Source organism: Camelus dromedarius, chromosome 2 (assembly GCF_036321535.1).
Source record: "Camelus dromedarius isolate mCamDro1 chromosome 2, mCamDro1.pat, whole genome shotgun sequence".
In the NCBI taxonomy this organism is placed as follows: Eukaryota; Metazoa; Chordata; class Mammalia; order Artiodactyla; family Camelidae; genus Camelus; species Camelus dromedarius.
This window is the reverse complement of record NC_087437.1, coordinates 19,246,481-19,318,361: the sequence shown is the minus strand read 5'-3', so window position 1 is coordinate 19,318,361 and position 71,881 is coordinate 19,246,481. Positions and strand designations below refer to the sequence as shown.

At 40.8% G+C, this 71,881-nt stretch overlaps 2 protein-coding genes and 1 long non-coding RNA gene across 3 annotated transcripts; 1 reads left to right on the top strand and 2 right to left on the bottom strand.

Annotated features, from left to right (window-relative positions):
* Window positions 1-26,290: 26,290 nt before the first annotated feature.
* Window positions 26,291-53,567, top strand: COPB2 (COPI coat complex subunit beta 2). Its single transcript, XM_010976782.3, has 22 exons — window positions 26,291-26,393; window positions 30,641-30,778; window positions 34,004-34,090; window positions 34,294-34,420; window positions 35,269-35,417; window positions 37,151-37,297; window positions 38,141-38,240; window positions 38,853-38,995; window positions 39,170-39,369; window positions 41,015-41,125; window positions 42,916-43,004; window positions 43,095-43,201; window positions 44,266-44,409; window positions 45,078-45,208; window positions 45,483-45,690; window positions 49,500-49,610; window positions 50,614-50,828; window positions 52,194-52,286; window positions 52,376-52,556; window positions 52,738-52,806; window positions 52,955-53,026; window positions 53,269-53,567. The coding sequence occupies exons 1-22, from the start codon at window positions 26,391-26,393 to the stop codon at window positions 53,362-53,364; spliced, it is 2,721 nt and encodes a 906-aa protein (XP_010975084.3). The 5' UTR covers window positions 26,291-26,390; the 3' UTR covers window positions 53,365-53,567.
* Window positions 45,768-52,477, bottom strand: LOC116150228 (uncharacterized). The gene is made up of 2 exons (XR_004133956.2): window positions 52,341-52,477; window positions 45,768-46,007 (listed from the first exon to the last, which is right to left on the bottom strand). It is a non-coding gene; the product is annotated as an uncharacterized LOC116150228 (long non-coding RNA).
* Window positions 53,568-54,248: 681 nt separating the features above from the next.
* MRPS22 (mitochondrial ribosomal protein S22) lies at window positions 54,249-69,679 on the bottom strand. The gene is made up of 8 exons (XM_010976780.3): window positions 69,494-69,679; window positions 63,473-63,636; window positions 62,213-62,377; window positions 60,164-60,307; window positions 59,785-59,868; window positions 58,165-58,310; window positions 55,384-55,492; window positions 54,249-54,383 (listed from the first exon to the last, which is right to left on the bottom strand). The coding sequence occupies exons 1-8, from the start codon at window positions 69,663-69,665 to the stop codon at window positions 54,288-54,290; spliced, it is 1,080 nt and encodes a 359-aa protein (XP_010975082.1). The 5' UTR covers window positions 69,666-69,679; the 3' UTR covers window positions 54,249-54,287.
* Window positions 69,680-71,881: the final 2,202 nt, after the last annotated feature.

The following is a 71,881-nucleotide window of genomic DNA, read 5'->3' as shown; positions in this document are numbered from 1 at the left end:
AAGACAGTGTGGAGGGCTGGTTAACTCATCTTAATTGTTTTTCAAAATCCAGATTGCTGTTCCAAATAAGCTAGAATTGATCAAATGTGCTCAACTTGTGTTTCCGCCCAGGGCAGCAGGCTGACTCTGCTGTTCAATTGAGCTGAAACCCAGAGATGGAGAGCTGGGAACCAAAGTCTGTCACCCCTCGGGGGAGGGAAATGGAAACCCTGTTTCATTTCAGATGACAGGAACCATTCTGACCTCTCCTCGCTGATTACCAGCCTTTTGAGTGCAAAGCGTTCCCTTCTGTTCTGATTTTCTGACAACTGTTTAATCATGCTCTATTCATAGAAATTACAGTAGAATTCTCTTGTTTCCCACATATCAAATAAGATAATGCACAGGGAAATCAAGTTCTGGAAACAAATAATTGAGTTTTAAGCCTCCCACCAGTAGTGAAATCCTAAAGTGTGTTGAAGCCTAGAAGTATGGCTATAGATCGCGGGACAGGGAGGGCATTTATCCACGACGAACATTTCCACGTAACTTTGCCCTCAGCCCAAGGTCCAATCATCAATAAAATAAAAAATCTAATTTTAACAGCACAATGGAAAGACCTTAAAGAGGGAAACTGACATTTACTATCTTTCAGGTATATTATTTTATCTGATTCCTACAATGACCCTATAATGTCAGTTCCATTATCTGCATTTTATGGACAGGGAAACTAAGGCTAGAGAGGAAAAATAATCCCCCGAGGTTGCCTGACCAATAAGTTGCCAGGTTCTTACTCTTCCACCATCCCATTCTACTTCCCAAAACAATTCATCTGCCGCAAGTCCAGTGTCCCAACAGCTGCCTGCCGCGTGGTCATTGGTGGCTTCAGGTCCAGCAGCTGTTGCTGAATCTTCCCAAGGGCTCGGGGCTATAGAACTGTTCTAAGGCCGGGCAAGGTGTCTGGCCACTCATGACAAAGCAAATGTGACCTGGTGCCTCTCACACCAGAGGACTGTAGCAATCTTGCAAGTCCCCTGAGCTCAAGGAAGGCAGAACAGGGGTACAAGCTTTTTTTTTTTTTTTAAATAAAATCAATATACATATAATGTAAAAGAAAAAGTCAACTCCATACAGAGGACTGCAGAGAAGGGCAAAAAATGTGAAATCCCATCACCCAGAGACAGCCGTCGATAACATCTTGGAAAACACTCTCTTAGGCAGTTTTCCAAACTTCAGCACACAGTTGCAGATATACAGATCTTTTTTTTTTTTAACTTTTTTTGGGGGGCAGTAATTAGGTTTTTTATTCCTTTATTTATTTGTTTGTTTGTTTGTTTACAGAGATGCTGGGGATTGAACCCAGGACCTTGTGCATGCTAAGCACACGCTCTACCACTGAGCTACACCCTCCCCCCTGCAGATATGCAGATCAGCATCAAAGGGGTCTTCCTTTACATGTTGCTCCATATCCTGATTATTTTCTCTCGGAAATAGAAATATGCAGGTCCCAATCTTCAATCTCAACTGCTTGGTATTCCACTGTACGAGTTTCTATCATTTACTCAACCGATTTCTGACAATACAGATCATTTTTGTTTACTATTATAAACAACAGTAGAACAAATGTCCTTGAACATATATTGTCTCTGTTTTTGGAGGGCACTTTTTCATTCTCTCCTTAGACATGAATTCTCAGAAGTCGAGGGCCAATCAAAGATCTAAGGCCACTTCTTTCTTTTCCTTTTCTTTCATTGTTACAAAAATCTGGTGAACAGCCAACTGGACAAAAACAGCTGCCTCAAAATGGCCAGAGGGGATTTTCTTTTATTCCTTGGCGTCTCTTCCAGGCAGGGTTCTTCATCTATGCTTTCCCTTCTATGTATTGCCTGCTTTCATGTTTACATGTTTATACATTTCTTCTTATTTTGGTCATTATAATGTCAATAGCCTTGAAAAACCTTCCTTCATGGGCTCTGTCCCACTGTCCCCAAAGGCTGTTTGTCTTCTCCAAGCTCTAGAAGCTGGGGTAATGCAAGTCTCTCCAATTTTTTTATATCCTAAGGGTACAGTAGGGAGGAAGACTCTTGTACAAGTCACATGAAGCCTAGAAGACTTTGGCTCTCTCTACTGGGATTTTTATTTAAGCTACAGGCAGCTCTCCTAAGATTTTAGAATGACCCCTCCCACCCTCTTCAGAAAGGATGCTAAGGCATGGTGAGCCCTGCTGCCAATGAGATCTTCCTAGGGTAGTTAGAGGATACTACTTGAGGCTCTTAAGTTTTGCTTTTAATTTTCTACAGAGTATCTGCTCATGACCTCCATCTAGTGTTGCCAGATTTAACCAAAATAATCATGATGAGAATAATAATAATAATAACAATAATAATAATACCAGGACTCCCAGTTAAACTTGAATTTCAGATAAACAAAAAATAATTTTTTAGCATAGGTGTGTCCCAAATATTGCATGGAGCATACACTAAAGAATTATTCATTCTATCTGAAATTCAAATCTAACTAGGCAGCCCTGCCTTGGTCACTCTTGCTCCAGATTGGGGTATATTTGTGCAAATTCTCAGAATTTTGTGGGCTTGAATTCTTCTGGAAAGTACATGAGTCATGGCAAGTCAAGCCAGACTTCTCTGCTTTGTTCCTTGACCATCACTCTTCAGACTCTCGGGCACGAGGCTGTGCTCCTTTCCTTGATTGGCTGCTGCTGGTTATTCATGGCGGGTGGGGGTGCTGGTAGGGGAGGTTGGCTTTAATTTGGGGATTCTTTGGTTAAGCAGCCCAGGAAGCTGAGATTGTGATCCAACTTCATTCTCTCTCTAGACTCAGGAATGATGTTCTTTATTAGAACCTTTTGTAAAATACAAAGGTGAATCCAACCCATCACCGCAAGCAAATCTCCTTGGAAATATGTTTTCTCTCCTTCCTAATTCTCTCATATTCCACTCTCTCTGCAGCCCCTCCCTAGCCAAAAGGCTCTCAAAATTCTCTCTCTACTTGTGGTCTTTGCAACTTATTTTTTTCATGCCCTCTTTTCTTTCTCTCAACTCTTTATTCTCTAGATCTCCTTTCCCAGAGCCCAGGTTCTTCCTCTTCCTTTTCTCTCCTCTACTGTCTTGTTTTTCTCCACCCAGTTAGTTCTGCAGAAACAAACTCAAATTCTCCTGGTGAGGAGGCGGGGTAGAGAAAGGACTGAGGTGGGGATAGAACAGAAGCAGGTAGAAAATTAAAGGTGGGGGGTCTCTTTGGTGGGTTGGGAAAGGGGAATATCTTTGACTACTTCCATGCTAATACTTGATATCTCAAGTTCAGTGGTGAACTTTCCAGTTTAGTGGTTCAGCGAGCTTAAGTGATTTGCCCAAGGTCACATAGCTAGTCAGGGATACTGCTGGAACCCAGATTTTTGGATTCCAAAGCCTGGGTACTTTCTACCTCGTGATACTGCCCAGGTCACACTTCAGGTGCATGTTGTTTAGAGATGTTGGTGTAACATTCATTACTTGTTGCCAGATGTAGTGATCATGGCAAGACATCCCCAACATCTAGTTCAGCTCCGTATTAGTTTGCTAGGGCTGCCGTAACAAAGTACCACAATGTGGGTGGCTTAAACCGAAGAAATTTATTGTCTGATAGTTCTAGAGGTTGGAAGTCCAAGATTAATGTGTCTGCGGGGTTGGTTTCTTCTAAGGGCTGTGAGGAAGAGTCTGTTCCCAGCCTCTCCCCTAGCTTCTAGTGATTTGCTGGCCATCTCCGGCGTTCCTGGCTTCTGCTGCATCACTCCAATCTCTGCCTTCATCTTCACATTGCATTCTCCCTGGTGCAGGTCTGTGTCCAAGTCCCCTTTTTATAAGGGCAACAGTCATATGGGAGTAGGGGTACACCTTACTCCAGTATGACCTCATCTTAATCCATCACATCTACGATGACCCTATTGCCAAAAAAGGACACATTCTGAAGTACCGAGGGTTAAGACTTCAGCATGTAAATTTGGGGGATGGAAAACGGGGACACAGTTCAACCCATAATGACTCCCAGTGATTGGTGTAAGCCATTACTGCTCTTTATTGTCTTGCTGGTCACAGGTTTAGAAGTGGGCATGTAGTTTAGGAACAGCAAATGAGACCTGAGGGGAAGACTTCCAGGACCTTGTAGGAAAGGCTTCCTCGTTCCTAAAGAAAGAGTCGCAAAAAGAGATTTCTCTCTTGCAGTGTTGACGAGTCTGGGTGTGACACCTGGACTTGCTGCGGCAGTAATGCCCCTGGCCTGAGAATAACCCCACAGAAAGGGCAGAATGCAAAGAGTCACAGAGCAGCCACGTGCCCCAGAGGAGCTGGCCTTTCATTTTTCACTGCAGAGACTGGGCACTGCTTCTCGGAGCCCGGCAGAGAGGGCGGGAGGAAAGCCGGGAAGGCAGAGCCTGCCTGTGTCCGGTGAGGCCCGGGATCTGCATCACTCCCTGGAGGGCAGTTTATTCCTGAAGAATACAGCTGAGGAAGGAGCCCGGTCCGCACTGGAGTCCCCACTCTGCAAAGACATGCCGAAATGGTAGCTCCCACCCCAAAGTCCCATCAAGGACTGATACATCGTAATTTGTTTTATGTGTTTATGACACTGACTTTGTTCACTGACTTTGTTTTGGTTTGGGGGAGAGAGGTAATTAGGTTTGTTTGTTTGTTTATTTTTAATAGGAGTACTGGGGATTGAACCCAGGACCTCATGAATACTAGGCGTGCACTCTACCACTGAGCTATACCCATCCCCAACACTGACTTTGTAAAGAGTCCAGGCCAACTTTCTTGTAGAACATTCCACACTCTGGATATGTCTTAAGGTTTCCCAGAGATATTTCTTCACTTATTCCTCTCTCTGTGGAGGAAACTGTTTTCTGCTTGGCTCCTTTAACCAGCATCATTGGCATTCAAACCATTATGGCGTGAGTAAGAAATAAGTTGTACCCACACTTTTTTAAAAAAGCTCTGGCGGTCCACACCAGCTGCAAAGTGACATGCTTTACTGTTACAGTTCTATAACAACAGCAATGATAATAACCTAAAGGTTTACCTCCCAGAACTATTGAGTGCTCGCCAGGAGTTGGGGGAAGCCACAGAGAGCCACCAGAGAAGTCCAGCCCTCCATGACACTTGGCTCCAGGAGATGTTAGGTGGAAGTGGAGAGAGAGCCATGTCTCCCAGCCTACCAGGGATTGAACCCTGGAAATCAGAAGTGGGACGGATGACTGGGATTACGTGAATTTTGTGGTAAAGAAAAAAAGGCTGTGGAGTGTGGAGAGGCAGCAGGTCCCTCGGCAGAGAGGAGGCATTCAAGACGCCTGGCTTCTAAGCCCAACCACCCCGAACAGCAGCCTGCCTCCTTAGACCTTCCCCCAGTGTACGATGGAGGGGATATGCCCAGGTCATCTCCATGGTTACCAAATATGACCTTATGCAAGGGCTCAAAAAAAAAAAAAAATAGGGCAAGTGACAAACACCACCACTTAAAGGCAACCCCAGTGGCCAAAACTGGAACCAAGCGAGAAAGCATTCAATTATAACCCATAAAACAAAATAAACATTTATGATTCCATACTGATATAATTTTTAATTGAACAAATAAATAAATGGAGAAGAAAAGACAGCTTTTCCTTGCAGAAGAATTCCAATAAATAAATGTAGAAGAAATTAGAAATATTTTAAAAATCACTATTAAGCAAATGCCGCCGTGATAGTTACTACAGGCAAAATCTACTGATGGATGCTTAAATGTGCGTGAGAAAGTTTGAGGAGAAACAGAACATTTGCGTAGTCTCAAAGTCTCTTCCCTGAGATATTTGTTTGCTATAAAGGGGAAAATAGCAATTTTATGGTGGAGAAACCCAGCAGACAACACCTTAACCAAGCGCTCAAGGTTAATTATCACCAGTAATAAGACATACTGACATCATCTACCCCCTGATATAGATGCTGAGAAGGTCATATCACTCTATGGTATTCCTGCCAAAAAACCCATAACCTCAGTGTAATCCAACCAACCCCAGCTGGCAGACATTCTACAATATAACTGACCAGTGTTCTTTAAAAGTGGCAAGGTCACCAAAGACAAGAAAAGGCGGAGAAACTGTCACAGATTGGAGGAGACTAAGGAAATGCAGTGACTAAATGCAATGTGAGGTCCACATTAGTGGAAGAACCGATGAAATTCAAATTAGGCCTGTAGCTTAATTAACAGAAATTAATAACGCTAATAATAACATTCATGTACCAATGTTAATTTCATGGTTTTGATCCCTGGACTGCGGCTGGGTAAGATGTTACCATTAATTTTCAGGGAAGCCGAGAGAGAGGTCCTTTTGGAGATAACTTTTCTGTAAGTCAAAATTCATTTCAAAATAAAAAGTTAAAAAAAAATACAGCTATGTACTTAAGTGAAATAGAAGTTCCCCTAGCCCCCATAGTCTGAGGGACACAGGTAGGGGTCCCCTGCCTTTAACAGTCTCCTCTCCAGCCTGTCAAGATGTCTGAAATCCCATCAGTCATTATATTCAACTAATTAATTAATTAATTAACTAATTGACTAATGCTTTGCTCTCAACTAATGTTTTGTGTTCCCACAGGTCCAACTGCAACAGATATTTATTGACCACTTTCTTCGTTCAGGCACCCGCTAGGTACTAGGGTTAAGTAGTCAATAAGCTTCCCCTGGGGCTTATAATCAGCCATTAGCACCTTAGTATGAATTATGTGGTTTGCTCCATTTTCTGCAGCAGCTACAAATCAGGGTATTGAGGAGGGGGAAATTTCAATGAGTAAAAAAGGGGAGACTGGGCTTACAGCACGGAGCAGGTGCCATATGGAGAAGGTAGGCCTGCATAGGGACTTCCAGAAGTTCCAAATCTCAGCATGGTACTGGGACAGAGTCGGGCACTGGGAGGCAATACAGCCCCTACTTGGGGTGAAGGCCAGCAAAGAGGTGGATGCACACAAGTCCTGAATGGAATCAGGAAGTAAAAGCAAGGGCCAACACCTGGATAGCACTAACTATGAGGCAGGTTCTGTTCTCGCGACTTTACAGACGATGACTCATCTGATCCACCCAACAACCCTATGAGGTAAGGGACTATTCTTATCCCCTTTTGTAGAAGAAGAAACTGAGGCACTAGGAGTTTAAGAAGTGTGCCCAAGGTCGCACTGCTGACGTGTGGCAGAGCTGGGCCGCGGACCAGGTCAGCTGGGCTCCGGAGTCTGCACCCAACATCTGTGCTCAAATGCTTCTCCCGGAGCTGAGGGAACACACCTGACACAGGGAAGGAAGGGCAGGGCCACAGAACCAGGACCAAGGCCTCTTCTGCATTAAAGGAGCAAAAACAAAAAACAAAAAAAGGAAAAAACCCTAAATCTTGTTTTGCATGAGTGCCTACTATAGACCATGCCCAAGGCTTTCCATGCAGTAGACATGTAACACTCATACTTCTGAAGTACCATCATCCTATTTTACATATGGGGAAGCTGAGGCTTAGAGAGGTCAAGTATTTTGCCCAAGGTCACATAATTCTAGTATTAGATGAATCCAGAATTCAGCTGATTTGTGAAAAGCTTTACGCTGGGCTGCTGTCAGTCTCCCCTGTGGCTTGCTTAGTACTAAATAAGTGCCCCCTTTTTTTTCTCCCTTTCTCTCTCCTTTTTTCCCTCTCTCCCTCCCTTTCACACAATAAAGGTAATTATTTAATGCCCACAGTATAGATCTTGAGTTTGGCTTTTTGCAGCACTGAGTTTTAACAGTGCCTGTTTAAATACATTCAATCCAATGAATATTTCAAGGTAATTAATCTCCACAGGGTGAGAGAATGCTCAGGTTTCCCAGCACCTCATAATACATCTGAATCAGCTGAGGAAATGATTTGCACACTCTGCAGTAGGTTGAGAGCGAAAGATTCACTTAAAGGCTTTTAGAGCTGACTCCCCGGTGTTAACGAGCCAACGTGCTGCCCCTGAGAAGGACGCAGGCACCGCCTAGTGGCTAAAAGCATTTATACGAGGAGAGAATGTGGCTGACAACTGCAGGACAAGGCATCTGCGTGTTGGTTTGGGCTTTGGGGAGGACATATATTGTCAAATACCCATCACTGTTTTTTATGGGGATGAGAGTGGGATGGCGATAAGAATGGTGAGAGTTATGGTCACACACCCACGTGCTCCTGCCTGGATCCTGTAACCCTCCTGTGAGGTGTTGAAATGACTGTGTTTGTTGAAGGTTTACTTTGAGGCTGTAGACCCCCATGGAGTTAATTAGGCCTTCAGTGATTTCCAAACAATGCCATTAGTAGTCTTAACAGCTGCCATTAACCGAAGGCTTATGGCTGTGACCATGTATACAAAGTATGTTGTATATATATACATATATATAAAATATATATATGAGAGAGAGATTTAATCCTTTTGTCAGTCCTATGATAATTAATATCATTATCCCATATTGCAGATAAGCAAACTGAGGCTCAGAACTGAAGCAACTTGTCCAAGGTCACACAACTTGTCAAAACCAGACCTACAAACTCCTGACCCCATGTTATTAACCTCCACATCACCCTGCCTTGTGGTACATATTACACTGCAGTGAGCTTGTGCTACCACCATACAATCAACTAATATTAACTGTGTATCCACTTGATGCATAGTACCGTGCTTGGTACTGTTGGGAGAACACGTGCGCGCGCACACACACACACACACACACACACAAAAGCACACACATGCTCTGATGCCCAGCCTTGAGAATTACATAGTTTTTTTGGGTAGGGTAATGCATGAAGTCTTAAAAAGTTAAGTAATAGCCATATGTGTGTGTGTGTGTGTGTGTGTATTCAAGCCAACAGAACAAACTTAAAAGGTGTTAAGACAGTGCTCGTTTGATTGCCAAGTTGCATTAACAAGAATTGCCATGGAAAAATTCAATTCAGGGGGAACATGAGGGGAGCTTTGAAAGCTGGATAGGATTTAGGTGGACTGAAAGGGCAGCTAGAGCTTTTCTGGGAGAAGGCTATCCCAGAAGGTCATGAAATGTGAAGTAGCCCCAAAACACTGGGCTTGGGGTCGGGAGACTCAGAAACTCAGTCACTGACCTGCTGGGCATGCTTAGACAAAGAATCCTGCCCTATTTGTGCCTCAGTCTCCCTGTTTGTAAATTTGGGGTGTTGGCTCCTCTAGGAAGCTCACTGGTAGGAAATTCTATCATTCTGCAAGTCTGGAAGTCTGAGGCACAGTCCACAAAGAACTGCAGGGTGTTAGGGAGTTTTATTGGTGATGAAATGGCTGTGTTGTTCCTTCAGCTGCTGGTCACCTGGAGGAAGGAGAGACAAGGCTTCCCACCCACACACATAAACATGCTGAGGGGCCCCTTCATGGTCAATGGCAGTGCACCCTCTGGGTCTGGGGAACCAAAGACATGCAGCACCATTGCCCGGATGCGGGGTACGGCATTTCATAAAGAGACGTTCTTCCCGACGTCACAGCTTGGTGTCCTGCACCATGTCACTGTGTGATGTAAGGAAGACAGCACAGTGTAGACCGGAACCCCACCTGACGAGTACGGCCAGTTGGTGTACTTTCCCATGAACGGCTGGTGACCAAAATGCTCAAGCTCGCTTCTATCTCCAGGCTTTGAACATACTGCTCTTTCTGCTCAGAACAAACACACCCTCTCACACTCATTCACATGCTACTGTGCGTATAGATGTACCTTTATTCACGGTATTCACTGGTATTTACTCAACTCTCACCAATGGGCATGAATTTCACGTCACAGCCCAGGAGCATCAGAAACATAATCTTTATTTTTCTGTAATTCAAAATAGATTCTAGCCACTATATATAAAAATAGATTTAAAAGTTTGCTGTTATAGCACAGGGAACTCTATTCAATATCTTGTAATAACCTTTAATGAAAAAATATGAAAACAAATATATGTATGACTGGGACCGTATGCTGAACACCAGAAATTGACGTTGTAACTGACTGTACTTCAGTAAAAATAAAAACAAACAAACAAAAACCCAAAATAGATTCTAGCCTGAGCCCTGGTAGGTAGATAACCAATGTGGAGGGTCTCTCCAGTCTCCTGATTATGTTTAGATGTGGGGGGGAGGGGAATGAGGGGCATTTGTGTGATATATTTGACATTTCCTGTCTGGGCTTGCTGAGAGGTCTGTCTATTTGGAGCTTCTGTGATCTTTCTCCCAGGGACGCATCTAAAAGTTCAGGAGGGGAAGGACCTTGTTCTATAAGAGCCAGCAGTAGCTGTGAATTTTCTCCCCCATCCCTCCTCCCTTTCCCTAGGAACCTTTTCCTAATATCAGAAACTAGAAGCTTTCAAATGGCTTCAGAGCACAGGAGCTCAGTCTGGTCATAAGAAGACAACGGACAGGCCTATAATGAGGGACATTCAACAAAAAACTCATCTTTGGTGATGTCAAGGTCAAGAAAGACAAGAGAAGAACAGTTGGAGCCAGTCAGAGAACAAGGGGAAATGGCAACTAAATACAATGTGGGATCCTGAACACTAATGAAAAACCAGTGAAGTCTGAATGGAGCCTTGAATTTGGCTCACAATGTTGTAGCAATGTTAATTTTGTGGTTCTGAGAACAACAGAAAGGGGTGGTAGAGTGTGTGCTTAGCATATACAAAGTCCTGGGTTCAATCCCCAGTATCCCCATTAAAAAAATAATAAATAATTTTTTAAAAAATTTTAAAAAACAGATTTTTATACAAGATGTTAAGAATTCGGAGCATATAGATGAAGGATATACGGAAACTGTATAATTTTGTAATTTCTCTGTTAAGTCTAGGTAGTTCAGAATAGAAAGTTAAATAAAAATCCACTTGCTTAAACTTCTAGGACAGTAGTTCACAACTCATGTAAGTTGTTTTAAAAGTAATAACAAGTACTGATACTTTTAATTAAGCTTATCATTTTGAGATAATTATAAATACACATGCAGGTCTAAGAAAGAATACAGAGCTCTCACGTATCTTTGCTAGTTTTCCCCAAAGGTGACATCTTGTAGATGTCATACAGTATCACAGCTGGGATACTGGTATTGATACAGTTATCATTATCACAATGATTCCTAATGCTGCCCTTTTTAGCCACACCTCCTTGTATCTCACCCATGGTCCTTTTCCCCTAGCAACTACCAGTCTGTTCTCCATTTCTACAAGCCTGTCATTTCGTCCCTGCAGACTGTAAATCATAGAGGGTATAATTCTTTGGAAGTGGCTTTTGCACTCAGTGTCATTCTCTGGCATTTCACCCAGGTTGTCACATCACAGTATTATCAGTATTTCATCCCTTTTTATTGCTGAGTAGTATTCCAAGGTGTAGGTGTGCTACAGATGGTTTAACCATTCATCTGTTGAAGGACATCTGTGTTGTTTCCCATTTGGAAGTTATTACCAATAAAGCTGCTGTAAATATTTGTGAACAGGTTTTTGTGTGAACGTAAGTTTCATGTCTCTGGAATAGAAGTCTACAAGTACAATGGCTAAGTTGTATGATAGATGTATGGTAAGTTTTTTAAGAAGCTGCCAAACTGTTTTACTATTTTATGTTTCCACCAACAATGGATGGAGAGATCCACCTGTTGCACAACTTCACCAGCATGTTAGCCATTCTGATTGGTGTGCAATGATATCTCATTGTGGTTATAATTTGTATTTTCCTAATGGCTAATGTTGAACATCTTTTTATGTATTTTTTTGCCTTCTGTATATCCCCTTTGGTGAAATTCTCTTCATGTTTTTTGCCCATTTTATAAGTGAATTGTTTGTATTACTGTTAAGTTCTGAGCATTCCTTATATGTTCTAGATACTAGTCCTTTGTCAGATATGTGGTATACAAATATTTCTCCCCATCTGTGTTTGTCTTCTTAACAGGGCTTCAGAGTTTTCAGTTTTGATGAAGTTCAATTTGTCAATTCTTCCTTTTATGGGTTGTGTTTTTGGTATCAGGTCTAAGAACTCTTTGCCCAACTCTAGATCTGAAGACTGAATTTCAGATATTGAACCAACCTTGTATCCCTGGTGAATATACCCTACTTTGCCATGGTGTATGATTACTTTTAAAATATTTTTAAAAGTATTGCTGAAATTATATCTGCTAATATTTTGTTGAGGCTTTTTGTGTCTAAGTTCATGAGGGATATAGGTCTACAGGGTTTTTATTTTTATTTTTGGTATAATCTTTGTCTTGCTTTATATTAGGGTAACACTAGCTTTATAAAATGAAGTTGTCTCTGTTAGCATGAGTTAGGGGTGGGGCAGCTATTTTTTCTGCAGTGTTTGCCTAGAGTAGAGTGGTTATCATCTAAAAGTTTTCTGTCTTTCTAGACTGCCCCTTTCCTGGTCCATTGGTTAGTGAGAACAGGTTTCATTTGGGCTTTTTTTTTGCTTATGCCCATTGGTGTTTCCAGATTGCTGGCTCCAAGTCTGGCATAAACAGTACAAAAAGAGAACCCAGAGAATACACCATTGTGTTGTTCTTTGGGTCTTGAGGTCACTAGCTGGTCTGTTCTACTTAGGGAGAAGAATGGGGGAAAGTGTATCCCATTTTCCCGGAAGGAGAAGTCAAGTGCTGATATTTACAAATGTAAAAACATTTGAATTGTTGAATTCTCTAGTCTATATTCCGTGTCTTTTCTTTCCTCACCTCCACCTGCTTGGTGACTAGAAGGGCCTTTTTGTATACCTGTTTTTATACAGTATGTATCATCCCTGGGGTAGTAATCATAGAATAGTTGACCATGAGTAAGGGGCAAACGTCCCCAAGTTCAGAAGCTGTGAAGAGACTGAGTCAGCTATGTCTGTCCCCTGTATTAGGAAAGCAAATGTTTCCCCAGAACCCTCACCAGCAGACTCTACCCACATACCACTGATACAGTAACTATGTAACATGACCGTTCCTCACTGCAAGGAAATCTGGAAAAGCTAGTTGGTGTTTCGGATGGATAGCTGTAAGGAGACGGTTAAGAATGGCTGTTGGGTGTACCATCTTCCAGGTTTGCCATAATCCATAACTGTTAACCAGAGGCTTTTGCCCTATGCTAGCTGACCCAAATCTCCTGGGAATCAAATTCATTTTTAAAAGACATTTTCAATATACTCCCATATATGGAAATTTTTAAAGTAAATAATACATTCAAAGAAAATTAAACTTAACATCTTCCTGACACCTGGGAATCTGGGAAAGATGTAATGATCAATATATGGTATGGGAGAATTTTTATATTTAACCAAAGATGGTAGGAATTTAAGCAAGTCAAAAAGCATGATATCAGGAAGTGAGCACCACAGGCACTCTGAAGAGACACTACCTGTATTAGTCAGGGTTCTTCTCGAAACAGAACCAATAACTGCATATATTATGAAATTTATTATGAGGAATACAATTAGAGAGGCTTAGAAGTCCCATGATCTGCTGTCTGCAAGCTGGAGACCCAGGTAAGTCAGTGGCAAAATTGAATCTGAGTCCAAAGGCCTGAGAACCAGGGGAGCCAGTGGTCTAAGTCTCAGTCCAAGAGCAGGGGAAGATTGATGTCTCCGCTCAGTCAGGCAGAGGGCAAATTCTCCTTTCTTCCACTTTTTTGTTCTATTCAGGCCCCCAGTGGATTGGGTGATGCTTACTTACCTTGGGGAGAGCCATCTGCTTTACTAAGTCCAATTCAAGTGCTAATCTCATCTGGAAACACCCTCACAGACACCCCCTAACCCAGAGAAAATGTTTAGTCAAATTACTGGTCACTTGTGCCTCTGTCAAGCTGACACGTAAAATTAACCATCGCATTACCCAATACCCTGAAAGTTGCATGCATGCTAATGGCTGCATACAAAGATGAACTGACTGACTGCCCTCTTTGTCATCTTCATCCTTTGAAAGGGGCTTGTGTGTTCTCTGGGCCTGTCTAGAGTCAAGCTGCAAGTTGTCAGAAATAGTTTGGTGACAGTATCATCTGTTCCTAAAGTGCAAGGATGATTTACAGGGACAATGAGAAAGGGAGGCCTGCTGTAAACCCTGGCCAGGGCTCAGTGCCTTGTTTGGCTATGTTTTCCTTCAGGGCACTTGGCACAGAGAGGAGTCAAGCTCCTGTGATTTGAGGAAAAGATCTTCCACTCCACATGACTGCTAATTGCCCAAGGAGCAAAGCGCAGTAGAAACAGCAGGCAGATATCAAAGTCCAAATGTTGGTGATAACTGTATTTAACCTTTCCTAAAGGAACATTACAGAGGCTTTAATACTTTGGTGAGGGGAACCCCAATGTGTGAAAAAAGAAACAGCAAGTGCTGACGGAGTCACTTTCTACCTGAAGGAACCATGCCAGAATCAATTTCTAATAGGAGGGCAGGGGAATGAGAGTGCATTGTGGATTACAGCCACATTCTGCATCACAGTCTACATCTCTAAAAGCTTCTCTGGACAGACTATAAATTACCCTGACCTTAAAGAAAATGTTCACACTCTCAGGCTTTGGTTTTTTATGAACATTCCACCTGGACAGTCTGACCTGGCTTCAGATAAAATAAGAAATGAGCCAAGAAACCAGCTGAATCACACGGGGCCGAGGGTCAGGACTGGTTTGGTGATTGATTCAGACTTTTTTCTTGCCACCCATATATCTAAGAGAGAAAAGAGTATTATTTCCATAAATGATAACCAAACCCAGGGCCAGTTTGGTTTTTTATTTTTTATTTTGGGTTTTTGCTGTTGTTTATGGGGGAGTGTGATTTGGTTTATTTATTTATTTTGATGGAGGTACTGGGGATTGAACCTTGTGCATACTAAACACACACTCTACCACTAGGATATACCCTCCCCTCCACCAGGGCCAATTTGGAATGGCTACTTGCTACCCCAAAACTTGCTATGATTAAAATCAATGTGACAATCAGGGCTTTCTTTCAGGTTTTAAAACTACAGTTGAGAGCATGACACCATCTTTTGTTTGCGGGCAGTTTACTGGACATCGTACTAGGCAGGGCTCTTGACTGAAATCAATAGACATGAACTCTAGGTGTGTATCCAACGCAAATTGGCTGGAGAACAAGCCCTACCCGTGATTCCACCGCAGGGTCTGTGGGCACAGCACAGCACGTGGGCACTGCCTGTGTCATGGGCATTACAGCCCTGCATCCTGTCCATTGGTGCTGCTGCACCTCACTGCCCTGGGCACACCCTCCATGCTGCTGGACTCCACTGTGAATTGTCACCGGCTGACCAGTCTCTCAAGATTCAGCTCAGACAGGAGCACCTTACAGTTTGTACTGAGGCCACATGGCCATGTGTAAGCTCAAGCTGCCCCCAAGTAGGAAAGGCATACTGTACAGCCAAAACAACAGTGCCCACTGTAGATGAGTTAGAAAAAAAATAAAAACAGCTGCTCTCACGTGATGTCCAAATATATATATATATAATAATATATAATATATGTATCTAATATAGCATATATATGTATCTATATTAGATACATACAATATGTTAGTGTATATGATTTTTTTAATGGAAATCAATCAACAGATATTTATAGGTAGTAGGTTTGGGCATCCTTGTGAAGATTTTATTTTCAAGTCCTTAGCCATAGAACCAGCTAGAAACTTTTGCATGGGATTTGCACTGGGTCCTCTTCTGGACTGCCAGGCCCCAGTGATTTGTACCAGTTTCCTACCCTATACAGCTCAGCCCCATCCTCCAGCCCACTTCTTCTGGATCCTTTTATTAAATATTTACTTTTTTTTAAATGTAGGTAATGGGAATTGAACTCAGGACCTCGCATATGCTAAGCACATGCTCTACCACTGAGCTATACCCACCCCCTAAATATTTACTTCTGAGCTAGGTGCTATAGAGAGACATGGCATAAAAAGATGGGAAGGGAACTAACATCTACTGAGTGCTCACTTATTGTTGAGTGTTCTGGGACCTGGTTAACATTATCCTTCTAACAAGTAGAGCCGTTACCTTACAATACCCATCTGGGTTTGAGACCCAGCTCTTTCACATATTGTGACCTTGAGCAAGTTATTTAAAGTTTGTAACCACTAGATTTCTCATCAGTAAAAACAGAGCTACTTTAGGATTGCTGAATGAAGCACCAGACTCTGTGACGCACAGCCAACTGTAGTTACTGTCCATGAGCTGAAATCTGGCCCATTTTTAGGTGTCTCCTCCTCCAAGAAGCCTTCCTCAATGTTCCAAGGCAGATGATAGCCCACCGTCCTTCTTTTGTCTTTGGTTTTCATCTTCTTCGTGGCGCTCAACACAGCCAATAAAGGCTATTGGATGCAGGAATCCTCCCTGTATCCCCAGAAGTACCCAGCAATGCCTTGCACACAGTAGGTCTTCTATGAAAAGCCACTGAGTTGAAATAGTGAAACTAAATTCTTCATGGCAAACTATCCATTTAGCAACCAAAATTTGCTGGTTAGTTGTCTAAATTGCTCTTTCTCAACAACAACAAAAAAGAGATATTTTGTAATTAGAGTCACATAAGCAAGGTTTGGACTCCACACTTAGCATATTATGTAAAATCATGACAAAATAACCCTTAAAAACATCCTTAGGAAGGAGCTGTGCTGGAGACTGGCATGCTGCCTTACCATAAATCCAACACAGCCATTTCCCACTTTGATTACTGATTCTTGAGTTAAGTACTAGAGGACACAGATGGATTGCATGTCAGTACAAGTGATAGGAAAATCACCTGTTTTTAAACCTCAGCATCTCATTCAAGGAGGGAACAGTTTCTTGTTATGGGAGGTACCAAGGAACAGAGGTGTTTTGAAGCAACAGCCGATTCACTTCTAGTTTGTGTTCATTCTGTGAGATGGCGAGAGGTACTGCTAATATTATTTAAACTGTTTCTTTACTTCTGAGCTCAAATAGCTGGATTTGTATAAATTTCAATGTCTGATAAAATTTCACTCTGTAGTCACAGGCTAAGGAACTCATCCCATCTTAACTCACTGACAAATCCTACTCAGGGTTTTGTTGTACACATTAGCCTTTTAGCAAATTGCAAACGAGAGTGGTAGGGGATAAGACTGGGGGAACATATTTGATCTGAAAATGTTCTAAAGCTGGATTAAGAGCCCTCTTCACTCTAATCTTGCCCGTTGGAAGATGTGGCTATGTTTCTGATCTTTCTGCCTTCTCCCCTAATACTAAACGCAAGATTGATGTTCCTCTTTTTCCAGGGCTCTTAGGGGCTGTGTATAGCTTGCATTTCTCACTGGTGTCCTATGGATGCCCTCTTACCACTGCCGTTGGTCCCACCTCCCTATGGGAACCTGGCCGTCCATGTCCAGGGTACAGGCTGACACCTGCAGGGTGGCCACTGCACTGTGTCCTTCATTCTTTATTTGTTTGGCCATGTAGCTACAAGCCGCTAAAATCTATAGCTAGCGCCCTGCTCTTTTTGCTATAATTGGAATTTACAGTGCACCTAGTCTTCCTGGGCTGGGTTTTTGGTTTTTTTTTTAAGCAGGCAAAATAACTGAATAAAGTCCCTTCAAAAAGTAATAACCCCGGATATGTTTGTGATGACAATTTTTTTTATTATATCACAATCGGCTCAAGCACCATTAGGCTAGGGATGGTGTCTTTTTCATCTAGCTCTAGAACTCTATGTGATTCCTAGTATATAATAGGTCATCAGGAAATGTTTGTTGGATTTGATTGCATTGTCTGCATCATAGACTCGGTGCCTGGATTTTTTGTATGGGTTCCATGAAGTCTTGAAATTTTATGAAAAAAGTATATGTGTATATACTTTTTCCCTCCTTCGGAGACGATTCTGCTCTAATCTGGGAATGCTAGTGACTGCCATGAACCTTTCTGTCGTATTCTGATCCAAGTGAGAGAGAGGCAGCAGTGGTGGAGGGAATGGAAGGAGAACTTGAGACAGATGATTGAACAGAGGCTGTTGCAAAGTCAAGGCTGAGAGATTCTGGGAGAAAATAAGCATATGAAGAAATGGGGGGAAAATTCTTGCCATATATGTCAAAATGTGATCCCGCCACATCACCCACAGATGGGGTCAGTTTTCAGGGACACTGGGATGGGCTCTGTCTCACCTCCTTTAAAAATGTAGTGTTGGTGTGTGCTGCTAGTCTGTTACGTGGCTCCTTGCCAGTTCATTCTAGATCTCTTTCTTCCACCCTAAATCAGAATAACTCATCATCATTATTGTTTTTCATGCTCAAAATGCCTTCATTAAGACCCAATTATAAACTCCCTAGAGGGTTCTGGTTTCTGGTAATAGCAGGCTAGGTTATTCAGATCAACACGCTTTCTGAAAACAACAACAGAAAATACTGCTAAAATAGATTTAAATAAACACCACTACCTTAAAAGAATCAAAGATTTGAAAACACAGTTCAAAACTTCTAGGTCAGTATCTGGATGGAAGCCTGCTATTGAAATGGTGAGAAGACTATTGGATGAGCAAAACCCCTGAGATTGTGTCAATCCTGCTGTGGCCACTAGAAGCTAGATGGGCACAAACCAAGACCGGAGACCCACAGACACTGAAGAGTCCTACAGGACACTTTCCCCAGGTTAATACACACACAGATTGAGGATAAACCAGATCTGAATCTGCCCTCTCTACCTCTCAACCTCAGGGGACTGCAGGAAAGCCTGCCACAGCAATAAGCAAGGCAAAAGAATTAAAAAGACACAGAAGTCTTTAAGAAGTTGTGAATCTATACTGCAGATGCACTTAGCGCGGGCGGGCTGGAGGTATCTAAGCCATGAATTTAGTGTGAAGCGATCTCAATTGTTATTGTCACCAGGTACCCGGCAAAACCAAAATAAAGCCTCTCTGGAGGGGGGCACATCCAACCTAAGCTTCAGTGTACCCCTGTAAATAATTTAAAGACACTGACCAGGTATCCAATCAAAGATAATAAAGCATCAAGGGGACAAGAACCATCAAAACAACAGAGAGAAGAAATAGACCCACAGAGACTTGACCTATAGAGCCAGGTTTAAAAACCCAGGTTTCCATGTTTATGGAAATAAATGACATCCTTGAAAATAACTATAAGGAGACTGTGAACAGTTACGTACCATGTCTGAACAAAGAACCAAACTAAAAATAAAGATAGTAATTGGAATTAAAACCTCAATGATCACACTTGCAACATATGAACACTCTAAGGGAGAAATAATGAACTGAAAGGTGGGCCTTGCATAGAATGAAGGACTGAGAGAAGGAAGTAGAAAAGATACACAAAAGGATGTAGGAGATGTGGAGAATGTGGTACTAAGTTCTAACACTGCCATGCCAGGAAGAGACGAAAGATGAAATTTCATAATGAAATTGCAGAAAAACAAGATATAGAGAAAAATCTTAAAGCAACCAGAGAAAAAAGATTATCTTCAAAGGAGGAACTAACAGTGGACATTTAACAGCGAATCAGAAAATGGTAGACTGATAAACAGCTCTAATATTCTCAAAGAAAATTAGTACTAAGCTAGAATCTATACACAACCACAGAAAATACCATTCAAAGATGAATTTGGTCCCTTTTCCTAGAGTGTGGCCCCATATAAAATTCTGGGCACTCTGAGGGACACTTGAAAAACCCATTTGGTTGCACTATAAAGTGATGAGCTAGGTGATGAGTTTATCAGACCAATGTTTGAGAAAGTCATAGAACAAGGCCCCGTAATGGTACACAGAGTTGATGGGAAAGGGTAGAGGGGGTACCTGAGAGGTTGAAGGTGACTTCCAAAGGCCAGCCAGGCTTACCTTATAATTTGCCCTATAAAACACCTGCTTTCTCCTTTCATTGACTCCTCATCTATAGATGCATCAAGGACCTGTTCGTTATCCTTACCTTACAGGCAGGGTTGATACTTAAAATATTTAAAAGTACTAAGGCACCAGCACTCATCAATCAGAAAAGATTCCTGATACCAGACGAGATGCTGGCTGTTGCTTATGATCAGGGTCCTGGGGGCCCCCTGTATTACAAGTTTTTATCATTTTAGTGGCGAGAATATGGAGAAACCCAAGGGAGGGACCTGATCAGCTAGGACAGTGGAGACATCCGAGGTGGCAGCTTTCTAACACCTGGTATTTTAATACATGTGCTGGTGTACTCAGACACACCAGCTAAACACGAGCCCTTACGGCCCTTCCACCAGGCTCCTTGGCAGGTCTCGTCCCTCCTCTGCTCCCTGATCACTGCCTCACCTTTCCCCCTTGCAGCTTTTAATAGAGTTGCTTCCATGTCTAGTTCTACCAAGAATATACCTTAACAAAAAATCCATAGGACAATACCTGGTTCTTAGTTCCCCTGGAGCCCTCAGACAGGCATAGCATATTCTACTTTGGCAAACTGTTCATTCCTGGATATGACTATATCGTTTTGTTGCACCTCAACTAGGCTTTATAAAATGGAACTCCAGAATTATGCAGAAAATAAGAGGTATTTCTCTGCTTTATAGTCAGATTCAAACTAAGCTTCCTTCAAACGACAAGCTCCTTTGCTACATTTCATATTTGCATAAAACCATTTATTTTCTTTATTATACAGTGTATGTTTATAGTAGAAAAGTTAGAAAATATAAATAACCAAAAGCACTTGTAATCTCCTTTTGCCTACCTCAGATATTGACTTTACCTATACATGTATGTACGTATGGATATATATATATAATCCAATTAACCAACATTCACTTTATATATAAATCTTTTCAGAATAAAGTTATATCTGTATTCATTGTCAATGTCAGATGCACCAAGGTATGGCCATATTTAGCAAAAATAACACTTTCTTCTTCCAATATTTGAATTTTAGTGACTGGATCAAGCACTATCAGTGTGAAGTTGCCTTGACATCAAATGAAAAGTCCTGCAGCAGTGCAACTCAATATGATTTGGATTATCATCTTCAGGTACAAAAGCATATCATGAGTTCAGAGCCCAAGGACTTCATTTCTAAACCTTGGGGCTTAAACTACATTTGAATTCAAATTCAGTAATGCCCTTAGATCAGCTTGAGCTGACAAATTCTTTAAAAGAAAGTGGAATAAGGCAATTTGATGGAAATTATACTGTGCAGCACCTTGCCACTCTAGATATTTCACTTTTACATTAAATTTTTTTCAATTAATTTGAAGGTAACTGCTCTATGCCAGATATCCAGGCTATTTGTCATTATTATTCATTTATTTATATGTAGCACTATCATTTACAGGGACATAATTCTTAAGGAAATGTAATTGCTCTAAACCTATCAACTTGCATATATAAAACTTTGTAAAATCTTTTCTCTGGAAAGAAAGTTAAGCATTGGTGGTCAGAGAATGTTCCCCCAAGATTTCTGCATACCATGCACACTTGGGCCTCTGCTACTGGTCCTCTCACACCACCAGGCTCCTCACCCTGAGCCCTGGGACCCACAAGTTTATACAATATTGTTGCAAGCAGAATAAAGCTTCAACAGAAATTTGCTGATTTAAGGTAGCTTCCAGAGAAAAAGAGCAATGCATGCTGTGAAATATAGGAAGAACTACTTCATTGGCACACCAGTGAAGTAGAAACAAATGTCTATGAATATATCCAGCAGCCACTCCTCTCGCCCACTTCAGTTGATGAGAATATAGAATCACAGACTCAGAATTAAGAAGCTTGGAGCAGAAAGGGACTTCTGAGTCCATTTTTCAACATTATTTTGTAGGTAATAAAATTGAGACCCAGAGAGTTCATGCCACAAGACAACCCTGTGTCAAATTTCCAGAACCTGCTGGTCATGACTTACCATGGATGGTCTTAGCACCCCACACATGAAGAGCTGGACATAGAATGTCTGGCATGTGGACCACTACAGAGGTCACTATAGGACACAACCCCAAAACTCCACTGCCATTTTTACATCTTGCAATTTCCATTGATGAAATCACCTCCTTCATTAATTCAAAGCTTACTTTAAACTCTGCCTCCTCTATAAATATGTTTAATAAAGACATGATTGCAATTTTTAAAAAGGTAGAACTATACTTGTGTCAAAAACATGACTAATAATCTGGATCATTACACTTTCAGGTAAACAAATGTGAACACTCCCTCTATCCCAAATCTCATATCAAACTCACACAGAGTAAATTTAACAAATGTAAAATTCGTAGAAGGTAATCATACGAAGTGCATAGCACACTGTGGTCAAGCAGTGCTTTTGCAATCAGTCAAAGCTTTGCCTCTAAGTGTCAGGCAACCATAAGCTTCTTTCTTCTTGGAACACAACTCAGTGGTACACCAACTCAGTTTAGTCTCTTGATGATTGCTATGTGATTATGTGGTCAAAACTCGCATTTTCATTCACTTCATGCAGAAATCCAGCTGAGAACTTTAACATTTCCTTTAATAGGGAAAGTAACTGACAGGCAACGAGGAATCAGTAATAGAGCATGAAGATTACCCCACTTAACATTCCTCAATGGTTCCCTAGAGCCTTCAGGATAAAATCCAGACTCCTTAACCTGGCAATCATGGGCTTTCAGGATCTGAGTTTCATCTATCTCTCTAGTCCCATATCTCAATCCTCCCCCTGCTTATTCTCTGGCCCAAGTATGCTAACCTATTTTTCGTTCTCTGGAAAAATCAAACTCTCTGCTCCCTTCACTTAAAAAGTCCTGCATATCCCCTCTTGACATTTTTCTGGCTAGTTCCTAGTCGCACCATAAAGATCCACTTAGTTGCATATATCCATTTGGAGTGTTATGAAGTAATTAATGTCAAATACACACCAAATATGGGAACAATCAATCCACTTTTAGTGAGACATCACTAAACTTTCAGTAAAATAGTCTATACTCACCGCTTCCACTTCTTTATCATCCAATTATTTCTTAATCCCTTGCTAACCTGCTTCCCCTAGCAATACTCAACTGAAAAAAAAATTTTTTTAAGGCTACTAGTGTCCTCATAATCATTTAATTCATAAGCAATAGTTTTTTCCCCAAAATATCAAGCTTCCTTAAGTTCTCTAAAGCCATCCAGATTGCTCATCACCCTACTACATTCTCCCTCCCTTTCCTTCTGTGACACACAGTTTTCCTAGCTGTCTTATTCTAATTGTTCCTTTTCTGTGTCATTTATTGGCTCCATTTCTTCCTCTAATTAAAGATATTCCTCTGGGTTCATTAGATTCAAAACATTAGCATTAGGATGTCTCCCAATCCTTTAACTCACAAAACAAACTCAAATTGTTTGTATCCTGTTGGTTTGAGCTTCTTAGTGAAATAGAAAGAAATCACAGTCCAGGAAAAAGAATATTTGTTTTGGAGATAAACTTGGGTTCAGATCTTAAGTCTGTTGTTCATTCTTGAGTAGTGTGGCATGGAGCATATTGCTTGACCCATTTGGGCTCAGTTTCCCATCTATACGTTGAAGAAAATAATGACTATCTTTTACTATTACTATGTGAATTGCAGCATGCAAAGTGCATATTTCAGTGCTGGGTACAAAGTGGGCACGCAATGGAATCTACTCATTATTACTATTGTTATCCAAACTTGTATAGTTTCTCACTGTTCCAATCCATTTCTTCATACACATCAACAAAAGGTAAATCTTATACAGTGCATAAACGAACACACTTTTTTTGGCTTAATTGTTCCCAATTGTTTGCTGAATCAAAGCCCAATTCCTCCCTATTTAGGTACATTTTCAGATTTTAGCCCCATCTTTCCTTTCCAGTCTTCTCCTTCACTGCCCTTCTAAATGAATACCATTATTCCAAGCACACTAGACTTTTTTGTGGTCAACTCAAGGCCCAGCTCAAATTCTGCTTCCTTTATGAAACTTGTTACCTCCCCAGCTGGACTTTTTATCCTCAGAGTATTTTATTGGTACCTCTTATAGATTGTAATCTCTTTGAAGGGAGAAACTGTTTCTTATTCATTCTACTCACTCACCACTTTGCTAAGTGATGAGGCATACATATTTTTAAAAACTAAACTTTTCCTCAAGGAATTATTTTCACTTCCTCAACTTTTGAAGCTGTGGGGAAGAATGGAAAGGGAAGAGTGTTTATACAGTACTGATAGAGGCACTGATGGCTGAACTCCCACTTGGAAATTCTCCCAGCAGCAGCAAAACAGGCAGGGTTGAAAGAGTCATCCTAGAAACTGACCAGATAAGACTCTTAAGATCTGTTGATCAATTGCAATCAACCTCTTGGGAAACCCTGTACCAATATGCTAAGCTTGTCCATATTTCTTTTCTTCCCCAGAGCTGTTTTTCCAACTTCTAGTCTCCTCTAAACCAAAGAGTAAACAAAAGATTTTATTTTAAACTCAGAGTTGAACACACTGGAATACACATATATATTTAATGTTATTTTATGTATTAGTTCATATTTGAGAATCTTACTTCTTTAAAATGAAATTTCTTTCAACCCAGATCCAAGACTAAATTTTTATAGGTATAATCTTCAGGCAGAAGCTAGTGTAGTCTTTGGATACAGTACAAATTCAGTATGTAATGGCTGAAAGAAGAATGAATTTATGGTGCATAACTGCAGAACTTAATGTTGGTTAACTGCTGTGGAAACAATGAGAAAATATACAGTCAAAGTGAGTGTGACATTTGAGGGCTCAGCCCCTCATCAATACCAACTAGGTAAATCCTTGGGTGCCTGATGGTGTGCACAGATTTAAGTATCCCCAGTTGAATTCTTTGAGAGCAAGAGGTATCATTTTACTTTGTATTACTCGGTACTGCGTCAAGTCTGAAGACACTCTCTCAAATGCAAAGGTATTCAGAAATCAGAAATACTGGAAGCTACACTATTCAAGCAAATTAGGTATAGTTCATATTTGTGGAACTTTCAACTAATTCTTGTGTTCCTCAATCATTCCATCGAGTAAGTGAAGTATTCGATTATTAATCTCAATTTATGTTATCATCAGATCACACTGCTGGCACTAAAATCCAGTTCCAGACTCACTCTTCTTTCTATTGTTGAATATCACGAAAACAGAATAGTAGAAATGGAAGGATCTTTAAAAATTATCCAATCTAGTTTTTTTTCTTTTTTTTTAAGATGAGGAAAACTGTCCTACAAAGAGGTTACACTGGTAACAAATTTCCTGCTAAAAGCCAAATTACCTGATGCAGAGTCCATATGTCTCCATCACTTTCTACACACACACACACACACACACACACACACACACACATACACCCTTTTAGATAATCTAGAGGTCTAAAAAACCCCCCAGGGCTACTCTCAGGCCTAACGTACACATTTATACGTTTATATGTAGCAAGAGGGCACGTGTTAATTGGCCCATGGTGTTTAAAAACTTCTCAAAAATAACTTTAAAAAGCGGGAATGTAGGAGGGTGGTGGTAGGCAAATGCTCTAGCGCTTTATTTTGCAACTACTGTGGCACAGATCCTTATTCTACAGTGTATCTTAATAAACTCTTGTGTGGTAGAAAAGAAAACAGGACTTTGAGGACGTATCTGTCTGATATCAAATCCTGACTCTACCACAAACTGCAGCTTTGGCCGGGACGCTTAGCTTCCTTGAGACTTAGTTCCCTCAACAGTAAAATGGAGATAATTCCGATTTGATGTGAAGGTTTGAGAGGAAAGTGTCTGGCACACAGCCAAAGATCGATAACCAGTTACAAATGAATGAACAACGCAGTCGATGCTCAAAGGTGATCATGCACGGTTGATACTCCCATCTTCTGGAGAGCTCCAGAGCTGAAGGCTCTTCGCTGCCTTCCGACGTCAAAGGCCTAAAGTCGGCCCGGAATCCGGCCCACATCTTCCCAGCTCAATCAGTGCCCCGTGCAGGGCCTGCAGGGAACTCTCTGGGCCTAGCTCCCAGGTAGTACACTGGGCTTTGAGCCTCGCTCTGCCTTCCTTCCTCTCTCCCTCCCTGTCCTCCGAGCCTGAGTAAGAGGAGGCGGGACAGCGCTTCTCGACCCCTGCGACACAATTCCACCATGGGGTAAGCTTCCCCAGCCGTTATTACTCGGATGAAGCATATTCCTTTTTCTCATCCTTTTTATCTCCTGCTTTTCTGATTCTCGTCCACGTTCAGCAGCCCCAAGACACAGCGCTGAGCAGCGAAGGCCACACCCCGCCACGCCAGGTCGGATCAGGGCAGTTTGGAGGCCACGTTGCCTAGGAAATTGGGGCGGGGCTTGGGAAACGTCAGCCCTGAGCCGGGTTTGCGCAGGCGCTCCACTGGCTCCTGCGCTCCACTATCGCGAGAACTCCTCCCGGAAGTTCCACGTCAGTCGGTTGGCCGGTCAGCGGGTCGGAGGGTCGCTCCGGGACTGGTTCGCCGTTAGCAAGTGAGGGCGCCCGGGCTCGGACCGACGGAGCCATGGTATGTGCAAACCCTGCAGGTGGGAGCGGGGCCCCTGCGACCAAAGCCAGTTCGTGGGGCTCCTGGCCTGGGGACCGCAGTAAGCGGCGGCCTGGGCTCCCGCTGCGGCCGCCGCCTCAGGCCTTGCGGGGTCCTGGTCAGTTTGAATTCTGGGAGAGAGGAAGCAGTGGTTTGGGGAGGCAGTGCCTGAAAATGAGGGGTCCCTGACTCCTCCGGTGCTTACGGCGTTTGCCAGACCTCCAGCGGTCTGCAGCGGAGTCCGCGGTGTGGGGAAACACAGGACATGGAAAACGTTGAATTCCGTAGATGGCTTTGACAAAACTACCTCATTTTGCGCTTAAAACGGTGACAGCTGATTTTGCGCTCATGTTGAGCTTGTTCTGGTATAGTATGTGCTGACCACAGACTACCAACTTAAGCAGAAGAGCACCCCCCCCCCAAAGTAAAAAGTGTATGAAGTTAAAAGTGGAATTTCAAATGCTTTAGGATTTCAGCTTAAGTTTCTAGGGAGAAAAGAGTTCGGGAGTTTATAAAACGTTTTGGCTTGCTTTTCTGCATTTGCAAATATAGTGGCTGGTAAGAATGATAGTCGTGACAGCATTTTTTTAAAGTCACTCCCAAATATGCTTTAAAATATTTTTGCACAGAAGTGTTACAATAAGAAGAAAAAGGATACGATAGTGTGAGAATTCCTTTCCAAAAACATGCAAGAAAGTGTTTTATATTTAAACATTTTCCTGCTTGTGTTTTTCACTTGTTATGAAGCACAGGTTCAAAGATTTTGAGCTTGAAGACCTTAGGGATTAAGAAGTTCAATCTCCTCACCTGTGATTAAAGAGAAAAAAAACTTTGTTCATTTAAGGTTAATTGTTGCAGAGTTTTAACTACAACAAAGATCGATTGCCTGGGGAAAATGTTGAATGTTATGGATACTTCCAGAAAAATGCATAAAGAATCATGCAGTGTTGCATACAATTTTGGTGGATTCATTTACAGACACCCCCTCTTCTCCCAGTCCTCATCCATGAGCTTTCTTGGGTCCCCAGGTTAAGAGTCCCTGAACAATACTCAAGTCTCTTAATTATACCCCATGATATTTACGACGACCTGCTCTGGGGTCTGCTTTCAGCAATGGACATTTTTGGAAATGGTCCTTGAATCTGCCTAATACAGTTTTCTTTTGCAGTCTTTACTTTTAAGAGTGTATTTTTATAATGGAGTATTTTCTTCATTCTTTAACACATTTAAAATGTCCTGTAGAAGATATAAAATGTGAATTTATTATTCACTCATTTACTCTAGAGTGTTTACCATGTGCTATGAACTTTGCTGAATATTTGCCTCTGAATTCTCCCAACAGCATGGAGAGTGAGTTGTAAATGTTTATGAAGTAGTGAGGTTACAGTAGGCCAGGCACTGTACTAACCGCTTACCACTGAATTTAATTCTCATTACAGTAAGCGGTAGATAAAACAGTGTTATCCCTCTTTTACATACATCAAACCTGAGAGAAGTAAACCTGCCCACTATTGTGCGTTTGAAATGAGTGGTGGAACTGAAGTTTGAATCCAGCATGATTCTTTAGACCTGGGTTATACTGTCTGTCCTTAAACCCCCATAGCCAAATATATAAGATGCTGTGGAGATAAACACGTGAATAAGCAGTGACCCTCCCCTTGAGAAGCATCTACTTTAGAAAGCCAAAAGAGACACGTACACAAAGGTTACAGGTTAAAATTAAAGGTTAAAATTAAATCCTGGAGGATCCCATAGGAAAGGATACTTCTTGTAGGGTAATCCAAAAGATTGTATTGCTGGCAGTGGCATTTAAAAAGCTGAGTCGTAACTGCATCCAGCTTTTGGGAGATAGAAGGAGACATTTAGAGTTAAGGGTACAGTATGAGTATCTTACTCATCTTGGCATTCCATAGTGCCTAGTAGAATATCTCACTCAAAGTAGTCCCTTAAATCTTGGGAGAAATGACCTCTTGGCTGTGCTTTTTAAACTGAGATTGTGCATTGGGGGTGTATAGAGTTATATTGGGGTTTGCTCAGTCCCTTGGGCCACCTTCCTGAAGCATCACTTTTACCCAGTAATAAGTGATTTAAAACATATTTAATAGTAAAATAAACACAGTTTATAAGTGTCCGGTTTCTTCATTTACTAGAGGAAAAGTGTGAGGTGTGTTAGCTTATGTTAAAGCCCCCATCATGGTTCCTGGCATATAATATACATGCCATGTTTGTTGACTCTGAAGAGACCAGAAAATAAAAAAGAAAGTTAACGTTTGTGATGACAATTAATGGAGCAAAATTCAGAAATGGATGAAGTAAATATTCTGCTTCAGCAAGGAATGTGAAGATGATGGGTTGAAAGTAGAAAGTTTGAGTTGGAGAGGAAGATACGTGGTGATTATAGAGAAAAGCCAGAGAACTCTGGGCTTTTACAGGAAAGCAAGAGGTGTAGGTTGTTGCCAGAAGTGAGGGAGGCACTTACAGAAGTAAGAATGAGATTCCAAGTAGTCAGTGACCCAAATTTGATAGAGATCCAAAATGGTGAATAAAAGCTTTGTGAGGTGTTTGCTTTGTCTCAGGAAATTATCTCTGCTGAAGTTACCTAGCAGTCTTCATTTGTGTTGAAAAGTAGCATTAAATTTCTGTCCCATTCATGATCATCGTGGAAGACTGCAAGAATAAAAATTTGACCATAACTCAACTTGCCAAATAAACTTTTAGGTTGTGTTTAAAACCTGCTGAAGGGGAAACATTTTAAATCAAGTCTTGCTCAGATCAGCTTCCAAGAGAAAATTAAGATGCCCTAAGCCATCATCGTATATAATGAATTAATTTTTCTCCTAGAAAGGTATCCTTGGGAGAATTGAGAAAATAATTGTTCAGATCATTTTGTTTTGTGGTTTAGAATCCAGGTTGAAAAAGGCTGTCTTAAACTATTAGTATTTTCTAACTTAAGATGAGTATTTTAGCTTTGGTTTAAAATTGTTTTAATTTCCATTTGGTTCCTGTATCTTAAATCCATTAAGATATTGTAAATATTCCCATTTGACTCCAGAGCCCTTCATGGACAGGGGTATGCCCATATTGATCTCATATTACGTTACCTAGCATTTACTAATATTATTGCCAGAATAAATCTACTTCTCTTTGAAGAACTCAATTTTTTCCATAATTGAGATATAATTGACTATGACATATTAGTTCAAGGTGTGCAGTTCGATATTTGTATACATTGTGAAACTATCACCTCAGTAAGTCTAGTTAACATCTGTCACCTTATATAGTAACAAAAATGTCTTTTTTCTTTTAATGAGAACTTTTAAGATCTGTTCTTTTAACAGCTTTCAGATATGCAACACTGTATTACTAACTGCAGTCACTGTGCTGTACATGACATCCCCATGACTTGTTTATTTTATAACTGGAAGTTTGTACCTTTTGACCTCCTTCACCCATTTTGCCCCCTTCCACATTCCGCCTCTGGCAACCACCAATCTTCTCCGTATCTTTGAGCCAGGTGTTTTTTTTTTTTCATGTACATCAATCAAAACAGTACATCACAACATATTGAAGGCTGAAACAGATATGAGAAACCAAATGTTTCCTACTAAGTCAGAATTTAAAGAATTTTACAAAAATGTGAAACATTGCCACTGTTATCATTAAATTTCTTTTGAAAATATAGTTTTCATAAAAATATCTTATTTAAGTTAACTAATAGGTTTGTTTATTTGAAAATGAATTGAGACATGAATTTTTTAAGTTGTCTCAGTTTTAACTTTTAACATGGTAAATGTTAATAGATGTAACCTACATAAACAGAATCCTCAAAATTTTTAAGGCTGTAAAGGTGTCCTAAGACCAAAAAGTTTGACAATTGCTGCTATAAATTTAAAAATTTTAAATACTTGTATTTTTTGTATATATGAGTAAGTAGGTACTTCATACTTTATACTGCATCTACAATTTAGCAAAATAAAAACTGAATTGTTTTATAATCATGCTTTTAAAAAAATATTTTACATATATTATCTCATTGAATCACACTTTCTGGTTAAAAGGCCTTTCATTACCCGTATCTACTCTCCTGCCCCAGTTCCCTGTTAAGTACATTCTTTTTTTTTTTTCTATTTTGTAATCATGTTAATGCACTGTTTTTAGTTAAGATCTCAATCAGGTTTTATTTAGCATAGCAATTTATTTATTTATTTTTTTTGAATGTTTGTCCTTAGCCTCTGCGACTCGATATCAAGAGAAAGCTAACTGCTCGATCTGATCGAGTAAAGAGTGTGGATTTGCATCCTACAGAGCCATGGATGTTGGCAAGTCTTTACAATGGCAGTGTGTGCGTTTGGAATCATGAAACACAGGTAGGAATTTTTAAGGACTTTACTAGATGTACTGTGTTAGACTATAATGAAAGAGAAGGAATATCATAACAGAATCCAGTAGTATATGCAGGCTGCTTTCTCAAATAAATTGGTACAAAGTGTTTGTAATAAACTAATATTTATGAGGATAGAGCTTGTGGGAGAAATTGTTCTGGAAACATTATTTCCGATATTTAAATGTTAAGTTCTGATGTAGATAGTATTAGCTCATCTTTGAAATTAAGGAAACTGACACCAATATAAGATCGCTTGCTCTAGATAAAGTATTTAACAGTACTGAATTTTCCATTCAGTGAGTATTCTAACAATAAGAATGGGGTTTTTACTTTCATTAATTTTTTCCTAAGTGCTCGATATAATGTATGATGCAGATAACTTTCAGTCAGCCACACAAATCATAGCTTATAGCAGAGAAGTATTTGTAGTCGGCTTCTCATTACATGTGAGAACATGCATTTTACAGATTATCTACCTTAAATACTTTCATCTGAGTAAATAATATATCTTTCAATTTAGTTTATCTCATATTTTCCAAACTTATTGGCCAGCTTTAATCTTTCTCTTTCGAAGTACAGAACATATAGTCAGCACTGTACTATACGGTTTGTATCTATTTATACAGTAATTATCCTCAACATCCAAGATTAAGTTCTTAAAAGCCAGATAAAATTCACATTTGAGGGATTTAAGATGGCCAAAATAGGCCTTAGGGAACCAAGGTCAGGAGTAAACCTAAAAAACACCCTTGCAGCTTATATCATGCTAATGAAACAGTAATGACTGCACACTCAACCAAGACTCCACATGTGACATTTTACACACATTAAAATCCTGTTCTCTGCTGTATCCCAGTGCCTGTGACATTACCTGACACACAGGAAGTGCTCAATATTTATGTGTTGAACTAATGAATAATAAACATTCCATGCACCACTAAATCACTATTTCAGAATTTATGTCCTCTGCAATTTCACATCTTTATCTTGTGAATTCCTTTTGCCTTGATGCAGGGAGTGTGCTTGCTAACTGCTTGTCTTTTGGAGGGTGAGGGCAGGGGTTGGGGAACCTACTCTACAAATGTTTAATGCGTTTCTGATTTTATGCTTAACAGATGTATTGGTGCCTCCCCCACCCCCACCATGCTTCCTAATGCTTCCTGGGGGTCCCCTCTGTCCATTTAGCCATGTCTCAGCTCTGTCATTTCACTATAGTGTGTTCTCGAGCCCAGGTGTATTTCCCTTATCTTTCTCTAGGCTTTACTGTAACAAACTCTGCTTTATCTGGGTCACCTACTTTGCTTCATTTTTCTTTTTGTGCCCTTCTGTCCCTTCCTGCAGGGCTGTCTACTTCTCCTTCTATAATTTATCTCATTGGTAATTTTTCCCTTATTTCATTCTAGAATGGAGGTTCTGTGAAGATTAGGATTATGCTAGTCTTAATTCCCATTGTTAGGCAGTCAGGCTGATAGTAGATAGTAAGTCTTTGTTGAATAGTTGATCTGTTTTTTTTCTTCTCCTTGCTTTCTTTCCTCTGTCACCAACATGAGTTACTTGCCAGTCATGTATGTATATAGAGAGCAAAATTCTTCAAAGAGCCAAAATGGTTTTTGGAAGTAAACTCAAATGTACTTGATTTCAAATAAGAAGATATTATATGCTTTTGGCAGGGGGTGCAGTGTTTTAAAAAAAATCATTATGTTAGAATTTGAAGCCATCCTGCTAATTAAATGATGTGGGCAAGCCTTTAACTGTGGTGAGACTCAATTTACTTACCCAAATGAAAATGATATGGTGCCTTCCCTACATCGCAGGATTGTCAGGAGGATTCAGTCAAGTTAGATAAAATTGTGTTCGAGACCTATAAGGTACCACACGAGCATTTCCCTGTTTTCCTACCTTAGTTGGTGGTTTGTTTGTTGAGTGTGTAGCATTTCCTCCTCTTTTAGCTCATTTATCTCCTGAAGTGCGGAGACCATCCCTTAGGTCATTGGTATCAGCCGCAGCACTTAATGTGGACTTGAACCATGACTTTTAGTTCTGTAGCTGCTTTATTTTTTCACTGCTCAGCAAATCCATGAATTTGTTGGCTCCTTACAAGGTTTTGTGGATTTGTCTGTTATCTTATAGGTTGCATGCTCTGTCTGTTCTCTTTGTCTGAGTCACAGTCAACTGGTAGTGGTTGTACAGGTGGGAGCTGATGTCCCCACTTATTCAGTCTTTGAAGACTCTTTGAAGTCTTGCTCGGGAAGCTGGAGTTGTTTCAACAGTTATGATCAGTCCCTGTTTTTCTTTTTTTTTTTTTTTTTCCTGTTTTTCAGTGTAGTGCACAAGGTTAATCAGTAAGACTATGCTATTTTCATTATTCTCTGGTACAGAAAGAGATTGAAGAATGATAGTTTTAGTTCAGAATTTTGAAGAACAAGGCAGCAAAATGGGAGGACAAAGATGCATTCATCCCTGCTCTTTCTAGCAGGGTCTCCTAGTTTTCCACCTTTATCCTTTGTGTATAGTTCCATTCTGAGTAGCTTTAGAGACATCTAAATCACTGCGTTCTCATACTTTACTAAAAAGAAATAACATTTGTATGGAAGCATATTGCTAAAATGTACAAAAGAATTGTTTCTTGTTTATAAGTTTTAAGTTTATTATGAGTTTAATTTTTTTAAAAAGGAAAACTGAGAGCTAATTCATTTAACAAATACTTATTGCACATTGATTGTTTTCCAGCCACTGTTCTAGGCTCTTAGGAATACAGTGGTGAATGAGATTTCTGCCCTCAGGCTGCGTAGCAGGCAAGATTGACATTAAACATGTAGTTATGAAGGTGCTGTGTTATGAAAGTGGAGGATGAGGTTCTGTGGGTGGGTTTTCAGGCAGAGGGAACAGGAGCAAAGGTAAAGCTGGGAGTAGCCAAAGATGAGGCTAGAGAAGGAGGGAAGGGCTTGGAGCACAGAGGACCTGGGACTCCATCTTGTGGGCGTTTGCTTACTTTTATCTTTTATAGGATTTTAGTATTGAATCTGTTAAAGAAAAGATGATGGTCTTATTTTTTTTTTTCATTTGACTGTTGTGCTTTTATATTTTAGCCTGAGAATATTTTAAAATTAGAAGTGATCTAAATAATTGGATGTTTTAATCGTAACAGAATAGATTCTTTGCTTGTTTTCTCATAACTCAAAGTGTATATTCTTGTTAAATTTTAAAGACACTGGTGAAAACTTTTGAAGTGTGTGATCTTCCTGTTCGAGCTGCAAAGTTTGTTGCGAGGAAGAATTGGGTTGTGACAGGAGCGGTAAGTGATTAATCCCATGAATTTCTACTCCCATTTCTGAATTGGTCAGTGATGACTTAAACAAGGTGCAGACTTTCAATGCTTGGCTTGTCTTGTTAGCGCCATGTTTGGAAGCCTGGGCGTTGTAGCTTGAGCCTGTAGTATACATTTTTGTGCAGTTTATTTCATAACACTAATGGTGGCTTTTTAATTTGCGTTTCTAGGATGACATGCACATTAGAGTGTTCAACTACAACACTCTGGAGAGAGTTCACATGTTTGAGGCACATTCAGACTACATTCGCTGTATCGCTGTTCATCCGACTCAGCCTTTCATTCTGACTAGCAGCGGTAAGAGGTGACCCCCTTTGGTCACGTGCATCCCTCTGAGTAATTCATTTTCATTTGGTGAGACATGCAGTTCTTCTGCTGCTGTTACAAGTAGAGCTCTAATTCCAAGCAGCCTTTAAACTATTTAAATCCATTAATGTGCTATCAATGCTGCTTGCTTTTGTATTTTAATGAATACCAGCCCTACTTAAGATTTGTATAGCAACTGCTCCATTTCTGTCAGTGAAGACCTGAAGGTCTGGGTGCTGAAACAGCCGTGGAGCAGACGGCTAATTTACACTCTGAGTGAGTGAGGTTTTGGCAGATTGCCATGTACCCTAGTCGGTTTTATCTTTATGTTCAGACCAGTTTGCTCCTTGGTGTTATGTATAAAACAGTAGGTCTTTTGGAGGGCAATTAAAACAAGTTGCGGTGAATTGGTAATAGCTCTTTGAAACATTTTTAAGTTAGAAATTGAGAAGTAATTCAGAATTTTTTTTAACCAATCTTGTGTTAAAATAGAAATGCTTACTCCTTATTGCCCTTGTTATTCAGTCATGCTTAGACTCTGATCAAACTTTTGTTACTCTTTTGTCATTCCACAAAGCCCATTGAGTCTGTCTTAATTTTCTTTCATGAAATTTGTATATTTGCTGTTAGTAATCTCTTTTATCTCCACTCTTTAGAGTTATATTTATTCTTAGAATAAATGAGGATTTTGAAAAATCTATTCAGTTCTGACTCTATTTCTGTAAGTCATGAAATGTATGATTTATGTCAGATTTGCTGCCTTAAAAGACATAAAGACTCTTAGTTCTGAATGAAAGAGACAGAAACTGCAACTAACTGGAGACTTTCTTTTGGTCTAGATGACATGCTTATTAAACTCTGGGACTGGGATAAAAAATGGTCTTGCTCACAAGTGTTTGAAGGGCACACTCATTATGTTATGCAGATTGTGATCAACCCCAAAGATAACAATCAGTTTGCCAGCGCTTCTTTGGACAGGACTATCAAGGTAGGGTGTCCATTCTTTGTGTCAGTTACAATTGTTGGTGAAATGTAGTTGTTCTAGATATTTTACTGCTAACATAGTCTGTTTAGAAAAATAGTGTGGTAACTCGGTGCTCTTAATGAACATGTTTTTCCACGTGGAAGCAATGTGTTAGTTGTAAGACTTTTAAACCTCACAAACCCAGAATAAAAAAATATATCTTCTCTAGGTTACTATTTCCTCTCCTTTAGTGTATCTGTTGTTGCCCTCTGCTGATTATTATTAATCTATTTTATATTTAAATTTAATCATTCTCTGTTCTCTTTTTCTGACTCCATTTCTCCATATAATGCTGCCAGTTATCTTTCTAAAACATGGATCCCATCACATCAGTTACCAGTCTAAGGATAAAGTCCAAATGCCTTGGTGTGGAATACAAGGGTTTCCAAGACCGGCCTTAGCTAATAACCATTTTCTAGAGAGGCCATGAATGTTCACAGAACTTTACCTAATTCAGCTGGTCTCTCTGCCTGTAATGTTTTTTACTCTCCCTTTTTGATTTCTTTTCCTCTGGAGAATTACTCATCTTTCAAGGCTTAGCACAGTTATTTACTCTGAGAAGCTCCATTTCACTTCTAGACAGAGCCAGTCATGCTCATCCCATTCCTTTCTGTTGCTTTTTGCCTCTATTACGGCCTTCACATTCAATAGTAATGAATATGTCTCCAGAAATGTTTATCCCCAAAATGTTGGTGTTTGGGGCAGGAGCTGTGTGTCACCCCCCCACCCCCAAACAGACACACATAGCGAGCAGCACACGCCTTGCCTGTGCTAGACGCGTCGTACATGTTGCAGTGAGTGCACTTATATTCCTTTTTCCACAGTAATATTTAAAATATTTCTATATGCATTGATTTAAAATTATGCATTGCATTCGCTTTTGCTTACATTTATAGGCTTCTATCTATATAACATTTTTATTAGTTTTCCTTTAACTTATATAAAATGTTACGTGTTATTTGTCTGACAACTTATTGAATGTTCTGTGTTGAATATCTTAGGGCTTTGAGTTTATTATTATTTTTTTCCCTTTCACCAGATTGTCTTTGCTTTTGACATAGGTTGAGAACTTTGAAATTAGCTTTAAATTTTCTTCACTAAATTAAGGTACATCTTGAGGACAATAATTGTCTTATCTTTGACTCTGGTAAAGTTTGTTTACACATCTTTATACTCCCCACAGGGCCTCCCATGTAGTAGGCATACAGATAAATACTTGTAAAGATAAAGCTCAGTGCCAGTGCTGTAGTAGTGTTTGACTACTTCTCCATACTTTTAGTTTTTTAATTAAGCAGTAAATTTCTCCTTTTAATACATCTTACTAAGTTCACTTTCTTTAGGTTTATATTAAATTTCTCATAAATTTCTCATTTCCTTCCTTTAAAGTAGTGTTTCTCAAAGTGGATCACCCTGGGGTAGCTGTTAAGAATCTAGATTCCAGGGCTTCATTGTAGATTCACTGAATCATAATCTCTAGGGATAAAGCCTGGAAATTGGCATTTTCTGAGAATGCCATAGTGATTTTGCTCCCTGGAAATTCAAGTAAAGTGAGAACAAAAACTAATGGGTGAAAAAAATGAGCGTTCTTCAGCTTTTCTCCCGTGCGTTAGCACTTTATGTGCACATTGGGAGCGTGGCGGGGCTGCCTTCTGAAAAGCAAGGCCCACGCTGACGCCAGATGCTGCTGTTCCCTGAAGGTGTGGCAGCTGGGCTCCTCGTCACCAAACTTCACCCTGGAGGGACACGAGAAAGGCGTGAATTGCATTGACTACTACAGTGGTGGCGACAAACCATACCTCATTTCAGGTGCGGATGACCGTCTTGTGAAAATATGGGACTATCAGGTACAGTTTTTTCATAATTTATTTGCCATATGTTAGAGATGCTTCTTCCTGTTTCTTATGGGACAGTTACAACTTGGTTGTTGAACTCTGTTCATAGTATAATAACTTAAGGCCTCAGTATCTGCACCCAAATTGTGGTCCTAGAATTCCCTGTAAAAATGAAAACAAATGCCTGTCGAGATTTTAAAAATAAAATGCCACCATGTTTATTTTTTATTTAATAGTGAAATTAGAAATTAAAAAATTTTAATTAAAATGACTTCTTACATCTTCTAGTATCCTCATTGACAGCCTTCCATTTATTTTTGAAAACTAGCAGATCAATGAATAATGTCATGGCATCACCATTGTACAGTCATTTTTTACCACATAGACTTCTCTAAATCTAGTTATGAACTCTTGTTACTAGGTTTTATCTCTTAAGATTTTGTTAAATTTTTTTTTTGTTTCTCACTTCAAAATTTGCAGAAGCAGTTAATAAAATGAGGCCTAGAAAACCAGTTGTACTGAGATACTTACTCAAATTTGTATTTAAATACAAGATAAAAATATTAAAGACATTATCCTAGAAATTTGGGGGGATAATAGATAAAAACTAGATCTTTCAGGTGTGTGTGTGTAGTTTCTTCTTTAAATGTGATAGTTACATTTACATTTACCTGTAGTATCAAATAATCAGAGAAAACATGTACACAAGGTAATTCTATTTTAAAAATCTCTGTACTGAATACTATTTGGATTGTCATAACCACTATCATTTATTATGTATCTGTGCACTGGGAAAATTAAGAACAAGTTACTTGTTTTTCACTAATAAAAGTGTTTTCTGTGTCTTGATTACAGAATAAAACATGTGTACAGACACTGGAGGGACACGCCCAAAATGTGTCTTGTGCCAGTTTTCATCCTGAGCTGCCAATTATCATCACAGGTTCAGAAGACGGTAAGTTGGAAATGTATGTTTATTCCTGTGCTGAGCATCATGAAAGGGTATTCATGCCAGCTAGTGCCCTGCATTTTCATTGGAGGTGTCAAAGGATTTTGATCTTATTATTAGAGTAGAATACTTAAGCCGCAGAAGAGTAAAGGGGCATCAGCATCACCATCCTACTGCACTTTGGCTGTTACTTAAATAGAGGCCACCCAGAGGTGCTCTGGAGTCTCACAGCCCAGGGTCAGGTTCAGGCTCTGCTGCTTCATGCACGTGTGGTTTGGGTAAGGTATGAAATGGGAACAGATACCTTTACCTCACAGTATTAGTGAAGGGATGTTGGGAAATCGCATGTAGAAAGCCTGTGGCACATAGTGGGCCGTGTACCCAGGAAGCCCTGTCATGATTTCACACACAGTCACATTTCTTAGTTTCAGTTTTTATAAATTTTGTATTAATTTTTTTATGTTGCTTTATACGTAATTTACAGCCTATAGATCAAAAAATTAAGCTGGCAGGAAGTGTCTTCTGTTGGAATATAAAGGCTTCCTTGTGGCTGGTTTATCTGACAGCTCGTTGTTGGATGTTCGTATCAAAAGGAGGTGTTCACATTGTTCTTTTTAGGAACCGTGCGTATTTGGCATTCAAGCACCTATCGCCTGGAGAGCACGCTGAATTACGGAATGGAGAGGGTGTGGTGTGTGGCCAGTCTGCGAGGGTCCAACAACGTCGCCCTGGGCTACGATGAAGGAAGCATCATAGTTAAGGTAATCCCTTGTTACACTGTCTCGGAACGGATGGGCATAGGAAGGCGGTTATCTGCCAGGTCGTCAGTGTTGTTAAACTGGCACTTCTGAGGTTAAGCACAAGAAAATGTTTATTTTGTTGGGGTTTTATTTACTTTCCTTTTTATTGCTAAGAGTCATTTGTCATTCTTCCAGCTTGGTCGGGAGGAACCTGCCATGTCCATGGATGCCAATGGAAAGATAATTTGGGCCAAACATTCAGAAGTCCAGCAGGCCAACCTAAAAGCTATGGGAGATGCTGAAATTAAAGATGGAGAGAGATTGCCACTGGCAGTGAAGGACATGGGCAGTTGTGAAATATACCCTCAGACTATTCAGCACAATCCTAATGGGCGGTAAGCCACCCCCAGTCTCCCTGGGCTTCTTTGTATGTTAGAGCAGGGCCTGTGTGCCCGCAGTGGTGGGACCGCATGGAGCTTCCACGCTGGCCTCACAGCCCTCGGCACGGTGGCCGGCAGCGGGCCAGCTGATCGGTGGTCTGCACCGTGAAGCATAATTGCCTTCCCGGCCTTGTCCCACCACGCAGTTTTGAACAGTTGAATAGTTTTGTGTTAACTCTTATCGCAGATGTGTTGGTACGTGTCCTTACACTCCTCTGAGGGCAAGAATCATGCATTATCCTCAGCCTTAGTAGGTGCTCTCTAAATATTTGCTGACTTGGGGAGGGTATAACTCACACGCTAGAGCACATGCTTAGCATGTACGAGGTCCTGGGTTCAATCCCTGGTACCCCCTCTGAAAATAAATAAATAAACCTAATTATCTGCCCCTTCAAAAAAAAATCTAAAAACATAAAAAATAAAATAAATATTTTCTGACTCATTGCTCTTAAGAAGAAAAGCTGTCTGTGAGGTCTTTGTCTTTTGAAAAAGTTTAGGGACTGGTAATAATTCTGCTTTTTCTCTGTTATCTGAATCATCAGTTCTGTTTCTCCCTTAAGATTTATTAAGCACTGAACATCTACTGAGAAGAGTCTCTACTACAATGAAGTTAAACCTATGAGCTTTAAAAATTGTTTCACAATAGATCTGGGCATTTTCTAATGCTGTCCTGAGTATTAAGAAGGCAGAGTATATAAACCAAGTATGCTGCCTGGTTCAGTAAATGGTATCCATAATTACTTGTAATAGAATTTTCTTAAGAAAATTAGGAACACATTACATATTTTTCCCTGAATATCAGAAAACATTTTTTGCTGTAAGTTTTGCATCTCACCTTTGGCAATCTAATAACAGCCATACAGTATTCTAAATTAGAGCTTTAAAGAGTTCTTTTATGTCTGTTGAGAAAATTTTGACTATGAGCATTCTTTTTCCTTCTTATTTAAATGTTAAAATATTTTGATAAATTTAACAGTCATTAAAAACTGGAGTAAGGTACTTTCACTCATTTGAATGCTTACCTTCAAAATGAAGATAGCCTTGCAGCAAGAGAGTGCCTTCTTACGGTGTAAGTGTGATGGGCAAAATGCTGGGCGTCTTGGAGCTCAGCAAATGCTAGCTGAATTACTGGCGTCCTCCCTTGTGTGTCTCCCGTCTTTCTCATGTTCCCGACCCTTTGTTTATGAGAGGCCGTTGCAATAACAGTTTCAGCAATAACCCCATCTTTATAATTTGCTTTTGTTTAAGAGGGGTAGGTAATTGGGTTTATTTATGTTTGGAGGAGATACTGGGGATTGAACCCAGGACCTTGTGCATGCTGAGCATGCGCTCTACCACTTGAGCTGTATATACCCCCCCCCCCAGAATTTTTAATTCAAATATAGTTGATTTACAATGTTGTGTTAGTTTCTAATAGAATGTTTATATCTAGCTCTGTATTCAAAGAAATATGTAACTTTAAAAGATACTAGATTCATTTGGAACAGTCAACTGAAACAACATTTGTCATTAGAAATATTTCACCATCAAAATGAATCATTGTTTCTTCTACGTGTCACTGGTCCCCTGTGCTTCCCTTCTTGGCTCCTGTGGTTCCTAGGTTTGTCGTGGTGTGTGGGGACGGCGAGTACATCATCTACACAGCAATGGCACTAAGGAACAAGAGCTTCGGGTCCGCCCAGGAGTTCGCTTGGGCCCATGATTCTTCGGAGTAAGTTTTGGCTGGGTGGTAAGCAGCTTGCCCTGATTGCCAGTGGGTGTTCTGCATGTGTGAGAGAGGTTTGCAAGGCTCAGTGAAGGCTGCGCTGCTCCAGGTTAAAGACCAGTTCTCACCAGAGCAGTGTTGGAAGATGAGAGTCGGGGGCAGCTGTGCAGCCTGAGCCGCCTTTGCCCTGTGCTCAGTACTGAGCTGGCATGCTCAGTCCCATCTAATAATTTCATTAAACTAGGGACCAAGCACCCTTTTCCCTGACGGAGCCCATGGCAGGGCCTGGTGCTTATGGGCTCCAGGCAGAGTGGGCCCTCAGGTCGGGTGGTTGGCAGGCCCTGCCTGGAACCTGGCATCCTGAGCTGCTGCTGCCCTTTTCTGTGTTTCTCAGGAGAGCTGTTAGGGTCTGATGTAACCTTGGTGAGAACTTCATTGAATCTTTTTAAAAACTCATTCTGTGATGTTACCCACCTCCCACTGTTAACAAAACAAATTCTGTCCGAATTCAAAATGTTTATGAACTAGTCTCATTAAAAACAGGAAAAAGTCACCTCTCAGTTATTATACTAGATAGTCACTGATGGGTTCCTTTTTGATTCCTGTTTGGTGCATGTAATAAACACTGGGACTTTGGTTTTTTCAGACCGTGCACTGAATTTCATCTCTACAGGTTTCTTAGTTTCGTTTTGCCCATATTCTATGTCACCTCTCGTGCCAACAGTGGTTAACTTAAGCCTCAGCATTGCATAGTAAGAACGTGCTTTTTATCTTTTAACAAAAAGGTCACTGAGAGGTAAGATCTTTTCATAAGTTTCTTAAATAACTCATGCATGCACAGTTCCATATACTGAAAGGTACTTTGCTACCATCTTAAGCAGAATCATAGTTCATGAGTTGCCTTACCTCTCTCAGCACACGTCTCCCTCTGTTTTGATAGTTCCTTCTTTTCAGCTTTGTCCAGCCAAGACGCTGCTCAGCAGCTTTCCTGTCCTGAGCAAAGCACTTGTCAGGTCTCTTCCTCACACGCTCTCAAATATCCAGCACCAGCCCCTTTTCAGGGCAGAGGCCTGAGTATACACAGTTTTCTAAGCTGTTGCCAAACATGGCCAACAAGTGAGCCACTTACAAAAGTTGTTATTTTTTTTATATTGAGGTATAATTTATACAGAATTAAGTGCACTGTTTTAAGTGTACATCTCAGTGAATTTGGTCAAATGAATATAAGCCATGACCACTACCACAGTCAGGATACATAGAACATTTCTGTCACTCAGAAGCAACCCCCTTGTTTACCTTAGCAGTCAGCACCACCCCACTCCCCAGTACATCAGATTTGCCATCTTCAGGGTTTCCCATCAGTGGAGTGGTGTGGTATACACTCTCATGTTTGGCTTCTCTTGCTCTGGAGAATGTGTTTGAGATTCATCCGTATTGTTGCATGGATCAGTAATTAGGTCCCCCTTTTTTGTAGAGTATAAATTTCATTGCAAAAATAAAGCACATTTGGTTTTAATCATTCACCTGTTAAGGGACTTGGGTCTTTTCAGTTTCTAAAATAGTTTGTAAGCCCTAGTAATTTGTGTAATAAAGAACGTGAAACCCATTCACTATTTGTCCAACTGTAAGGAGTTCAGTGATCTCTTAGGGAAAAAAATGTATTAGTGAATCTTCAAATATTAATTTTACATTTTTGTATAATTCACTACTCAGATATATTTGAAGATTTTTGTAATATTTGTTGGAATTACAGTATATACATAATATGCTATGTTTGCTTTCCTTTCCCCCACCAGATATGCAATAAGAGAAAGCAACAGTGTTGTAAAGATATTTAAGAACTTTAAGGAAAAAAAATCATTTAAACCAGATTTTGGAGCTGAAAGTAAGTGCTATTTTCCATAAAATACAATTTTAGAAGTTTTGTAATGACTCAGAAATTTCTAAGGATCTAAATTGTTTCTGTTCTTTCTAGGTATCTACGGAGGCTTCTTGTTGGGAGTCAGATCTGTGAACGGCTTGGCTTTCTATGACTGGGACAATACAGAGCTCATACGCAGAATTGAAATTCAGCCCAAACACGTGAGCTCCCTCCATTGTTGGTTTTGGAATGTGCATCTTTGTGACAAGTTCTGGGTCCCCGACGCCAAGAAACATCCTTGTACCCTGCTGTGTTCCGCTGTGCTGGACACACTGCCATTTACCTCAGGACTGCCTAGGAAATGAGAACTGTGGTATTTGAATGAGGCAGTAGATGTTGGGCTTTTTGAAAAGTATAAAAAGTTATACAAATGCCAAGTGCTATTCATATTTTAAATGGCTTTTAACAGAGTTTAAAAAAAAAAACGTTGAAGATAAGAAGTCAGGGAGTTGTTGACCTAGAAATGCCTGCAAATCTCCCACTCAGTTCAGAAAGCCCTTTCCTACTGTCCCTGATAATGGCTGTTTAAACTTCAGGTAGCTGGCTCCGGTGACAAGGTTTTCTACCTTGAGAACCACGTGTTTCTTTGACAGCTTTCATTGTCAGGAAATTGTGGAGACAAGTCTGCCTCCCCGGGTCCTGGTGTGTCTTCTAGAACATGCATTCTCAGCAGGGGGAATGTTGTCCCCAGGGGGCCAAAAACTAGTTCCCGAGGGATGGAGACAAGCACTCTCTTTACGTGTAGAGCGTAGATGTTCGTATGGATGTGCACGTCAGGTGTTTATGCACCATGCGTCTATGTTTATGTGTTAATATGTGTATAAACATACAGCATTTCTGATACTACAACTTCACAGGGGAAGGTGATTGTGGGGAAAATGTCTATGAAAGGTTTCGGGTGGGGGTCACAGTGGGGAAAAAAGGGTGCGAAGCACAGCTCTCGAGCAGTAGGGAGGGGGCTACTGCTCCTCCCACTCTCGGCACCTCGGTGTCTCCTGCCGGCGCCCCTGCCTGCCTCCCTCAGGTCTTTCCAATTCTAGGCTGAATAGAATGCCAGTGCCCTGTCCGCCCAAATGTGTGTATATATACATGACATGAAATTGTTAAGTGCATACTTAATATCTTCATGTATGAAGATAAACCTTGTGAGAAACAGAGTGTATGCAGTTCGTCATACCCTCTCAGAGATCCAAAATCACTTGTGTTTTTGTTTGTCGTGTTGCAGATTTTCTGGTCCGACTCTGGAGAGCTAGTCTGTATTGCCACCGAGGAGTCCTTTTTTATCCTTAAATATCTGTCGGAAAAAGTCTTGGCTGCACAGGAAACACATGAGGGAGTTACTGAAGATGGTATTGAAGATGGCTTTGAGGCACGTGCATCAGCACAACCTTAGCTCAGCTTCGTTTTTAAATGACTTATATTCTTAGAGTAAACTTCACTCATGGTAACATTTAATTATAAAATCACATTTGGGGAAACTAAGCATTTAAGGAGTGACAGGGAAATGTGAAAGTTAAAATCTTGGCTCTAAGAGCAGAGTCTGAAAGTATTTCAAGTATTATGTTTAAAAGAAATTTGTGTTTTGATTTTAGGAAATCTTTAGACTAACTTCGATTATCTTCAATAAGGAAATTATAAGGCGTTTTGGTCCTAAGACAATTTAGCCAGTTATTTAAAAGAGTTTTCAAATGGTGAAGATAAATCATCCATTGTGGACATGTCTTGGAAGATTTTATGAAATATTTATTATGCCAGTTTCATGTATGTTAGGAGTTTAGATCAGCACTTTCCTAGGTCACAGCTATGATGCAACAGTGAGATTTTATGTTACAGATACTCATCCAGGAATCTGTTTTTCAATGAAGAAAGAAGGTAGAAATTCCAGGAAAAGATTTTCTTTCTTGAAATAGGAGTTTTTTGGGGTTTTTTTGCACTTCTTACTCTACCTATCACCCCTAATTATATTCAGTTTTTTGTTACTAGTAGGATTTCTAATGCTGAATAAGATAATAATAGGCTTTTATTTTTTTTCTGCAGGTTCTTGGTGAGATTCAGGAAATTGTGAAAACAGGGCTGTGGGTGGGCGATTGCTTCATTTACACAAGTTCTGTGAACAGATTAAATTACTATGTTGGAGGAGAAATAGTCACCATTGCCCACTTGGACAGGTAGCTGAGTATCATTTTGCTTTTGTCTTTAGCATCCTAAATTTAAAAGTATACTTTTTAAACAAAACCAAATGCTAACTTGTAACAATGATAGGCCTGATTGTTTAGTGTTACAGTTGTAGTAGGTTGGCAGTTGCTAACCAGAATTGCATCAGTTGAATGGAAGGATTTTAAGCAAGAAGCATAGTGAGCGTGTGTGTGCGTGCGTTCGCATACATGGGTGTTGTCTACTGATTTGGGCTTAGTTCTAAACCAGTTCCTGTTTCTCTTCCAGGACAATGTATCTCCTGGGCTATATTCCTAAGGACAACAGGCTGTACCTCGGGGATAAAGAACTAAACATTGTCAGCTACTCCCTGCTGGTTTCGGTGCTGGAGTACCAGACGGCTGTCATGCGCAGGGACTTCAGCATGGCCGACAAGGTGCTTCCTACCATTCCAAAAGAACAGAGGACCAGAGTTGCACACTTTTTGGAAAAGCAGGTAAGGGCTTTGTGTGTGTGTGTTTTATTTTATTTATGTGTGTTTTTTAAAACCAGCAATTTGAAAGAATGTTAGTATGAATTTGAAGAACTTTATTTCTTAATTGCCACTGATTTCCTGATGGCGGTGGAATTTCTCCTGTAAAGTTAAGTCACTTGTGACACCCCTCCCTCTCCTTTCTCATTGCCCTTAGTATCCCCTTAAAATGTTGGAGGTGATTATCAGTCTTCCCTTTCTGTAGAATTTTTCATTCTGTCAGTATTTTCATTTCTCTGCTGCATTTTTCTCTATCCTAGCTGGCTTCTCTCTTTCTCTTTCTGTAAAATACACATAAAATAAAATTTGCCATTAGTGATAAGCCCTTTCCTGAATGTAGTATTTTTTAAATCAAAGTTATATATGGACAAAGGATAAAAGTTTGCAAGCCTAAGGAAAACATCCCTCCTTTCTCTCTCATTTCTGTTCCCTAGAGGTAATCACTTTTGACTCTTCTAGCTGACTCTGTTGGTATTTCTTTCCGCATCTCTAAGTAACATGCTTATGTGGCTATTTGGCATGTCTCATGGCTTCACGCTCTGTGGAAGATGAGGATTTATCTTTCTTCCCCCCTCTACCCCCCAACTTCTGTCGCATACATGCCACTTTCCTATTCCTTATCCGCCCAAAAAAGTTACATCACAGTTTTGATTAGATCGGCAGTCACTGTTGATATGGTTATGGCTGTGCTAACGCTCTTCACAGCTGAGCCGTGTGGTGTGGTACAGCTTTCCCCTCCTGCAGGTGGTGGTTTTCCTGGAGATAATCATTGTTTCTTTTTTTAAACTTCACTTGTCTCCCTGTTCACCTATGGTCATTCTCCCTACTCTGCTGCTTCTCCACATTTCCCTCAAATCTCCTTTCAGTATGTTCCGTCTGCCTCAGGCTAAACTGCTTTTTGCCCTCATCGTGGATATTCCTTCACCATCATGTTGGGGCTTCCCTTCGCCCCTTTTGAGTTGGATCTGTTATTTCCTATATCCCCTTTTCTTCTTTCCTGGTTTACTCCCTCATTTTGCTGGAGTATGTCCTTCAGTGGTTTCCTGAGAAAAGGATTATTACCAATAGGAAGTAAATTTTTTGTGATCTTGATTATCTAAAAGTGCCATTGTTCCACCCTAAAACATGTTTGGCCGTTAAACTGGATGTAGAATTCTGTATTTCTCTCAGTAATTTTCTCAGAGTTGTGAAGACAAAATCCTATCTTGTCTACTGCTTTCTAGCTTCTAGTTGTCGTTGAAGTCTAAAGTCATTTATATTCCTGATTCTTTGTACCTGATCTGTTTTTTCTCTCTGGAAGTCTTTGGGATCTTGTCTCTGTTGTTCTGTGATGTCATTGTGATGGTGGCCTTGGTGTAGGGGGTCAGTTATCATTCATTCTTCTGGGTATTAGATGAGCTCTCTTGTCCTTCATTTTTGAGAGATTTTCTTGAGTCGTTTCTCTGATGATCTCCTTCCTTCATTTTCTGTGTTCTCCCTGTGAAACTGTGATTCAGATGTTGGGCCTCCCGCTGGAGGACTGTTTTCTCATTTTGTTATTCCTGGGCTTTTAAAATCTTATTTATGGATGGATGGATGATGTTTTCCCCTACGTGGTATATATTTCCTTCAAATTGCTGTTATGGGCGCATTTTATTTTTTTGTTTGTTTTTTAATTGAAGTACAGTCAGTTACAATGTGTCAGTTTCTGGTGTGCAGCACAGTGTCCCAGTCATGCATATACATACGTACATTCATTTTCATGTTCTTTTTCATTAACGGTTACTACAAGATGTTGAGTATAGTTCTGTGAGTGCATTTTGATCTCTCTTTCCTTTCAAAGGTCTTCCTCAGGTATCTGATTATCTTTGGACACTCATTTAAGAGTGGGGCTCTAAGAAGCAGGTCAAAAGGTCTGAGTTTGTGGGTGACCTTGTTGGGTCTGGACTCAGAACATGTGACGTGGCTGGGCCATTTGATTGGGAACTTCAGTGTCAGTACCTTCATCTGATGAACTTAATGACTTTTCATTTAGTCATGTAATGAATTTAATGAGCACTTAATACTGTACCAGGCCCTGTTCGGGCCGGCATATACCCCTGACATTTTAGTAGTATTAAGTCTTATCCCTCTGGCTGGTCAGTTTACAGAGAAGCTCCCCAATCACCATCCTCTGGGGGCTGAGTAGAGGACGGCTTGGTGTCTCAGCATTTAGTATTTCAAACATTTATTAGTCTCAGAATTCTCATTTAGTCTCACCCGTTTTCATATCTCCTGTCAGCCCTCCTTCCAGGGGTGCAGGGCTCCCTCAGACTGGAGACCTTCTGGTTTACCCTCCAAAGAACAGGCCACCTTCCTGCCTTCTGTGTGTGTCAAGAGGTCGGAGGGAGAGGGGTGGGGACCTAGACACTCAGGAGGTTCAGTTTACTTGCTGGTTTTAGCACTGCCCTTCACGAGACACCGCTGGGGATCCGAGGTGCGAATCAGGCCGTTTCTCCACTGCCTTCACTCCTGATTTAGGGATTGATCTTTTCTAGCATTTCTGCTGAATGTTTATGCTCCTCCAGCTTCTGAGCTTCCAAAATGTTGTTAACTAGTGTCTCCTCTGCCTTTCTTTGTGTCCTTGGGAGTTTATGGCTTAAGAAGAGAATCCCTTTAGTGTCATTTTAGTGGGGATTTGGAGGAAAACAAAAGTGTGTTCAGCCTACCTCATTTCATCTGCTTTGCCCTCGGCTATATCTGACTGGTTCTGCGGATCTTCCATCCTCTACTCTTGGTTTTTATATTGTCTGCATCAGTACTCAAAGAAAAGGAGTAATGCAGATTATTCAGAATACCTTGTTACAGGGTACTCAGGGTGAATGGAGGGAGGGGCAGCTTGTGTAGTCTGGTAAGTTCTTTTAAACACAGTGATACAGCCATCCTGAACATCTAGCCAGGCAGAACTCGGCTGTCCAGCTTCTCCATCCTGCCCACCCCAGAGTGGGCTGTCATCATCTGATGAAGTCTTCTGCAGTTTGAGCTTTTCATCTCGTGTACCACATCCCTGGAGCTGAAGAACTTAGGGCAGACCCCATCAGCACTGTTGTCTTGAGAGAGAAGCTAATATGGTAATTATAGTAATTGGTTTAAAAGTCTGCTTCTCATGACTGACTGGAGCATGGGAGGGCAGTTTTAGACTTCTGCCCTCTGGAACGCTTACTAATGAGTAAAAGCGACATGAGACCAACAGTAAAGGCGTAGGTAATGACACCCGTTCAATGTCAGGACCTGAAAGCAGAATGTTGCTGAATGACCTGCAGATGATAGAAATTTGGAAGGTTTTACATTTGACTTTTCTTTGAGGCCCCAGACTGGATCTCTAGGGCCCAGCTCAGTGAGATTACCAACAGCTAGGTCTCCACCACTGTGTCTTTTTTGGAAATGGCTCTTTTTCATCAACTTTCCAAAATCCTTTTCTTTTTGACATTTGTTTACTATTACATTTCTAAATTTTACTGGTTGTTACTTTACTTGAGTTTATCTAGCATTGGTCAGCTTCCCCTGACAGTAGGCATAGTGTGACTGAATTCTGTCTGCCAGGTTTGTTCTTACCAGTTAATTTAATGGCTCCTTAATTTTTCTGTCTTCAAAATTGAAGACTATTTTTTAATCTGTTACTTTTGTTTGATGTAAGTAATGGGGCTTCCAGCGTCAGCAGTGTATTTTTAGTTTGCGAGGGAAATGGATGACTTGCCTTGTGTGTGCACTTGTGTGCACAGACGCGCACACACACGTATATTTTATCTGTTTAGGGCTTCAAGCAACAAGCTCTTACAGTATCCACAGATCCTGAGCATCGCTTTGAACTTGCTCTTCAGCTTGGAGAACTAAAAATTGCATACCAATTAGCAGTGGAAGCAGAGGTATGTATTGATTCATGATTTTTCATAGCTGATGGAAAGGTGAATAGGTACTTCTGTGTGTTTAGTACAAGTTGTATTATTAAAGTTTTCTAAAATGCAAAGTAGTAACTCATTTTGGTGAGGTTATTGCCTCTCTTTGGTCTTTTAAAAATAAATGAATCATGTTTATCTTTACATAAATGAATTATATTGGAGACATACATTATTATATTCTTCAATATATTCGTAGCATTCAGATTTGTTTAAGAAGTGTTACCTTACGTGAGCTCTGTTTTGGAAGAGAAGGAGAGCTGCAGGATAGTAGACCGTAGTCTGGGACTCTAAACGAGTGCACACACAGCAGTGTCCCAAACTAGTGAGAAAGATGTTAGTTCTAAAGATGGGTTCTGACATTTTGAGACAGTTTCATGGCATTTTTATGGATCTTTGTATATTGAGGGCTCCCAGTTGTGGTTTTAAGTCTAGAATTTACTGGTAAATTCATTTCAGATGGGCTAAATAAGTTTTAGCTATGTTAAGATCATCCAAATGTGCATCATTTTATTTGATTTCTGAGAAGCTCCAAATGACAGATAATTATTCAATATTTGACATAAAAGAACTTTTTTTCAAAAAATGGTGTTAAATCACTTGTTAAAATACTTGCAGTCTAATTACCTTAAGAATCATTAGTTTGTTCCACTGTGTCATTACAAAATGAAAACATGATGGGCTGATGATTATTCATGCATCATTGAAATTGATATGTGTCAGAATTAATTTTGTGTCTGTGAATAATTTCTATTTCCTCATACATTTTGTCATTCCATTCTTACTTTGATTGATAGAACCAGCGTAACAGCTGCAGCTCTCTCTGTATATAAAATATGTATTTTATATGTAATGTGTATAATATGTATAAAACAAAAAATTGCCATCACAGTAATGTTAGCAGAATAATGTTGATGTTGGAAATCGAAATGTTCATTTTCAAAGATACTTGAATTTGGAAACTTTCTTACAGTCAGAACAGAAGTGGAAGCAGCTTGCCGAGCTTGCCATCAGTAAGTGCCAGTTTGGCCTCGCCCAGGAGTGCCTGCACCACGCGCAGGATTACGGGGGTCTGTTGCTTTTGGCCACTGCCTCTGGAAATGCTAGCATGGTGAACAAGCTAGCAGAGGGTGCGGAGCGAGATGGCAAGAACAACGTGGCGTTCATGAGCTACTTCTTACAGGGCAAGTAAGTATTAATCCAAGGTCTGAAAGAGGTGGGCATAGTAATTAAAAGCTTTTGCTTCTGCACTGACTTTGAGGGTGGTTTTTGGAGAGGAATGAAGAATGAACCCTGGAGAGAGCGGTGTTGCTAGTGGGAGCAGTGAGGGGCCGGGGCTACCTCGGTGGCACTCACCTTCAGCAGGGGAAGCTCTTACCACATCTGGTCTACGTGTTTGAGCAAAATGAGCTGCTCGGGGAGGCTCAACTGGGAGAAGTGTTAAATCCCTTTCTCAGCAGCCCTGTCACTGACTGACTAAGGTGTTTCATTCAATCATGGCAGGAGGCTGTTGGGCTGCTTGCTTCATTTGGTACCTGAACGGCAGGTGATTTTACCAAAATTGGGTAATTCTGATCTGTTCGTGGCAAAAATAAAGAGGGATGAGGGTGCTAGTTACTGTCAGATTTGAGTCCAACTTTAAAGCATAAAAATGTCATATTTTCAAAAGTTCAGCAGTTACTGCATATCAGATTCTTTCATTGGTTGATCATCTTATAAAACACAGAAGTATTCGTTAACATTGCCCTGTATACTTTTTAAACCCACACTTAATCATCAAAACCTTGAATATATATGTATTTTATAACATGTATTCATAAATTTATACACCTGTAAGAATAGGTCTACTATTCCTTATCAATAATTCAAAAATCCAAAATTACTGTGAGATTATTTGATGGCAAAATGTGACCTAAACTCTGAAGTATTATTATTAGTTGCTTTTATTCCACTTGGTACGTTTTTATTGCATTTAGTATTCATGTATCATTGCAGAGTACTGTTTGTGATTTTGATGCTGATGTTAGGTAATGTGTAAGTACTTCCTAAAATCCAAAAAGTATTACCATTTTAAGGTAAAAAAACCTTCTGAATTCTAAAACATATTATCCACCTTATCAAACTTACACAGGAAAAAATTGAAATTAAAAAAATAAAATAGATGCCTGGCTGTCTTCCTGCTAGGCACACTGGACTGTCCAGCACGGTCTGTAAAATTGAGTTTCTGCTCCTGTATTTCCTGAAAAGCCTTTAAATGTGCTCACCTAAGCTGCCTTTCCTTTAAAAGCCCCTTTAGAGTCTTAGGAAAGGTAGAGATTGAAAATGGTCACAAAAGCTGTCCTGTCCCTCACACTCCTGGAGTCCACTGATGGACTGATTATGTAACACTGGTGAGGACAAGTCAGTGGCTCAGTGACAGAAAAAGGTGTATGTGTGGGAGCTGGCGAAGGAATGCTGACTTTGCAACACTAAATCCACGTGTCTTTTATGTGTTAAGTGCTGTTATTATAGCTTTTATTCTTGGTAACAGTGCCTCTCCTTTTTCATCTTTAGGCTTGACGCTTGCCTGGAGCTCTTGATCAGAACTGGACGACTGCCAGAAGCTGCCTTCCTGGCACGGACTTACTTACCCAGTCAGGTTTCAAGGTACAGACTTTTCATTTTAGGAAGAAATGATTTAGATAAAAACAGAGCACTTACCCAGTCTCCCTTTGGTTCCATGGTATCTGTATTAGGGTGGTGAAACTCTGGAGAGAAAGTCTCTCAAAAGTCAATCAGAAAGCAGCAGAATCCCTTGCTGATCCAACAGAATATGAAAACCTTTTTCCTGGATTAAAAGAAGCCTTTGTTGTAGAAGAATGGGTGAAGGGAACACATGCTGACCTGTGGCCGGCCAAACAGTACCCACTAGTCACGGTGAGTGCCTGGGGCGCGTCATTTCATGTGACTGTGGGCGAAGTGCAGTCCCGACGTCACGTTTTGAACTGCACCACTTAAATTATTGTGCGATTGAGAACTAGTATCTGGGATTTAGGCCAATTTCACAGATGAATTATGCTTTCAGATATCTTTTCATGATTGCTTTATTCTCTGGTAGCCAAATGAAGAGAGAAACGTTATGGAAGAAGCAAAAGGCTTTCAGCCCTCAAGACCTGCAGCTCAGCAGGTCAGTAGAATACCACGGGAGAAGTACCATCTCCTGCTTCCCGATCCTGATCAGTCTTCCCGATCCTGATCAGTCTTCCCTTGGGGAAAACCTCAAATTCCCCAACAAATTCCTTTGTGTTTATATGTATCTCTACTTGGGCTTTCAGGAACCTGACGGGAAACCTGTTTCTCCCACCCCTGTTATTGTGGCCACTCACACAGCCAACAAAGAAGAAAAGGTACAGACGTCATTCCCAAACTTGCCCTCAGGCCCAGCCTCACCTCCCTCCCCACAAATGTCTGCAGATGTGGTGGCCTCGGCCCCTGCATTGTAAGCGATGAAGTCAGTTTCAGAGCCAGGGCTTTGACGTGGGGAGATGCCCCTTCTGACTGACTGTTTAGTTCTTTTTGGATCATGAATCACAAGTAACTTTTCTTTAACACGGTACTATGTGACACATGCTCCTCCTTTCCTTTGCAGAGTTTACTTGAACTGGAAGTAGATTTGGATAATTTAGAACTAGAAGATATTGACACAACAGATATCAACCTGGATGAAGATATTTTGGATGACTAAATGTAATGTTTCCAATTTATTCAACTAAACAGATCGTTATTATGGGCAACTATTGATCGTCACCCTGACCACAGTGCTTTGGACTCAGAAACTTCAGTTTTTTTTTGTATGTAAATGCTGTGGCCCACTGGGAGCACAGTGCCCTCCTCATCTTCGGAGGAGTTTATGTGTGGCATCTAAATCACTGTCTTTCTTAACTAAAACAGTTGTGGGCTTTTTTTTTTTTTTCATACTGTCATTAGACCATATCCCATAAAATATTTTGAATTAATGAAGACACTTCAAAGTTTCCTTTCTGCATAATGAAAACAGGCTTCTAGTTTTAGAAGGCTAAGGCAAAACTATGCCTCCTTAGGGATCAGCCCACAGTCTCTTTGCTTTGAATAACTATTTTCAAATATCAGTCACATTTTCCTTAGACCCAATTACCCATGCTGTAATTCTCTAACCCTTTTTCTTGATCTCACTACATCAGTCCCCTCAGTCTATGTAGCTTTCTTATGTCTTGCCCTGATTGTGTCTGGAATCGGGGTCTGAAACCCCAGCTTCTCTGACCTCATAGCTGGGCTCTATTTATAAATAGCTGGGCTCTATTTAAATTACCAGTTGGCACATTTGGTAATGCAAAAAGGCTTAGTACTTTACTTTTTTTTTTTTTTTTTTTACACACTATACTCATCTGACATGAGAAACTGATAACCAGGCACTCAAATATACTTCCTAATTACCCCTTGGTAGCCTAGCAAAGTGAATGGAGTAACAAGTTTTTCTTTGTATTTCTGTCAGTCAGTCAGAGGCACTGTTTGGAATTTAAAAAACAAATTCTATAAGGAGCTTCCAATTTTGACATTTTTAAACAGCTCAATATTAACAGAAAAAACTAGTTAGTATTTAGTAAAGTGAAATTTATTTTTAAAATATTTTTAGGAAGCTGCAGAATGGCTAATGAATGCTCCTTGATAAGCTTGCAGTGTTAATTCTATATATGCTCCCTTCTGTGCTTCTGTTTTTGCAAAGACCTGTTTAAATTAAAAAAAAAGAAAGTTTTAAAACAGTAGGACTTATACTGTTGATAAAGTTTTTAGTTTTTAGTTATAAATGTTGCTGTAGTAGCAAAGAATAAGTACCAGTTTATACCAGTTTATAAAGCCTTCCACATTTCATAATATTGTTCAGATTTCAAACAGTAAGCATACTACACGCACAGAAAAACAGTATCACAGTTAAAGCAATACTAATAAACACCAGAAGTGTCCGAGTATGGCTTTCAGAAAAAATTAAGAAAACCTGACATTGTACCTCCTGCTGGATCAAAATGAAAACCTTTAGGTTCCAGAGAAATCTGGAGGATGAGTGCCAGCAAACTAGTTTCTCACTTCAAAGAATGGTTTCTTTCTAACCCTCCTGTGTACGGTGTCACCACTGGTTGTTTTTTACCGTTAGTAACCTTTATAACTGCTTTGCAGTACGCATAAAATAATGTGAGGACAGAACCCAGGCCCACAAATACGTGTCTGTTCTGAGCATTAAAAAAGATGAAAATTAATTATACAGTGGTTCTCCCTTCCCTACCTGAAAAAAATCATCTCATCTCTCAACATACACAGAGACATCTGTGTAAGCTCACAGCATTGAGAGGTACGCCATCCACAGTGATGATGCAGCTAAGCCCTGGCGTTGCACAGGCGCTCCCTCCCTGCTTCCAGACACCTGAACAGGAATGTGATGGAACTGAAGGACAGGAAGCCCTCCAGCGCACTGCTGGTGGCCTGACCACCTCAGGTGCCAGTACTGCAAACAAGGGGGCTGCTGCCCCGCTGTCTGAACTTCCTGGACTCCAGTTACAGCTCCCCGACCCCATCCCGTCTGTTCCTATTGTCCAGATGGGAGAAATATGGGGGCTCTAATCAGTCTGGTTCAAGACCACGAATCTGTTACCACAATCTGTTAAATATGACCCACTGCAAAAATCCTTCCCAGCTCAATCACTACACTACAGTGTGAAAAAAGCCCCTTTACCTTAATTAAATGCAGTCCCTCGGCAGCCTGCTCTTCGGCCTCTTGAGCTGACTGGCCATCTGGATGGAGGAGGTGATAGAGCTGGACCAAGCTGGCGGCATCATCAACTCTACAGAGGGAAAGGGTTTACTGGTAAAACGGTTTACTGTTTTCTTTTGCATCACAGTCCTACAAGTGTGCCAAACTTTACATTTCAAACTTTCCTTCGGCCAGAAAAAAAAAATGTAAAGCCTTTGGTTTCATATTTTGGGCACTTTCAGGAATTTAGGCTTCATACCAACTCTGAGATGGGTAGGGCAGGAGTCAATACAGGAGTGCCCAACTTAACGAAAGTGAATATATTTAAATGTGGCTGTATCCTTTTTGGAAATGGAGCATCACTTCTCATGGAAACCGCATTCCTAATGTTTCGTAACTGGTTCCCAGGCCAGCCCACATCACCAGCGGATAAGAATGTAATCCAACTTGGAGGTGGGACTGCACCTCGTGTAAGCCAGAGGCTGGTAGGCATGGGGCTACTCAAAGCCACTTGCCTTTAGGGACGTTAGCAGGGACATCTGCTAACGAATTTTCACTGAGACTCTGAATTAGTGGCTAAGTGCCTCTACAAGAGGCATCCTAGGAGTCCAAGGAAAGAATCCCAGGCTATCTGTCTATTCAGAAGAACCCACTAGTTAAAAATTAGCATCTTAGGGAAGCAAATTTGAAATTATGCACACCAGACAGAAGGAGAGTCTACTTTAGTGTCACACAACTATCTATGATGAAGCCTGAACAAGAGTTCAATTTTTATGGTTTGTACTTAACCTCTTTAAAAACCTATAAACAATTTTTATCAACATTAAAACCTAGCTTTCCCCAAACTACAGAATCACTATCCTCTCACATAGTCAACACCTTCCTACCATTTGCTACCTCAAAGCTGAAAGGGCATATAAAACTACCCCTTCTAGAGTCGGGGGACGGTGGGAGCAGGGTAAAGAATTTCTCAAGCCATGGTGACCTCAGAGAAATGCTCTTGGCTCATCCCAAGGCCTGTCCACCTTAAAGGCCACCTGGTAGAGCTGAGTAATCAAAACTTCCCTGGGCAAAATTTTTTTAAAAATATTCATTAAAAATCCATTGTGTTTTTTATAATCTAACAGTCCATTATTGCACATTATCTAATGTAGAACAAAAGATAACAGTAATTCCCTTCAGCGCACAGGCACATGAACCCATAAAGAGCTTAACTGGGTTTCCATATATGAGTCATGCTTAGGGCGTTACATTCACACTAGAGCACAACGCCTGTGTCTCACAAAACAATTTAGCTCACCTGTATTTGAAATTAAGAGCAAATAAATTTACACGTTCAAAAAAGATTTTAAAAGAATCTCAATTCAAAACTAACAGTGGGGCTCGAGTATGAAATAAATGTGCAGAATCCCAGTTCTGGTCTGGGTTCCATTCACTGAGGACATGCGCCCTCTACTGTTTACCTTGTGGTTTGCAGCAAACTGTCCTGTTGAAATCCTCACAGGAAGTTTTACTTCTGCAGAGCAGGAAGGCTAAGTACTCACAATTCCCTCCCTGCATGCAGATGAACTGCTCCAGATGTAAAGCTCACGTGTGATGACTATTACTGTAATACTGCTTACTAGTACACCTCAGTAAAGAACTTTAACTTTCAAAGAAATACATTTCTGTGTTCTAACTGCTTACAAAAGGTGTTTCATTTTTTAATACTTAAAATAATTTCATAATATTCACATTTGAGAAGCTTTATAAGAAAATTCATTCACAGGAGACGTCACTGCTAATGCACCTAAAGGCATGTCATGTTCGAGCATCCCCTGCTTATGGGGGAATTGCTGCTCTCCAAACTGGATTACACCACGCATGCTGGTGAGGAGGGCTGGCCTGGGAATCATCTACCGTTACGAAAGATGTTTCAATGAAAATTATGCTGTTTCCATATGGGCTGTATTTCGTAGATAATACGGAACCTTCTAGTTCCAAATGCCTCACCACTACGTGAGTGGTTCGGATTACATGGAAGATACTGAGTCAAAACTCTTACAATTAAAGCGGCAATAATCACTAAACCCTCTTAGTGACTTTCTTACTACACTCGTGACTGGTTTCTATTCCTTGTCCTTTTGGCCTTTAACTCAACCAATAGAAAGATACTCAAAACCAGTTTTCTCTTCAGTTTCATCACAAGTGGTGAGGGAGACTATTTCAGCTAGACGGCTAGGTGCACACCAGTTGCATGCTAGAATACAACAGACATTCTTTGTTTCACCCAACTTTGAAAAAAAACTTTCTCAATGCTTTAAAAATCTTACAAAAACAACGAGGATCAAAAGCAAGAGTATTTTCATAAATTGAATGATGACTTTTACTGAAAAGCCCTAGAAATAGTCCTACCGGAAAACAAGCACCCATCAGGGCTCACGTCTACTTATTCACATCTATTCAGTCCCCTGTGAGTATGTGGAAAGTTCACTGTTAGCCAGAAGTACCAGCAAGGCCAGGGGTAAGTCAATATCCAGGGTACACAGTACAGGTCCAAAGCCACTTACTCTTTAAGAGAATCCAGCCCTGTTTATACAGCACAAAAGCAAAGACTGAGAAAACTGGGTTATGCTGGAAGAACAATCCCATAATTAAACTGAGGGAAGTGAAAGCTATTTATCACTGGACAGCACACTGCTATCACTGAAAAAACAACAGCTTAAGTACAGGTATACGGTAATAGTAATATGAATTTCTTTTACTTACTAAGATCATACTTACAAATCTCTCTGAATCTGGTCAATCAGTAAACCATCAATCTTCTTCTTATTTACAAAATACCAAGCCATTCCACCGAAGTGTCTTGTTGAACGTAGAAGGTCATACTTTCCGTATTTATCTATATCTTCATAGGTCTGATGATGAAACTATCCATACAAAATGCAGTTTTTAAGAAGTAGGAAAATAAGCAGAAGTGATCAGCATGACTGGATATACATTTACCAGCGTGCAAGCTGCCCAAGGAATTATCAGTAAAACCAGGTCTACTTACACCTGCCTCTGTAATCATGAACCAACAGCTATGGTTTAGACCAACCCTCCAACGCGGAAGTGTGTGGAGCCTGGGACAGGTCTGCCAAACACTTATAGCCACATCAATTACCGTTCAGCAGCCGCACACTATTTAGGAAGCACCTATTACATACATGTACGGACACTGGAAATAATGGACCACCATTTCTTGGTCACTAGGGGAAAAAAGAAATCAAGAATATTCCTTCCCTCCTCCCCTTCCCCTATTCCGTCAGCCACCCTGTTCCATCTTGTTAACTCATGTTCCTCCAGTTCTCCTTCCAGATCGATCTTCCTAAACGAGGACTCTGACGAGGGCATTCCTGTGTTCAGAAGGCTTTCAAAGGCTGCTGACTGAAGTCCACATTCCTCAGCCTGGCACCTGAGGTCTCCTGTGACATGGCCCCATCCACCTTCCTAGCTTAATCTTGACCCGCTCCCCCGCATACACACTGCACTCACAAGCAGACCAGATAACTGGCCATTTCTCAAGTACACTTTCTCTTTTCCTGCCTACTGTTCGTACTTTCCCCTCTACCTGAAGACCTCTCCTCACCCACCTCCACCTGCCACAATGTTCCCTACCCTTCTAGAACCCTCCTCAGGAACCCTACGAAGCCTTTCCTGAGAGCACACTGTAACCTTCTCCTAGCACCTAACATCTCAGACCTACGGTGATAATTATCTGTATCCTTAACCAGCACCCTTCCCCACAATCATTTCTGGACTGCAGGCTTCGATAGGATTCGTGCCATCACCTCCACAAGAACGCCTTACACATGGAAGGTACTACGTGACTATTACATTGAACTGTGAGACACATACACTGCGTTCTGGCAAATTTTAGAAAATAACTTTCCTGTATGATAGACTGAAAAAAGAATAGTCTCTGCCATCAAGTTTGGGTCCTAACTCTACCACTCACTAGCTGTATAGCTTTCAACAAGTCACTTGGGGAAGGGACAGCTGGGTGGCAGAGGGCATGCTTAGCGTGCACCAGGTCCTGGGTTCAATCCCCAGTACCTCCATTTGAATGAATGAATGAATGAATGAATGAATAAACCTAATTACCTCCCCCCCACCCAAAAAAAAAACAAAAAACGAGTTACTTAACTATCCAAGCTTATGTCCTTTCATCCTTGAGTCAAGGGTGGTCATGAGGATGAGAATACCCACCTGGTGTACATCAGGTTCTCAACAAGTGTTCAGGTATTTCCCTTCCCTCCCCTCTGTACCAGAACTTACAACCTGACTCATTGTGCTAGATTTAAGCATCTTACTCACAGCCATACTTAAGCCCATACTTCAGAAACTGCAAAATATACTCACTTTGATATATTCAGCAGAATCTGGCTCAAACTGGGCAACACAGAGATCGAGGACATCAGCATGCCGGTCCTGGCTGTACATGGTCTAAACCCACACAGCAGAGGTGGAATTAGATGAGAACAGGAAAGTGCAACACCCGTCCTGACGCCACGACAGGCCTGCCCATTGGCACAAGGGCTGCATCTGTGCCCATCGGGAGGGACGCACAGACAACACAGGCTTTGTCACACCTTCATTCAAATCCCAGCTGAGAATTATAAGACAGAAAACCCTACTTATCATTCAAAATGTCTATCTGTGTTTATCAAAGCAAAAGGCCCAGCAGCACCAGAGCCAACTGGTTCAACAGAGAAACCAGCACTAACCAGGGTCACCTTACCTGAAGATTTTCGTCCTTGAAAATTACTGGAGTTAAAACTCTACGACCTTCTTTTGGGAAATAAATTTGAATCATCCGGTCCCGTTCCTCCCAAGAGGCTTTGCGTAGTGTGCCACTTGGTTCTCTGACAACAATAAAACGCTCCTGAAAGAGAAAACATAACCGAGGATGAGTCTGTGAGAACTTATTTTCAGTTCCACTGTCCCCTTAAGCACCACTATAAGAACAATTTGCAATCAACAATATAAAATGCAACCAGGAAATATAAAATGCGATCATGTGTATGATTTCAATGATAATTTTAAACCTCAAAGACTTGGCAAGACTTGATATTTCCTTCACAAATCACTGCTGTGCTGCTGACAATCAGTAATCTTTTAGTATGAAAGGTTTTTCAGTATGAAATGAAAGTATTTACTAAGGGCAAACTATAGTCCTCAAGTGGGTTCAATACATAAAATGATTCCACTAAAATAAGTTGATTCTGAGATTCATCTAAATCCACTTCAGAAGAAAGAAGTGCTGTAAAGCCTTTTTGAATTGTTTCACTACTCCCTCATCCGGAAGTCTCACCTAGGAGGACGTCACTACTTTATGATCTGCGTTTAAAGTCCCAGGATAAAAGGAACAAACCCAAGACTGTGGAGTCTTAATTTCACACGTCTACGCTTCCTCATACTGGCAGGAGACGAATGTGTTGGAGAAACCACTGGCCCTCCTGCCTCTGGTCTCTCTAGCCTTCCAGCTGCCAAGTCCCAGGTCACACGGTCACTTCCTCCACTAAATTCCACCCAGTCTCTACCACTCAACTGGCAATTTACCATGTGTAAGATTCTTGACACCTCTCAGATATTGTTACTATTGTTACAGAACTGAAAAACGTCAGGGCCTGGGGATTATAGTTCTTTGCAACACCCAGAATGACTTTCCCAGAGCTTTGCACGTGGCAGATGAATGATAAGCATCTGATTAATGTTTAAACTAACAGATGGTACTGACTCTCAGCTCTTCAGAGGTGTAAGAGTCTCTGAGTGTATTTTGAGGATAATATAATTAAAACTTTCATCAAGCACTGCAAAGAAGAAAAAAAAATAGCAGATGGCAAAGTAATACAATTGTTCCTCAAAAGGATTTTGGTAATCTGAATTCCAAGTTCCTCTCCTGCTGTCAGGTTATAGAATGCGCCCACAGCCAGCCTCCACAGCACTGCAAACACACGTGAAAGTACCTCAAAGCAAAAATTCTAAAGGTTTATTATGTCAGATATACAGGTGGCCAAGGTACAGACACAGACATTGTTCAAAGCAGGTCTTCTAACCAGAATCGTGCAGGATAAAAAGGTTAGGATGGGTTGGCCCTTTCCCCAACCCTATTACTATGCAATATTCTACTGAGTTCTGTGGGCTGAATTGTAAATTCCTCTTTTTACTCTTTACTTGAAAAGGCTCAAACACAAAAGTCATATGTAAGTATGACAGTGTACCTTCGGCACTGGCAACCAAGGGAAGGGGAGCTAGAGAATTAAAAAGACAACAGATGAAGTGGTGCTGTCCAAAAACCTTCTGGGGAAATTGTCGCTCTTCCTGCAAATTCTGCAAAGTGAAAATCCTTTGGGAAGTCTGAGATTTGGGGGCATCATCAAGAATTTACGGGAAAGAAACGCTCCATCTTCTCCAAAAGCTTCAGCTAAGGAAGTCAGTCTAACTTGGGCAGAAAGAATCTCCCTTTTCCCACTGCCTTGGAGATTTTTGCCTATTGGTGGTTTGGGGGTGGCCTTCTGTCTGGTTCTGTCTCAGCACACCCGTCTCTTTCTCTGCAGTCAGTCTGGAACATACTGTGTCCATAATCCACAGGGAAATGGAGACGTGCCGATGGGGTACTCGTCTGCATTTTCCTCTCTTACTCTGAGCCTGCCAGGTCTCCCCGTGAATCACAGAAATTCGGGTTTTTCCAAGCAGCTGGGTCACATGATGTTGACCTTTGTCCCTCAGGCCTATCTCCACACAGTATTTCAAATAAAGATCATTTTGCGATGGAATGTGTACTTACCCGGTGTGGTGTGCTGTATGATATATCAGTAAACACATATTTGGCTGTTTCTGTTCCTTCCAAAATCTTATCTTCAGCTAACACATCATTTATCGGGGCTCGCTCTTCCAGAACTGGTGGCATTTTTAATCGGACTTTAGCTGCCTCAACTGCCTTTCTTGTAGCCTATTGAAACACAATATTTCTTAGGGAAAGTCACAAGGTTAAAGACCAAAAGGATCACCTGACAAAAGCAGATATTGATCCAAAATGCTAAGGACTGCAAAGAGAAGCTAGAGCCATGAATTAGTGGGTGAAAAGCCAGACTTGGGCTCCTGGGCCCTGGCCTTTCCCTCTGCGGTGTGTGGCGTGGCTGAGAGCACCAGCTATAGGCTCAACCCTTCTCAAAACAGCACAGGGACGCTCTGAGACAGAGCCAGACATCAGAAGCTGCCTGAAACAGACTAAAGGATTTCACTAATTAGGGGCTTACTACGTGCCAGATACTGTTCAAATACTTTAAGGCACTTGGCTCATTTCATGCCCACAACTACCTTATGAACTAAGTGCTACTGTCATCTCATTTTCTGAGAGGGGAAATAGAGGCACACAAATGTTAAGTAAACTGCTAAGCTGCAGCACTGGGATTTGAACCTCAGGCAATTTAACTCCAAAGTCCGCACCCTCAACCCCTGGGCACACTGAGCACGTTACTCCATGCCCTACTGTTGACAGCGATCACCTCCGAGGGGCAAAAGGGGGATTTTCACTCTTCATGTGATACACTAGTAGGTATTTGAATTTTTTTGCTTTACTAATTATTTCTGATTATAAGAACAATAATACTTCACATATTCATACACCAAAGCATTTCCCACTCAATAACCATGACTCCAGGAGGACACTTGCCTGGAGTAGGATGCTGTTCAGAAGGATCTCATAATCTCACCAAAGCCTCGGCCTCAAAGCAGCTACCACAAACGTTTTTCCAGAAGGAGGCTGGAGCAGGCAGGACAAAGGAAGGATGCTCAGGCTGGTTCTGGAGCAGAGGCGGCTCTGCCTGATACCCAGACCTGACCCACATGTCTAGTCTGCCTAATTCTGGCCACACTCCCTACTCCTCTCTGCCTGCCTGCTCGCATTTCTTTCCTCAGTTCTGTGCCTGGGACTCCCCGTCATCAGTGCCTGTGGAAGAGCAGCTACAGCATCTGGAGGGGCCCTGGCAATCTTGTTTAATCCTTTAAAGACAGGGTATTTTACCAATATTCCTCATTCATGTACCTCTTCCAACTGTGCTTGGGTCATCAGCTTGTAAGTCGGTGGCTTCAGTTCTTGTATGGCTGGCTTAAAAATCTTCTGCAAATCCAAGCCTGTCATCTTGATGAGTATGCTTTGGACTTCCTCATCCATAAATGTAGGTTTCTTGGTCTCTGAGCTACTAGATTCTGTTAAGATGGATTTTTGTAAATAAGATAGCAAAAGTGACAAGCCAACAAGACCTCCAAATGGAAAAGTAAGTCAGCAATAAAAATGACCAACACAATACCTCAGTATGCATAATGGTAAGACCTACAAAGATCCATTCATTTAAAATTTACTGAGCATCCACTATGATAAAAAATGGACTGCCAAAAAGGCACTCAAAGTCTAGAGGAGGAAGTAATAGGAAAAAAGTAGTTAGTGCACTATTAATAACAATAATGGATGCTACCATTTACAGACTTGTCTCCTATATGCCAGGCATCACATACATTTTCAGGAATGCTTACAACAACCCACAAAATAGGTAATGATAACCCAATTTTGTAAATGAGGATACCAGAACCTGCCTAAAGACAACTAGGTATTAAATGATAGAGCCAGGATTTAAACTGAAGTTTATCTGATTCTAGAGCCTAGGTCAACTCCAATCTACCATCATGCTCCTCAGAGTAAGGGCTACGTACACGGGATGTACAGGGAGTTATATGATTACAGAGGAAGAAAGTAAACATAGCCTGGAACAGAGAAAGGCACGTTAGGGTCAAAGAAGTCTTCCCAGGGGCCAGAAAAGGGGAGAAAAGGGAAGGAAACCTTAGGCTGAGGGGTTCCAGCTAGGAAAGAGAACTGAGTCACTGGACATGATACTTAAGAGGCCACGTGGTGTCACAGAAGAAACTTGGACAAGAGAGGAGACCCAGATCTCAGCTCTGCCTTATGCAGTTTGTCTATCCCTTTGCCCAAGCCTCCATTTCCATTAGGAATAAAAAAGCCATTCCCTTCCTACCACCTCTTCCCCTGCTAATCCTGTAAATGCTGGTGTCCCTCAGGATTCTGAACTTCCTTTCTCCCTTCTCACATTCTCAATGGATAATCTCCTGACCTCCTATAACTAGAATTACTTCCATATGCTGGAGACTCCAGCCAAGACCATCTCCCACCCAACTACCCACTGCACATCTCACACGCACTTCAATATTCCCAAAGCAGAGCCCACGACTTCTCACCTGGCTCACACGTGCTTTCCTACTATCCGTCTCAGCACCATCCAACAGGTTACATGAGCCAGAAACCTACCGTCATTCCTGACTTCTCCTTTCCCCTCCACGTCTAGCCAAAAGCAGCAGTAATAACAGCAGTAATGACAACAGCTGATATCTGTTAGATATTTACTATGTGCCAGTACTTACTAAGTACTTTATATACTTAGCACATTTAATCCTCATAACAACCCCATACATACTATGATTATCCCCATTTTACAAAAGGGGACACTGACACAAAACATCCTGCCTGTTACACCTCATAAATCAGTCTTCAGTCCTCCACTTCCCACTGCCACTACCCTAGTCAAGGCCATCATATCTCCTTCCGTAGCCTCCTACCCTATTTCCCTGCCTCCATTCTGACCATTCTCCACAGAACAATGGATTCATTTCTTAAAAATGTAATCTAAACAACAGAAAAGATGAATAAGACAAAGAGTTGGTGTTTTGAAAAGATAAACAAACCTGACAAACCTTTAGCTAGACCAGGGAAAAAGAGACAGGACCCAAACCAACAAAATTATAAATGAAAAAGACATTACAACTGATACTACAGAATTACAAAGGATCATAAGAGGCAACTTTAACAATATGGCAACAAATTGGACAACCTAGAAGACACAGAAAAATTCTTAGAAACATACAATTTACCAAGACTAAATCAGGAAGAAATAGAAAATCAAAACAGACCTATTACTGGTAAGAAGATAGAATCAGTAATTTAAAAATTTCCTAATGAAGAAAAGCCCAGGACCAGATGTCTTCATGGGTGAATTTTACCAAACATTTAAAGAATTCATGCCAATCCTTCTCAAACTCTTCCAAAACATCAAAGAAGAGGGAACACTCCCAAACTCATTTTACAAGGCCACCATTATCCCGATACCAAAGCGAGAAAAGGATACTAAGAGAAAACTACAGGCCAATGTCCCTGATGAATACAGAGGCAAAAATTCTCAATAAAATACTAGCAAACTGACTTAGCAGAAAATTAAAAAGATCATTCACCATAATCAAATGGGATTTATTCTTGGGATGCAAATGGGATTTATTCTTCGGTTCAACATACTCAAATCAATCAATGTGGTACATCATATTAACGGATGAGAAAAAAGTCATACGATTACTTCAATAGATGCAGAAAAAGCCTATGACAAAGTTCAACATCCATCCATGTGTAAAACTTCTAAAATAAGGTACAAAAAGAACATACCTCGACATAATAAAGGCCATATATGACAAATCCATAGCTAACAACATACTCAATGGTGAAAAGTTGAAAGCCTTTCTTCTAAGATCAGGAACAAGATAGGGCTGCCCACTCTCACCACTCCTATTAAACACAGTACTGGAAGTTCTAGCCAGAGCACTTAGGCAAGAAAAACAAATAAAAGGCATCAGAATTGAAAAGGAAGGAGTAAAATGTCTCTATTTGCAGATGATATGATTTCATATACAGAAAATCCTAAAGACACCATCAATAAACTATTAGTTCTAATCAACAAATTCACTAAAGTTGCAGGATACAAAATTAACACAAAAACCAGTACCATTTCTATACACTAACAACACATTATCTGAAAAAGAAATAAAGCATCAAAAACAATAAAATATTTAGTAATAAGTTTAACCAAGGAGAGGAAAGACTGCTATACTGAAAACCACAAGACCTTGAAAGAAATCAAAGACACAAACAAATGGAAAGGTATTCAGTGTTCACAGATTAGAAAAATTAACATTGTTAAAATGTCCATACTACCCAAGGCCATCTATAGATTCAGTGCAACCCCTATCAAGATTCCAATGGCATTTTTTTTTACAGAATTAGAAAAAACAATCCTAAAATTTGTATGGAACCACGAAAGACCCTGAATAGCCAAAGCAATCCTGAGAAAGAACAAAACAGGAGGCATCACATTTCCTGATTTCAAGCTATATAATCAAAATAGCATGGTGCTGGCATAAAAACAGACACATAGATCAATGGAATAGAGAGTGCAGAAACACTCACGCATACACAGCCAACTAATACTTGACAAGGGAGCGAAGATACTCAATAGAGAAAAGACAGTCTCTTCAATAAATGGTGCTGAGAAAATTGGATATTCACATATAACAGAATGAAACTAGACCCCTATCTTACACCATTCACTAAAATAAACTAGAAATGGATTAAAGACTTAAATGCAAGACCAGAAACCATAAAACTCCTAGAAGAAAACAGGAAAAAAGCTCCTTGACATTGGTCTTGGCAATGATTTGTTTGGATATGACACCTAAAGCACAAGCAACAAAACTAAAAATAAACAAGTGGGACCACATCAAACTAAAAAGCTGCTGCACAGCAAAAGAAATAACCAACAAAATGAAAGATAACCTAGAGAATGCGGAAAAAATATTTGCAAACCATGTATCTGATAAGGGGTTAATATCCAAAATATATAAAGAACTTATACAATTCAACAGCAAAAAAACAAATAATCCAATTAAAAAATGGGCAAAGGACCTGAATAGACATTTCTCCAAACAAGATGCACAAAAAGCCAACAGGTATATGAAAAGATGCTCAACATCACTAACCATTAAGGAAATGTAAATTAAAGTCACAATGAGATATCACCTCATACATCATCATCAAATGATGTTAGAATGGCCATCATCAAAAAGACAAGAGATAGCAAATGCCAGTGTGGATGTGGAGAAAAGGGAATCCTTGTGCACTGTTGGTGGGAATGTAAACCAGTACAGTCACTATGGAAAAACAGTATAGAGGTTCCTCAAAACAAAAACAAACGAACAAACAAAACTACCATATAATCCAGCAATCCGACTCCTGGGAATTTATCTGAAGGAAATGAAAACACTAAATTGAAGAGATATTTGCACTACCACGTTAAGAGCCGTATTATTTGCAATAACCAAGACATGGAAACAATCTAAGTATTGATTAATGAATAAAAGGATAAAGATGTGAGAAATATATATATATATATGTAAAATATAGTAAATAATATATAATTTTTTTTACAGTTTAAAGACAGTTTAAAAACATATGAAAGGTGGTTCTGTTAGAGTAGACACTCTTAATATCATCCTGTCTTCACAGTAACTGAGAGAGAAAATCTTATTATTGGTGAGAAGTATTCCAAAGATCACTTACTAGTGAAAAATCACAGCTGTCAGAGAAGTTTAAAATTTATTTAACCTATAAAATAATACACATACACGGAATATTTTTCAGCCACAAAAAAAGGAGAAAATCCTGCCATCTGTGACAACATGAATGGACTTTGAGGGTATGCTAAGATAAATAAGTCAGGCAGAGAAAGACAAAAACTGTATGATCTCATTTATACGTGGAATCTAAAACAACAACAAACTCATAGAAAAAGAGACCAGGTAACGCCAGGGTGGAGGGAAGGGGAGGTTCTGATAATTGGATGAAGGTGGTCAAATGGTACAAGTACTAGGGATGTAATGTACACTATGACTACAGTTAACACTGCTGTATGGTATATATGGAAGTTGTTAAGAGAGTAAACCCTAAGAGTTCTCATTACAAGGGAATTTTTTTTTTCTTTTTTTGTATTTCTATGAGAGGACGGATGCTAACTAAACGTATTGTGGTAATGATTTTATTATATATGTAACTCAAACCATGCTGTACACCTTAAACTTAACACACTGCTGCAAGTCAATTACATCTCAATAAAACTGGAAAAAAAATAATTTAAAAAATGTAATCAAGATCACTCCCATGTTTAAAAAAGCTAAAGTGATTTGCTTACTTCGCTGTGTCCCTACTAGACTATGTGCTCTCCCAGTACAACCTTGTCTTGTATTGGTCTCTGGCACCCAGGGTCCCTTATAGTGCCTGGCAAACAATACGTGCTCAGCACTACTCTTTCTTCAGACAATCTCACCCATTCCCCCAGCTTCAGTTACCATTTTCACCCCAGTGTTTCTCAATTTATATGTACCTACATACCAGAAATGTCCTCAAATTTAATGTGTCCAAAACAGACGTTTAATTCTGCTTCCCCTCCCATCTCCTTACCTCATCTACTCCTGCTTTTTCTCCCCCACTTCTCCTCCTCTCCCTCCCCTCGGAAAAAAATGTTCTATAATTAATCTTCTCTGTCTTGGGTATAAATGGGACTACTCTCCATTCATCTGCTCAAGCCAGAAACTTAAGAAGTAACACTGATTTCTCCTTTTAAATCCAGATTCAAAGTCATAACCAGCCTCCTCAACCGTACCTCCAAAATGGGTTCCCAAACTACCTGTGTTCAGTCTCGTTTCTGGACTTTCGCTTACACTGTTTCCTCCGCTTAGAATGTTTCTTGTTTTCTCCCTAGCATGGTTAACTAGGTCTCAGCTTTGGTCATATTTTCAAGAAACTGTACCCTGCCCTTCCAGCCTAGTTTGAGCGCCACTCTTCTCTTGAGTCGCCCTATCACAGTCCAGGTCATACTGCGCTGCCACTCCCCAGTGGGCTACGAGTTCCTTCAGGGCAAAACCCGTGTCAGTCAGTCCGCCGTATTCCCTAAACCTAGCTCGGTGCTTGGCAAAGGGAGCCCACGCACTACTAATTAAGTGAGGGAACGAATGAACAAACGCGGGGGACGACAGAGCCTGCGGGTACAGGAGAGAGCCGCCTGGGCTTAAAGGTGCGCTGAGGGAAGAGCCGGGGCCCCCTACGTGTGTCTCGCCAGGCTGAAGCAGGCCCCAGGTCTCCCAGGAAAACGCCCTAGCGGACGACCCACGGGTCACTTACCGGCCTCGGAGCCGAGCCCACGGCATGGCGTTCCCACCCCGCAGGCCCCGGGCAGAGGCTGGAGCAGAGCGCTGGGCTCGGGCCGAGCTCGGGCGCGGAAACAGAACCGGCCCGGGCCCGGAGAACCTCTCCGGAGGCTCCACAACGACGCAGACGCCCTGAGGGTCGCCATAATTATCCGGACCACTGACGCCGGAAGCAGCTGAGAGCGGTTCCGGGTCTCGCGCCGTTCATATGGCATTCTGGGAAATGTAGTCTGGATGAGGGAGGAGGGAGCCGGAAGCGATGTAACTTAATGTTTATAAAACAGTAACATATAAAATCTATAAAATAATGTTATTGTTAATCTAGAAAACAAAACAAATGTATAGATTGTTTCTTATAAACCGCTTTTTCACACGTAGAAGGTGTTTATGTTCTCCTTTTTCAGGGACCTTTCCTTCGTTTCCATGGCTCTAAATAACAAATTTCCATTTCCTGCCCAACCCTTTCCTCCCAGCCCCAGGTTTAAATCCAACTGCCTATTCGACTTCTCCATTCAGACTTCTCACAGGACCCCTCCACGCCTGTCCACTCCTCCCCACCCCCAAATACCACCTGATAACAAGTCCTGATTGCCACCACCACCATCATCCTGCATCAACTCATACACCTTTTTCTGTCTCAGAAGGATCTTACTTTCTTTCACAGACTTTTTCTCAGTTTGTGATTATTCTGCTCAATTATCTGCTTGCTTTTGTCATGCCATGAAGACAATGACTTTATATATTGTATAACACCTAGCCCAATAATATATTGATGTACACAGCAAACATTTGTTGAATTAAAGACTAAATGAATGATTAAAGGATCCTGTTATTTTCTTCCCAGCTGTCCAGGATGTGCAGGTCTTATTCTCCCCTAGACTATAGGTTGGTGCTTGTGTTAAGAACTTATCTCAAGGCCTGGCTAAAGAAGGGTGTTAAGTAAATGACTGTTTGAATTAGTCGGACAGGTAGACTTATAGTCTAACCTCACCTCACCCGCTGCCCATTAAGAGCTCCGTTTATGAACTCATTCTCTATCTGGGCAGGGAAGGAGAGTCCTCGGCTTGGTACTGCTCTCAGGCATGACTGTTACCCAGTGCTTCCTAACACTTCCTCTTACATCTACATGATAAAAGGTGTCAGGGAGTGGTAGTGGAAGGCATGCAAGTGTCTCCCAGTTATGCCTTTCCTGTGAGAATACACCACCTATTTTCCCAGCGGATAGGCATCTGTGGCTGTGTATTTCCCATTAACATCCCCCTGGATAAAACCGATTGGACTGTGAGTGGACATAACGCAGTAGAAATTAATCCACTGGCTGCTGTGTTAGTTCCCTGTAGCTGCTGTAACAAGTTATGGCAAATCTGTTTTCTTAAAACAACAGAAATTTATTCTATCACAGTTCTGGATGCCAGTAATCTAAATCAGTCTCACTGGGCTGAAGTCAAATTATCAGCAAAGCTGTGCTCCCTTCAGGGACTCTAGGGGAGAATATGTTCCTTGTCTCTTCCAGATTCTTGTGGCTGCAAACATTCCTTGGCTTATGGCTGCATCACTCCAATCTCTGCTTCATATCACCTTCTCTTCTGTCTGTGCCCAGTCTCCCTTTGCCTTACTCTATAAGGTTATATATAGGATTGCATTTCAGAACAGAGCAAGGTAGTCTCTCCATCTTAAAATCCTTAATCACTTCTTCAAAAAGCCGATTTCCTTAAAACATTCACAGGTTCCAGGGACTAGCAAGTAAGTATCTTTTCAGGAAGAAGGGAGGAAATTTTTTCTGCCTACCCCAGCTGTCCAGGCACCAAACAGATTTTATCTCAATGTTTCAAACTAAGAAACACAAACTATAGTTGACGGTAGAAGCTTGAAGTGAATAACTATTTAGAGTTAGGTTTGGAGCAACCTTTTCCAGCAATATGCTCACTGATGAGTGAGCAGAGAAAGCCAGGAAAATGGAGCTGGAGCTGAGATGGCGGACTAGGAGGTCTGAGAAAGAGAGACATGGAGGAAGGCGCTGTCTTCCTCCAGAGACGCTCCCACATTTCTTCCATTAATCTGCTTTACTTGGGCTATACTAAATTTTATGGATGGCATGACTAAGATTTCTGGTTCCAGCTTTAATCTTGGGCACATTCCCTCATCTTTCAGAGCCTCAGCCCCTCATCTGCAAAATGGGTACAATGATAGTACTTATCTTGCAGACTCTGAGGATAAAGTACCTTCGGTATCTAATGCCTGGTGGTTCCAAAGTAGGTGCAAGAATGTCATGTGGCAGCCAGTCAGTGGCTTTCCAGAGAACTTTAGAGGGAGAGCTTTACAGAGTTATATGCTAAGATTCTCTGGTTGCAAGTGACAGAAA

Bases quoted from the DNA above. Each gene is read 5' to 3' on its own strand.
- COPB2 (XM_010976782.3), top strand. The intron at 38,241-38,852 runs GTAAGTTGGAAA...TGTTCTTTTTAG, and splicing joins CATCACAGGTTCAGAAGACG to GAACCGTGCGTATTTGGCAT. The intron at 41,126-42,915 runs GTAAGTTTTGGC...TTCCCCCACCAG, and splicing joins TGGGCCCATGATTCTTCGGA to ATATGCAATAAGAGAAAGCA.
- MRPS22 (XM_010976780.3), bottom strand. From the start codon at position 69,665: ATGGCGACCCTCAGGGCGTCTGCGTCGTTGTGGAGCCTCCGGAGAGGT. The intron at 55,493-58,164 runs GTAAGTATGATC...TTCCCTCTGTAG, and splicing joins GACCAGATTCAGAGAGATTT to AGTTGATGATGCCGCCAGCT. The intron at 54,384-55,383 runs GTAAAGGGGCTT...TAATTTAAACAG, and splicing joins AGGGACTGCATTTAATTAAG to GTCTTTGCAAAAACAGAAGC.